Source organism: Copadichromis virginalis, linkage group LG15, assembly GCF_057382275.1.
Source record: "Copadichromis virginalis isolate Kocher_CV1m ecotype Utaka linkage group LG15, C_Virginalis_male_GT1.1, whole genome shotgun sequence".
Taxonomy (NCBI): Eukaryota; Metazoa; Chordata; class Actinopteri; order Cichliformes; family Cichlidae; genus Copadichromis; species Copadichromis virginalis.
The window spans coordinates 100,739-171,928 of record NC_140632.1 but is presented as its reverse complement, the minus strand read 5'-3'; the positions used below and the strand labels follow the sequence as shown (position 1 = coordinate 171,928).

Here is a 71,190-nt window from a genome sequence, read left to right as displayed (position 1 = left end):
CCCCTCCACTGTTTTCTTTCCCTTTGGCAAAGTGGTTAGGGTGAAAGTGTCATTTTCCCATAACAAGTGAATTTCTTCATCCATGGCTTTGATCCAGTTCTTTGAGTTAGCTGATTCTATGGCTTCCTTAAATGTGTTTGGGACACCACACACTGCTCTGTAGCAGTAGTCTATGGTAGTGTGGATCCCATTGCTGCCACTGTTGGCAGCTACAAAGCCATTTAATTATTGGTTTTCTTCTCTCCCTAATAGGATACCTTTTGTTGACAGATCCATCACTTGCCACACTTGACCCTTTTCGTTCACGCTCATCAGGTATACCACTTTGTGGACTTTTGTCCGTCACAATGGGTTCTGAAACCTCTTCATTGTCTTTGTCACCTTTCTCTGAAGGTCTGTTAGCCATAGCCTGTCTTACTCTGCTACAGTCATCATTTAGTTCTCCCTCATCTGTCTGTGTTTGTCTTTCTACATTTACTTTGCTCACAAACTTAACAAGTCTATGTTTCTGAACTTTCTCAGTTTCAGGGTGGTAAACTAAGTAGGCGGGACTGTTCTTATCATAACCTATAAAGAAACCTTGGTCACATTTTGAATCAAGTTTCCCCTTGTCCTGTTTGTATGCATAGCACACAGACCCAAATTTCTGCATCTTTGACAAGTCTGGCTTTTTACCTGTCAGCATTTGGTAGGGTGTTTTCCCTGTTTGCTTATTAAAGCATCTGTTCCGTGTTACAGCAGCAGTTTGAATGGCATAGTTCCATAGGCATTTCGGTAGCTGATTCTCAATTAGCACGCACTTGCTCATCTCGAAAAGAGTACGCCATCCCCTCTCGGCTGTACCGTTCTGATGGGGTGAGTACGGGGCTGATGTCTCATGCTTAATGCCATTTTTTCTTAACAGGGTTTGGAAATCTCTGCATGTGAACTCTGTGCCATTGTCTGATCTAATGCATTTTACATTGCCATATGGTGCAACATCCGCTAGAAATTTCTCTGTTGCCTGCACTGTATCAATTTTCGTCTTCAGGAAATATACAAACACTGAGTTTGAATAATCATCAGTGAATGACTGTACATATTTGTACCCATCAATAGATTCAGTGGCTATCGGACCCGCTAAATCTGTGTGTACCATTTGTAAAGGAGCCTTTGCTCTTGTATCAGGATCTCTGTTTCGGGTTTGTGCAAACTTTCCCTGGATACACACTTCACATTCCTGGTCAGGTCTATCGCTTCTCCCCTTAATCTGCATACCATTAACCACACCTTGCAATCTTACTACATCTTCATAGTTGCAATGACCTAATATCTCATGCCATGCCTGTATGTTATGACAGGTGTTACACTTATCATTACCCTCAACTTCAGTCTGCAAATAGTACAACTTGCCATACACATGAATGTTAAAGTTGGGGTGGCTGTAGCTCAGGTGGCAGAGCAGGTCAGCCACTAATCAGAAGGTCGGTGGTTCAATCCCAGGCTGGATCCTCCTGGCTGCATGCCAAATATCCTTGGGCAAGATACTAACCCCGTGTTTGCCTACTGGTGGTGGTCAGAGGGCCTGGTGGCGCCAGTGTCCGGCAGCCTCCCCTCTGTCAGTGCGCCCCAGGGCAGCTGTGGCTACAATGTAGCTTACCATCGCCTGTGTGTGTGAATGGGTGAATGACTGAATGTAGTGTGAAGCGCTTTGGGGTCCTTAGGGACTAGAAAAGCGCTATACAAATGCAGACCATTTACCATTTAGTACCGTCTTTGTGGGTCAACATGTCCTGCCCTTGTTTAAAGGTGACTGTTGCTCCTAATGCAGTGGCTGACTTTACGGAGAATATGTTCTGGGGGTATGATGGAATAAACAGCGCATCTTTCTGCGTTGCTTTGCGTCGCTGGCCTGTATTGTTAATCAGGAACACCTCTGCGTCCCCCTCTCTGTTGGGCGATGCCTCTGCCCTGGGTACCGTCTGCCAGTTCCACGCTGTGTGACTCCGGTCTGAACGCGTTGTCGAAGCTTTTGAACTTGGCGATGTTGTTAATGATGTGTGAGGTAGCCCCATTGTCCACCAATAGGCCTTTCTCCTCAATGCTGTATGCTGACTGCTGGACTTTGATGTCTATGCCCTTAATCCTGAAGGCATAATCTGGCGTTTCTGCTTTGGATCCGTTGCCAGTCTCATCTGCGACCTTCCGCGCGCCATCTTGTTTGTCTTTATGTCTACAGGTGGTATCACTGTGTGTGTTGCTTTTGCAATGACACCACGTCCTCCGTCTACATACTTTTGGCCTTTTAGTCCACACTTGAAACACATAATGTCCACATCGCTCTTGTGTCTGCATTGTGCGCTGGATCTCATGTGCTCACGCCCGGTTCTTCCTCCTGTTTTCATTACGTTGTCACTGCACTCCGAAGCGCTTGACTTCTTCAGTGTCTTCAAAACTCCGTAGCTTTGTTTTGAACTCAGCAAATGTCATATCGTCTTTATCGTGGGTAACGTGTATTGCAAATGGTTTAAATCTTTCAGGTAGTCCTTTTAAAACCATAGCAATCAATAATCTATCACCTAAAGTTTCACCTGCATTGCAGTCCTGTAATGGCGGCCTCTGCTCTGATGACATAGTCTGTGACAGTCTCTTTCCTCTTTTTCTGAGGCGATGTCAGCGTGGTGTACAGGCTTCCCCTTTCCAGCGTAGTAGTCCCTCAATATTTCTAATGCTCTTCTCCCATTATCAGGGGCATCTCTCATAATCAGTGAGAGGCTTTTATCGTCCAAAAATTGGGATTACCTCGGCGTAAGCATCAGCGTTCTTCTTACCGTCTGCCGCTACTTCAGCCTCACTATTCGGTTCCTTCAGAACAGTGTCTTTTAACCCCAACAAGTGCAAATATCCTAGCATCTTAGTTGGGTGTCCAGGTACACACCGGCTCACTCCTTGGTGGCTGCTTATCGGGGCCTGGAGCCTGGGGCTCGCTCGGGCCACTTCGGGGGTGGGGTGATGAATGATAAGACGATGTCAGAGGAATTGGTGCGCAATTAATTGTCACTCACCAATCAGTGCTTCTGCTCTCTACACACCGTTCGCGCGATCGCAAACTGACAGTGAAAGCAAAAAAACAAGCAGAAATTCAAACGCAATTTTAATATGTCACATATTGTGTCACGGCCAGGCGGATCAGCTGCACGCTGATCAGCCCTCTCTGTTTCTCTTCTCTCTCACCGGGGCGGAACTCACTGTGGGTTCACGCCTCGGCCCACGCGTTAGTGAAGTCAAGCTACAGCAAGTTTAGTTAAGAGTGTTTTCCTCTGTGCGTCGTTCTTAACCCTGTCTCCCTGTCTACAGAGCTTCCTGGATTTTTCCCCGTGTGATTCCCGTGTGGCAGTGTCGGAGTGTGAGCCTGTGATCGTGTGAGTGGATATTCTGAAGAACGCATGCTTTCCCTTGGACTTCCCTGGAGACCCCTTCTCCCCCCACTCAGCTGTATATAACACCCCCCCGCACATTCTTGTATATACACCTGGTGACTTGTAAATAAACCCTTCTTGTGAGCATCAGAACCGGACGTCGGGCTAGCGATTTTGCGAGCCCTGTAAAGGAGAACATCAAAAGCCTGATACCGGCAGGCCTGACAACAGGCGTTCTCTAGCATATCGAGACTATCTCTCCACACCATAACATATTCCATATGTACGGGGTACGACCCCCCTTGGTTGTGGCACCCGTACATATGGAGAGATAGTCGATAGTCTCTCACTAAGAGAACCAAGGTTACACTGTAACCATACGATGTATCACTCCTGTAACACCTGTAACATTTAGCAGTCGCCTCATTGTTCTGACATACAACAAAATTATTGACTTGACTACTTTAACTCCGAAATGACAACACAGGCACGGCTTCTTCAAGACGGGCGCTTCGCTGCATTTATTGAACGCCATGAAAACTACAAACATAAAACACAAAGGCTTTAAGCGCTTCAGTCTATCAAAAGTAACACTTGTGCTTTAACAACAAAAATTACCTCGTGGCCGCCTGCCACTTCGGAGGTCTTAGAAGAATAGCTTTACAGTCTTGTGCATTCTAAATTAAAACATAAAATAATTAGAACACCATACATTACAAATTTTCACAATATTACAATACAGTTATGGCAAATGACAAATACCTTGTACCGCTGGTAGACTAACCAGGCCTTTGCAGATAGCTCGCTGAACTCCTTAGCGTGATTATTAAACGTGGGCTCACAGCCTATACTATCACGCCCAAACCTCGCGATAATAGCGGTGTAACAAAACTTGTTCTTTGTGACAAGATAAACACACCCTTACAATATTGACCGCAGAAACGTACAAGCAAGAACATTTTAACTGCTGGAACCATCTATTAAACTTCTTTATACATAAGCCATTTCTGTGACACTTACAACTACACACTAACTACACAAGATTTGCACTAAACGTTGCAAATCTCTCACATCTCAAAACACCGCCGCCACTCCTAAAACTTCCTCTCGTTTCTTAACAACTAAATGCCATGTTTTGATTGGTCGACATGGTACATTTTTCTACCAATGGGAAGGGGTGGGGGGTGTTCAGAGAGTTTAGAGTACCTTTGAGGGTTTTCCTTATAAAACGCAGTTTTTACCATTTCTTCCCGCAGTAAATATGAAGAGCAATAGTATTCAGGAGGAAAACCAAACATTGCATATTTTTTGATCATAACTCAACACAATTTAAAAACTGCTATAAAGTCCACACTTTTTCCATCAATTGTTCCGTCTGTCCTGCTCCAATGGTTGGAGATGTGAGATGTGTACGTTGTCATTAACGTGACTTCACTCCTCATCAGCCATGCCGCTTTGCTAGCTAAAACACCATTGTCGGCACATAAGGACGCTGTCATAGCCTGTCAACGATGTTGATTAGCTGCGTATACACAAATGTGAATCGCATCATTGGCTGGACTATGCGATAAGGTGGCATCGTTCTAATCCCAAATGGGAGCAGCCAGTCACTTACTGACTAACACTGCAAAACAGAATTGTTAAAGTTTTACTTTCATTTCATTTCAGGTTAGATTTTTTGTGTGTGTGCGCAACGCAGATTTTTTCTGCGCCGAGACTGTGCCAACAGTGCACAATTGTGCACGCGCACAGCTTAGAGGGAACATTGCCTACAACAATACAGAGAAAAACCTAGACAATCAGACGGCCCCCTATGAGCAAGCAAACACTTGGTGACAGTGGGAAGGAAAAACTCCCTTTAAACAAGAAGAAACCTCCAGTAGGACCAGGCTCAGGGAGGTGTAGCCATGTGCTGCAACCGGTTGCAGATGAGTAACTTTTTTATGGCCACACCCTTGCATGAAAATGTTGACAACTGTGTAACCACAGACACTTCTGCAGATGTCGTTCCTTGTTTTGGGTGCATTTGAATGAGGTTTTCAGACCTTCAGCAGTGTTGTTTCACCTTGTTTTTACCACTGAACAAGAGGCACCAGATGAACTTCACTTGTATCCAGTAATCAGGAAAAACTTTACACAAAAACAACTGTGAAAATATCTCCAAATGTTTGGCTTTGTGTTGTATTATGTCCTTAAATTATTCAAGCAAAGATGTTTTGAGAAAAACTGTTTTTCCATATTCACTCAGTGTACTGACATTACAGAAGCATTACTGTCTAAAGGAATGCCCCAGCATGGCTCCTAAGTATAAACATGTTATTTTGTTGTGGTAGAGCAGGTCATTGGTAATGTCTTTGTCAGTAAAAAGGCTGTAAAACTCACAATGATTCAGACCTCTAGCTAGGAATAATTTAAGGCAGCCGCTTTTATGATGTGATCCACACTGAAAACTAACAATGCAGTGCTTCCTGGTTCGAAACACAGTATCTCTTTTATTTTCAGTTTTTGTAAAGTCATCAAATGGCACCTTTTTTGGTTTGTTTAACATCTACACTGCGACCACAAGCCCACAAAGACACTTATTTAACTTTGTACTGAGCAGTAATACAGGATCCTTGTAAGTTTGGAAATTCATGCATGCACATATTTTCTGTGTGTTAGGAATTAGTTCATGGTTTCTCTCCGACCTAAACCAGTTGCCTTTAAGCCCAGCAGGAATGAGAGGCACTGTTGTGGTTTTGAGCACAATGAGGTCATTTATTTTATCATCAAGCCTTCGTGCAAAGAATGTTTTCATGATTGTAACAATGGGAGATTTCAATCAATGAGAATCTGAAAACATGTTACAGCCGTTTTTTATTCCCCTGGTTGTTATGTCAACTCCCAGTGTATCTGCAGAACTGTCTTCAGTCTCTACTTTTATGCAGTTTCTACGGTAACAAAATCCTCTTAAACACCAAAACCAGGTGTTTATAATTAAGTCAACCACAAAAACTTGGAAAAATGTGGAAGTGACTCATCATAAAATCCATTTTAACTTAAAAAAAAAAAAGCCAAAAATGTGATTAAGTAATTGAACTATTAAGAGTAAGCCATAAACTAAGGTTTGGAAGTATTTAGTAGCAGATTTGAAGATCACAAAATGGTTTAAACCAGGGGTGCCCAATCCCAGTCCTCGAGAGCTACCGTCCTGCAGCTTTTAGATGCATCCTTGTTCCCACACACCCGAATCAAATGAATGGCTTGTTATCAGGCCTTTGCCAAACATGATGGCATGCTGAAGAGGTAATCAAACCATTTGATTCAGCTGTGTTGGAGTAGGGATGCATCTAAAAGCTGCAGGATAGTAGCTCTCGAGGACTGGGATTGGGCAGCCCTGGTTTAAACCATTAGTTTTATCAGTGGCCTGGGGTGATTTACAAAAAGTCTAACAGAGCTGCTAAAACTGTTAAGCTGACAGATCAGCAGTTTTATACCAGGCTGTCCTTATAGCAGTGTGACAAAAAGTCACCAGAAATTAATTTTCTGTGCAATTTTTTCGTGTGGATGGGCACAATGATCAACAATAAAGACAAATCAAGAATCTTGAACAAAGTTTTAAAAGAAGTGGCAAAACTGATCCATCCATCCATCCATCCACCTTCTTCCACTTATCCAGGGCCAGGCCACCTCCACCAGTTTGTCCAGGGGAGCACCAAGGCGTTCCCAGGCCAGCTGAGTGATATAATCTATCCAGCGGGCCTCCTCCCAGTGGGACATGCCCAGAACACTTCACCAGGAGGCGCCCAGGAGGCATCCTTTCAGATACCTGAACCACCTCAACTGGCTCCTTTCAATGTGGAGGAGCAGCAGCTCTACTCTGAGCCCCTACCAGATGCCTGAACTTCTCACCCTATCTCTAAGAGAGAGGTCAGCCACCCTTCAGAGGAAGCCAATTTGGGTTCTTTTTTGACCTCCTGAATGACTTGTTGATGTGTTCTTGGAGTAGTCCAGTCACTCCTGGGAAGGGTCTCCACTCTTCCAATTATTCTCCATTCTTGGATAATGGCTCTCACTATGGTTCTCTGGTGTTCCAAAGTCTTAGAAATGGCTTTGTAACACTATCCAGACTGCTAGATGTCCATGACTTAGTTTCATCTGTTCCATCATCTGATCCTGAGTTTCCTCAGATCATGGCTTTATGTGTTGCTTTTAAGTTCTTTCACTTTGACAGATTCTGTTTAAGTGATTTCTTGACTCAACAGTTCTGCCAGTATTTATGTTGTGTGGCTGGTGAATTTCAATTTTACTTATTTAGCATTAAATCACAACAACATTTGCATCAACACACTTTACATTGTAAGGTAAAGCCTGTACAATAATACAAAGAAAACACAGAAACCCCTATCAATCATATGACCACCTTTGACCAAGAGCTTTGGTGACAGTAGGAAGAAAAAACCTTTTTAACAGGAAGAAACCTCTGACAGAACCAGGCTCAGGGAGGGGCATCCATCCCCTGTGACTGGTTGGGGTGAGGAGAGAAATTGTACTTAGGTTTCCATGTAGATTTGGACAGCCCCCCCCCTTAATAAATGATCTCATCATTTAGAAACTCCATTCTGTATTTACTTTATGTATGTTTTTGTAAACGTAATTGTTTTTTGGTCTGAAAATATGCAAACAAAACCTAAGAAATCAGGAAGGGGACAAAGAGTTGTCTCTACTTTCTCAGACATCTGAGGTCTTTTAACATCTGTTGGACAATGCTTAAGATTTTTTATGTGTCTGTTGCGGCCAGTTCCATCCTCTATGCTGTTGCATACTGCAGCAGGAGGTTGAGGGTTACAGATGCCAACACACTCAAGAAACTGAAATTGAAACAAGGCCAGTAATGTTGTGCAGATGGAGCTGTAATCTCTTAAGTTGGTGTCGGAAAGGTGGATGTTGTCCAAGATGAGGACAATACTGGACAACACTTCCCACCCACTTATGATGTGCTGGCTAGTCACATGGACACGTTCAGTGAGAGACTGAGTCTGAATGCACCACTGAATGACACCGGATAGGATGCCATTCAGCGGTGATATCAATTGGGTATCTCTACTTTGTCTTACGTTTACATTTTATCCCAACAATCCACATGTTCTACTCCTTACATTCTCAAAACAGGCTTGCTATTTTAGGTTTAATGCAACTGACGGAAATTAATATTTCACGTCGAGTGTAGCTAGTGATCATAAAGGGAGTAACGTGTCATAGCAGGTGGTTTCAAATGCAACATTTCAGCTCAGCAAACTTTTTGGTGGGCAGGTTGCCACACTGTGTTTCTGCTAGCTACAGGTAAAGAAGCTACATGTAACTCATTACAGAGTAATGAGCAGTCAGAATTAGATCGCAGTGAGAGGCGAAAACCTCCATTTTTGGTGTTACAAAACGTCGTGTAAATCAAAAAGTAGTAGTAGTAGTGGGTGGAATAGAAGCATAATTTTTGTACTGGGTGAATCAGCAGACTTTGGTGAACTTTCAAGGCGATATTCAGGGCTCTCTGAAACTCCATATGACAGAGATATGACAAGAGAAGAAACGGCTTCATTTTCAGAGTTCAAAACTGAGAGAAGGACAGATTTCCACCCCTCAAACAAATGTAATCTATGAGTCAACGGTATGATAATTGTAAAAACTGCTTCCACCATGAGTGTCAGCAGTGTCTGAAGATGAATTGGCACAAGCCTCGTGCGTCTTCATTGAATAGTTTAGGTCAGGGGTCTGCAACCTTTAACAGTGAAAGAGCCATTTGGACCCGGTTTCCACGCAAAAGAAAACACTGGGAGCCACAAATAATTTTTGACATCTAAAATGAAGATAACACTGCATATATTGTTTTTTACCTTTATGCTTTGTGTTAACAACTAAGGTGTGTTGCTTATGTAATCCTTTAAGTGCTACAGAGAAAATTACATTCTATTTATGCAATTAACACATTTTGAACTCTTAAAGAAATATAACCAAAGGAAAGACACCCAGCTGAACTAAAATTATCCATGTAGCAAACAAAAACTGTTGTGAGCCGCCACCCTTATATCGCCTGTGGGCTTTTGGAGCCTTGACCTGACTTTAAAATAATTGGGAAAAAAGCACAATGCTGCTAAAAAAAAAAGAAAAATAGATATTTGCAAATTCTGCCTAAATATGTATTTTACCTGGTTAATGTGTGTGGCGGGGCATGGTCTGCAGCGCCACTGCAGGGGAGGCGACGCACCTGAGCAGCACCCGCAATCACGCCTCGCCGCCTTAACGTCTGTGCTCTCTATGCTGTTATGTTGGTGTGTGTCGGGCTGTGAGCTGAAAAGCTACAGCCGACTGTATGCGTACAGCAACCGTGTGTGAAAAGTGGTCAATAAAGAGATGCTGAAAAGTTTGTTCATGGAAACATAGTCGGGTCTGCCGTGATATGTTTACAATAAGACTTATGATCCCGAACCTCTGTGCACAGTGTCTGCAAATCGGGGCTGTACGAAGTGACTTTCATCTTTACGCAGGACTGTAAGCTGTCATCTGTGAGGCGTGAGCGGTGTTTGTTTTTAACATAGTTCACGGTGGAGAATAGCTGCTGACATAATGTGGATCCAAAGATCCATAATTGGCCTACCTGGGGTTGAAAGTCTTGATAAATGCACGGCGTTTCAGCGGGTATACCGGCTTCCGCGAATGTGACGCTTATTTTGAGCGATGAAAAAAATAATAGAATATAATTCTATTTTTATATTTCAATATCACAATAATCCAATTTAGAACTACAAGTTTAAAAAAAAACCCTAACATAAATAAAATACACTTCAGCTAAATACTTCTAATTTATTTTCCCAAACCACGCGGAGCCGCACTATAACGACTAAAGAGCCGCATGCGGCTCCGGAGCAGCAGGTTGCCGACCCCTGGTTTAGATGATATGACGATTTGAAAATGCCTCTCATTAGAGAATTCCAGCGGTGATTTTGAACAAACTCCCCATTGAGTTTCTATGGAGAGTTTTCAGACTTCGTGTTGCTCTGAAGCGATTTGATAAAAATCTGTAACTCCCACAACAATGATAGTGACATTGTCTGAAAGCCAGCAAAAATACCTACATTTTGATGTATAATTTGTGGAGGTTGAGTGAAAATTGAGCGAGTAGCAAGAAGTTGTTCAGACATGAGGAGGAAGTTCAGAAACGTCCAGTGGCCACTGTTAGCCAGCTGCATAGCAACCATAACAACACATGTATTTTCTGAAAAAAATCACAATGATGCAACTGAAGACTGAAAGTGGCATTAAATTAAAACGGTAACAGATATGAAAAAACTGAATGATACATGAATAGCCAAATAATTTGAGAACATTTTAAAGTTTGAATGGAGTTTCTACGTGAAAGTATGAGGATGTAGTTAAGTTTCAAAAACAAGCAAGTTTTAGCAGAACTGTGGAAATTTCCCATTCATTTCAATGGGACAAAAAAAGGAAAAAAGCTTAATATTTTAATGGTAATGGTAATGGTAATGGCGGATATGTAAATCTAGCTCATATACACGTAATATAATGTTTGTTTGCTTCACAATGAACGAAATACAGTCCAGTGGTTATTGGATTCCCAAGCTAAGTCAAACAGTATCAGACTACATCCGTCATTGTGTGTGACATGTCGGAGACTAAGGAGAGCAGTGGAAGGACAAAAAGTGAAAGATCTCCCCACAGAAAGAGTCGAACACTCTCCGCCTTTCACATACTGTGGTATGGATGTTTTCGGCCCGTTCCTAACCAAACACGCAAGAAAAGAAAAGTCACGCAGGTGGAGTATGGGAACGACAAATTCGGACTGTGAGAAACGTCCTCAACGCCACACTTGCTCTCGCAAAGAGACGACTCACCGATTCATCGCTCAGAACCTTTCTCTATGAAGCAGCTGCAATAGTAAACAGCCGCCCGTTGACGACAGGCAATCTCAATGATCCTAACAGTTTGAAACCAATAACTCCAAATCATCTCCTAACTATAAAAACCACAACAGCTTTGCCTCCTCCAGGACAGTTTGTTAAAGAGGATCTGTATGCTAGGAAGCAATGGCGTCAGGTAGAATAGAATAGAATAGAATAGAATAGAATTCAACTTTATTGTCATTGCACATGCACAGGTACAGGGCAACGAAATGCAGTTTGCATCCATCCAGAAGTGCTTTGGTGATATAGATATATTACAATATATATTAGCAATAATATAGATATGTGAGTATATTACAGAAATGGGTCTATTATGGTATGTTATAATGTACACGGTATGAAGTATGTTGTGAATATTCTATAACTATAAGTATGTACAGGCTGTAGTGAGTACAAGCTATGTACAGGATATGAACAGGATATAAATATGAAAAACTATACAGAATATGAAATAAATAACTTTACAGAATCTGGGATATACAGCTATACAGAAATGGGAACTATGCAAGTTGTAAACAGTTGTAGGATTAAAGATTATCGAATGTACAGAATGATTATTTACACAGAGCTATACAGTAGTGCAGTTAAGATAAGTGAGGGTGTAGATAGTTTCTACAGAGGCTATATAAAGTGCTAGTGGTTGTGAGTGGTGGTTCAGTCCATGTTATTATTGTGTTTGAGGGTACAGTTGTCCATTGTGGGTGTGTGTATGTTCAGTCCATGAGTTTAACGTGGGTCAGATGTCAGGAGGCAGAGTTCAGGAGTCTGACAGCTGTGGGGAAGAAGCTGTTCCGGTACCTGGTGGTCTTAGTCCGGAGGCTCCTGTGGCGCCTCCCAGAGGGCAGGAGGGTGAAGAGTCCATGTGATGGGTGACTGGGGTCTTTGATGATTTTCCCAGCCCTTTTCAGACACCGCTTCCTGTAGATGTCTTTTATGGCAGGAAGTGGTGCTCCGGCGATGCGCTGGGCAGTTTTCACGACCCTCTGCAACGCCTTCCGGTCCAAGGCAGAGCAGTTCCCGTACCAGACTGTTATACAGTTGGTCAGGATGCTCTCGATGGTGCAGCGATAGAAGTTCACCAGGATGTCTGAGGACAGGTGGTTCTTCCTCAGAGTCCTCAAGAAGAAGAGGCGCTGGTGAGCCTTCTTGACCAGCTTGGAGCAGTTGGTCGTCCAGGTGAGATCCTCGGAGATGTGGACTCCCAGGAACTTGAAGCTGCTCACACGCTCCACAGCCGTCCCCTTAATGTGGATGGGTGGATGTGGGTCAGCATTCCTCCTGTAGTCCACGATGAGCTCCTTGGTCTTCTCGGTGTTAAGCAGCAGGTTGTTTCTGTCGCACCACTCAGCCAGACGATCCACCTCCTCCCTGTAGGCGGCCTCATCGTTGTCACTGATGAGGCCAATCACCGTGGTGTCATCTGCAAACTTAATGATGGTGTTGGAACCATCAGCAGGTCTGCAGTCGTGGGTGAAGAGGGAGTAGAGGAAAGGGCTCATCACACAGCCTTGTGGTACACCGGTGTTCATTGTGATGGTAGATGAGCAGCGGTTATCCAGCCGGACATGTTGGGGGCGGTTGGTCAGGAAGTCCAGTAACCATTTGCAGATGAGGGAACTGATACCCAGGTCTGTCAGTTTCCTGATGAGTTGTGAGGGGTGGATTGTATTGAATGCTGAACTGAAGTCTATAAACAGCATTCTGGCGTAGGTGTTGTTGTTGTCCAGGTGTGAGAGGACAGAGTGCATTGCGATGGAGACTGCATCCTCTGTGCTCCTGTTCCGGCGGTATGCGAATTGGTGGGGGTCCAGGGTGGGGGGGAGACAGGATTTGAAGTGTGCTAGGACCAGTCGCTCTAAGCACTTAGTGATGATGGGGGTGAGTGCTACTGGGCGGTAATCATTGAGGCAAGATGGGTTGGAGTTTTTGGGTATCGGGACGATGGAGGTGGATTTGAAGCAGGCCGGTACCACAGCGTGGGCCAAGGACAGATTGAATATGTCTGTGAGCACTCCAGGTACAATACCTAACAGAGCAATTTTGGAGCAGATGGAAGAGAGAATATCTTCACAACATCAGGGTTCGGCAGAGATGGCATGCTGCTAAAATGAATATGTAAGTAGGTGACATAGTGATGGACAAGGAAGAAATACTGCCACGATCCCAATGGAGACTTGGTAGAGTTGTGGACACCATAATAGATAAAGACGGACTTGTGAGAAAGGTCAAAGTAACCTTTGCAGACAGAAACCTTAGTAAAAAGGGTGAACGTTTGCATGTATTATATAGTTTAATAGAAAACGGTTAGACCACTGTAATGAGCGGTTAAGATGGTGTTACATAAATAACATGGTAATTGTTTTATTTGTTTGTCTAGCTCTTACGTTGGTTCGTTGTCTGATACACGGCAAGGAATAATAAAGGTCATTCAACAGCCATCAGTTCTGGCCTTCTCAGTTCGACTGGATGCTACAGTAATAGTAATAAATACCAAAAGTTCTAGCTGTAAAGAGCAGAAATAGCAGAATACTGTAAAATTTGAATGGTGAAAATAGCACAAAAAGTGGGGAAATAGTTAAAGGCCAAAAAACGTACGGAAGCAACTAGAACTAGAAAAATTTGCATTTCCTGCGAAAATGCTGTGTGGATACTGTAAAGCTGAAGCTGTCCGCTAAAAACTGCTGAAAATAGCTGAAGAAGCTAAAGTCAGTATCTGAAAAGTTGTTGAAATTGCAATATCTTCGCAGACGAATAACAACGTAGCAAAAAATATAATAACTTTGCAGAAATGGAGTTACTTAGAAGAAACATAATAAGTTTGCAAAACTACTATATTAAAGGAGAATATAGGAGAAACAATCTGCTGAAAACAGCTGAAGAAGTTAAACTGTGCTGAAAGGATGTGAAGAAACTGAAAATTCTGCTGAAAAAAGGTGAAGCAGTAGAAATTTTTGCTGAAAAGAGGTGAAAAGCCAAAAATTCTGCTGGAACGGGATGAAGAAGCTGAAATTTGTACTGAACAGAGGTGAAAAAGTTGAACTGTCTGCTGAAAAGAAAAGAAAAAGTTGAAAATTCTACTGAAAACAGGCCAAGAAGCTGAAAATCCTACTGAAAAGAGGTGAAGAAGCAGATCTTTAAACTGAAAAGGTGTAAAGAAGCAGAATGTTGGGCTGAAAAGAGGTAATGAAGCTGGAATTTTTTTGCTGAAAAGGGGGTGAAAAAACTGAAAATTCTGCAGAAAAGGGTTGAAGAAGCTGAAATTTGTGTTAAAAACAGTTTAAAAAGTTTAAATGTTATCTGAGACAAATGTTGCCATAAGTCAGATTCGAACCCGGGCCTCCCACTCTGAGAACGGCTGCTCATCCTACTGAGCTAAAACACAGCTCACCCCGGCAAGCAAAATCAGTGACCACACTGATAATGTGGTCCGTTCATTTCAATTGCACCAAAAAATTGCATACAAAATGTAATATCTCAAAAAGTATAGAAGTTTTGAGCACAAAAAGTCATAGCAGGAAAGAGCAGAAATAGCAGAATATTGTAAAATTTGAACAGTGAAAATAGCACAAAAACTGAGGAAGTAGTTAAGCGTAAAAAAAAAAAAACGTACAGAAGCAACTAGAATATAGTGGAATAAAGAATCCGGTCATTAAGTGATGACGTGATGAATCCTACTTCCGGGACTAAAGTAGTCTGAGTTTAATATGGCTTTTGTGTTGTTAACATGTTTAATGTTTTGTATTTTCTTCTATTTAATCTCAAAAAGCTCCTAAAACAGTCAGTGATCACTGTTGACCTCCCTCGGCTTTTATTACCGCTAATCATTTATTTAAGCTCAGTTTTTAAAATAATGGATTGCATAAAACCTTAGGATGTAACTACAGCCCAGCCCACACAGCAGTATATGAATGACTAACCTCGTATTGTGGATGGATTATCTCAGTTGTTCTCCTGGCTGAAGTTTGACAGCATCCTGCCATGCAATTACATTTGTTCCTGACCACCGAGAACACTCACATTAACTTTTATCGAGTGGAAAAAAAAGTTAGCTTGTTTATATTATGCTAACATAGCTGTGTCGCTAGCGGTCACGTAGCACATCATTATATACCAGCTAGCCAAACTTCAGTAACCCTACAAACGTCACTGCTGTTTAGTCTTCTGTCTTCATTTATGCTGGAAGTGATAACAGAGCTGTACATTTTAATTTGTTTCCAAAACCCCGCAGTCAGGACATGCTATATTGTATTTAGATAGAAGCTAGCGAGCTAACTTCCTGTTAACTTCTAATTCCGTTAAATGTCATAAATTCCGTTTTCATGGATGCCTGGATGTTAAACTCAATTGTTACACCTGGTAGAGCAGAACGCTGATCATTTTATTAAAGATGAAAGACTTTAGACAGTTTTTCAACTCTCAGTAATGCCATAGTGATCGTTTGATATATGGACCTGCAGCGGAGTTTAGGCCCAGACACGGCTAGTGACGTCAGACTTAACGACCGGATAAAGAGAAACAGGAACTCAATAGTTTGAATGCCTGTGAGACATTCACACAACTAAACTGGGAAAGACTAACCTAAGCTCACGGGGAACACAGCCATGAGAGACAATGCAACACTGAAACAGCGAAACACAGGGCTTAAATACACTGGGGAATAACGAGGGGAATGAGACACAGGAGGAGGGCACAGCTGGGAGAAATCAGACATGATGAGACCAAAGGAAGCAAAACTCAATACATTCACCTAGGACACAGACCTTCAAAATAAAACAGGAAACTCACACATGCAAAGATACAGACCAAGAAACATGGACTTTACACAGAGGGAACACACAGGCAGAGAAGACTAAGCACAGAATAGAAGGGGCACAGAGAAACATGAGAGGCAAGGGATCAATACCTAGGAACCATAGAATAAATTACAAATGAACTTGACATAATACAAAAATCAAAAACTGAAAACGCTGTGTCAGGAGATCCAGGACCCTGACAGAAAGGTAAATGGCCTGCATTTGTATAGCACTTTTCTAGTCCCTAAGGACCCCAAAGCGCTTCACACTACATTCAGTCATTCACCCATTCACACACACACATTCACACACTGGCAATGGGAAGCTACATTGTAGCCACAGCTGGCCTGGGGCGCACTGACAGAGGCAAGGCTGCCAGACACTGGCGCCACCGGGCCCTCTGACCACCACCAGTAGGCAAACAGGGGGTTAGTATCTTGCCCAAGGATATTTGGCATGCAGCCAGGAGGCAGCCTGGGATCAAACCACTGACCGAGTGGCTGACCTGCTCTGCCACCTGAGCCACAGCCACCCAAGCAAAGGATCCAAAGTTTTGCATGGTGATGTATGATGTCATCCTCACTCACAGGGAATGAGAGGCGAGAGGAATCTGTGTACGTACTGTGTATATGGAGACACTTGAACACTACGCTTGAAAAAAGTTCTTGGCTGCATAAATAAAAAATGACTGCCTCAGGGCTGAAGGCTTTGGTCACATTTTTACATTTTGCTTTGCATTGCCTCTGGTGTTGTGTAAGACACTGAACATTTTCTGTTATTTCTACTGGCAAGACTGAAGAACACACAGTGTGCTGGCTTGTTGTTCCATTCAAATGGAAAACTCAGAAAATAGCTGCACATGTGTCTGCTGCTGGAGCAGCACTAATCAGTGGCAAATGATGGATGATGAGACTCACAACAGCTCGGATGAGTTTGGCATAATGTTTTGTTTGTGCAAAGGCTGCGTATAGGAACACGAAGTTCACTTTAAAAAACACTCTTCATTGGAAAATTTACCAGTGTGGAAACTTTTGTGACATGAGTAACCTAAAAGTTAATAAAGACAATGGTGATTGCATTGTGTGAACTTGTAGATATGATGAAAACAGCATTATGCCTTGGCTCAAAGTTGTTTGTACTATAAAATTATGTTGTATTATTAATTTGACTTACAGGTGTTTGTTTATCCAGACAGATACAGACAGTAATGAACCAGCAGCTGCAGAAAACACATGTTAAAAACACCGTTATAATTTGGCACTGGTGTGGAATAGTTTGGTTAGGTTTAGGCACAAGCAAGGACTTGATACGGTTAATGAAGTGTTTATGGTTTGGATTAAAAGAAGTAGTACATATTAACCCTCCAGGACTTCTGTTTTCATGGTTAAAAAAAACAAAAAACAGTGAAGGCTCAGGAATGTTATGGTTACATGGATTTCCCATGTTGACGTGGAGTAATGTGGTGACGCTTTTGTTCACTGTGACCTGGCCTACAGACTTTGGGGAAACATAAATACATCATCTTATGTTCTCCTTTGCTCCTGTCATAATTAATAAGGCCACAAGACGGTGTTATTGCTAACATGTAAATATACAGGCACTGTACTATGTTGCAACCACATACTCTATATAAAAGATGGACTGGGTCACTATTGTGAAACCCATTCTACAACCTTCTATAATAATGGATATTGGAAATCACCATAAAGCTGGGGTTTATACTACAATTCACCCTGTACAGTTATGAACCAGGGAATTATCTATAGGGATACAGTTAATATGTAGTTATTTATTGAATTGGGCTGTAAATTTAAGAATTAAAACGTGCTGAAGCTTGTAGGCGATCGTGGCTCAAGAGTTGGGGGTTCGCCTTGTAACCGGTTCGAGCCCCGGCTTGGACAGTCTCGGTCGTTGTGTCCTTGGACAAGACACTTCACCCGTTGCCTACTGGTGGTGGTCAGAGGGCCCGGTGGCGCCACTGTCCGGCAGCCTCGCCTCTGTCAGTGCGCCCCAGAGTAGCTGTGGCTACAATGTAGCTTGCCATCACCAGTGTGTGAATGTGTGTGTGAGTGGGTGGATGACTGGTTGTGTAAAGCGCTTTGGGGTCCTTAGAAGCGCTATACAAATACAGGCCATTTACCATGAAGCTGGCTTAATTTTGTAGCAGTAGATGATGACATCTGGTCAACGATATAAAATTAAACTTTTTTCCTGTCGGGGCTGTTATAATCCCACATATCTCTGATAAGATCTGTATTTGTGACTTCAAACACAGGCTGTATATAAAAAATGGATGAACCTTCTTGTTCTAAAAGTTGAAGGAAGTGTGAAAGACTTAAATCTGCATTCTTTCTAATGGCCAGCAGGGGGGGACTCCTCTCCTGGCAAACAGACATTTGGCCGAAGAAACAACTACTAGAAACTTCTTGCTTAGTGCTTCAGTAGACTCTTTCCTGATGAATTTACTGTCTCATTCACTGATGTAGATTACTGGTGAATAAAACGTGATGTTTAGATTTGAAATTGTGATCAAAATAGAGAACAAAGACAATTATGGGTTTCTGATTATGTGACAACTCACCAGCCTATGAGCTACCTGTGTGCCTGAGTTTTTCCAGCAGAAAATGCCCAGCATAAGACTTCAGAATGGAATGGGGCTTTGGAGCGTGATGTCACGGGGATGGGCATGGAAAGGATTTTGGCCTGATGCGCCATTTTCTGGGGCCAAACAAAGCGCAAGCGAAAAAGAAGCGAAAGCACACACGACAGCCATGGTTCGTACTTGCTGTGTGGTCGGCTGTAATGTTTGATCGCACGACTGGCAAAAGAATAAGCTTGAGAATGGTTTGTCTTTTTATTCTTTCCCAACCTGGAAGCAACATGAGGGAGCTCATATAGCGGACCTTACCAAACGAAGGCGTCTAGCCTGGATAGCAGCCGTGAGACGAGCTGATATGCAGTTCTCTTCCATCTCCAGATATCTGTTGGTGTGCTCCAGACATTTTCATTCCGGTAAGTTCTATATATGTTCATATCACTCTTTATAGCTTAATAATATTATTGTTTGTGGTCTCGGAGGTTATAGAAATTGCGAACAAACATCGACTGGAGACATACATGCTATGTAACGATTCGCTAATTCTTTCGCACAACTGTAGGGAAGCCTGCCTATGAAATGTATGTAATATCTTGCTCGATTACCAGTGAGGTAGTTTGCATCAATTTTACAATTATGGACACATAATATGACAACGAGATTTTAGCAGTTCATTGATAAATGTATAACATTAATTGTTGTGGGGGGTGTAATTACGAAACTGGTTCGCAGTGTAAACGCTTACTCCACAAACAAGATACGTAAAGATATCGGGGTAAGACAATGGCGTCAAGTCATCGGGGTCTTTACTCCACTGCCGTATTTCATATGGGTCCACATTTGCAATGCACTCTATTTTTTTGCAAGTACCACCACTTCGCCTCTGGATGCAATCGGTCTGTATACCGTCCATTTTCTTTTGACCTCCTTTTAAGCATGTTTCTTGTAGTCGTCGTTCCAACACAATGTTTGTTTTGATTCGTGGCCCTGGAAGATGGCACCGCGCTCCCACAATAGATTGCGGCGTGACGTCAACTCCAAAGCCCTATTTCACTAATCAACAACTGACATGATGGCTGTGTTCATCCTTTATTTACAGTCTTTGCTTTCAACACAACCTGCTAACGTTATAAGAATATCTTCATCACTAATGATCATTGTTAGCAGACACAGGATTCTCTTGGGTATTTATGAAGCTTGGCCTTGCTCCATGCTTGCTCAAATCTTTTGCACCATTTTCATGCCAGACGACTGGGAGGAGACTAGCAATGCTTCTTCTGCACCAGAAGGAAGCACACTGTCACAATCTGGCGAGGGCAGACTGTATGAATTGATGAGAAGGACCCAAAACACAGACTCCAAGGAACAGGGAACAAAACTTGAATGTTAATAAAAAGTGAGTCGTTTAATGAGGCTGGTAAAAAAAAAAAAAAAAAGGTACAACAAAGGGCAAGGCAAACTGAAGTAAAACTAACATTAACCTAAACTGAAAGAACTAACCAAACAACAGGAAAAACTTGGACATGACCTCTAGAAACATGGCATGGAAAACATGACGTGAACAACAGACAACCTGACAAAGAATGACCAGAAACACACAGACTAAATACACACAAGGGTGATTAGGGGAAGTGGAAACACATGGGGAAACAGCTGACACTAGTCTGACATAATGAGACAAAGGAAGCAAAGCTGACTACACTGACATAGGACACAGACCTTCAAAATAAAACAGGAACATGAGATGCAGACAAGACAATATAAACCTGACAACATAAGACAGGATGAAACAAAAAGGGTGAGGGAAACTTAAATACGGGGGAAGAAAACACAAGGAGTCTAATGACCAAATGAACTTCGCTAATCTAATGAACTTAAACATAAACAACATCCAAATAAACTAAAACTTAAAACACTGGGGCAACAGACCCAGGAAACTGACACACACGCATTAGGAGAATTGAATACCATCTTGAGAGTGTCTGATTAGCAACAGCTCCATTTTTCAGCATGATATTGATCCAACACTGCAGAGCACTATCAGTTACAGATTGGCCTCCCCAGAATCTGGACCTCAACATTATTGAAGCAATGTGGGATCATCATCATCATCTTAACACAGAATAGAATATCAAATGATTTGAATAAAGAATAACTGTTACCTCAGTGCAATAGATGGTGCTTAGTGCAACCATGAATCCACACATCAACTTTTTGTAAACACATGTTCCTTTATGGCATAAATAAATATATAGGCACATATGCAGTTTTTCTTACCCTCTGATCTAAATGTGAGAAAGCCCCTCTTAACACATGTCCATAAAACAGTCTCAGTTTGTGGGAGAAAATAATAATAACAATTAATAATGAATGTTTGTTTTGGTTTTTTTAAAGAACCAACAACCCAGAGTTCACCCATGTCTAAACCCAAATGCTCTCTACATCACAAACTACATACAAACTAATGTCAGGGGACTGTGCTGCTAGGAATAAATTCACCACAGTGCAAAGATGATAATGAGATAAACACATAAATTCAATTTATAAGAAAGGAACTTAATATTTGGAGTTCACATTGAATCTCTCTGTCTCCCCGGTGGGTGTTTCCCTTAAACAGCAAGTCTAAGTGGGACAAAACCTTTAGTCTCTGACGTAAGTGCAGAGGAACGGAGCTGATGCCATCTATTGATTAGTTCCACATTCCTGTTATTTGGAGGCTCAGGACACAGTGTACTTCTCAAAGAAGTAAATGTTGAGGATGAATCTTCTATATGTTCCTCATCTGTGCACATGTGCAATGCCTGTTGTGGGTGGGGGGTGAAAATAGAGTGGTTCTTACAGCTCACAAAAGTGAAATCTGTTCAGGGACTGCTTTATGAGAGTTTGATCCAAAGATCGACTGGAAAAAGCTGCAGTGTGGATACTTATTAGAAGCACATGTCCTGTTTAAAAGTCAGTACATTGCCTGCTACAACTCAAAGTTTTACTTGGTATTTCCTTAGTAATCTCAGATACCCTGACTCAGGGTCCCTGAGACCTCAGTTGTTTCAGAATTACAACAATGCAGAACTGGTATGTTGGGTGTACAGCTAAGCTTCAACACATTTCACATTTTTTTTCTTTACCTGTGATCAAAGTTGGGGAGAAAAGCTCATAGTGCTATGTTGCTCACTGGCACCATCCAGTGGCTACAATTAAAAAAATGGCACAGGTCATGTGAGTCATACGTTTCTGGGTGACTGACTCACGCTTGGATTACGAGTTCATGGCATTCATCTGGCTGGGCTTTCTATAGTTTCCCTTTGTTAGATCATTAAGAGCATGAATTTCTTATAAATGGCTGTGACGTCTGCTTTGTGGATGAACTGGTAGAAAACATCTTGTTTTAAACCTCCCGTCTGGAGGCTGGCCACACATGACGCGAATGATCACTTACCTGCAGCTGATCAAGCCTCATCGGGGAGCTCTTTAACAGTGTGGCTGAGCGCTCCTCGGGGTGTTTAGGATTTCCAAATCTTCTGTGAAGAGGGGGAAGAAGCGTGGGGCTTTTTCCTGGCTGAGGTTCAGATAACTGTTGATGCTACACAAGGGGCTTCAAGGCATGAGAACCCCTGGCTGCACTGGGACGGGACTCACTGAAGTCTGGGAAATAAACATCCAGAAACAGCACATCCACACCCTGACTTAAATTTACATTCCTTATAGTAATATGGTTATTTCCTGCGTTTGGTCAAATAAAATACAGGTGTCATGTATTTTTACTCTTCCATTTTCCACACCTGGGAAGTAATATATCAAGCCTTGAGGAGCCTTAAAGTTGCTTCTCTCAACAGAGCCACACAGTGGCCAAACCCTTACACTGTTACAATACAACTATGCCAATACTTTAAAATATTATGTTATAATAATCATTTACAAACTTCTATACTGTTCAAACAATAATATGAAATGGGTTTTTTTTTTTTATTTTATGGACAGTGATGTTTGTGGATTATTTTCTGTTTCTTTTATCATTATTATATTTCTTTATAATATTAATTTTTGTTCTCTATCTTGTATTTGCTTTGATTTTTTTCTGTGCTAATTTCTTTTCTTTCTTTCTTTCTTTTTTTTCTTTTCTTTTTTTTAAAACAAACAAACAACAAAAAAAAACACAAAACTATGTTTATTGTAAATAATGCCTGAAGGACTGTGTGTTCCAGAAGTGGAGCAGACGGTCTGTTCCACTTCTGGTGGCATCTGAAACTAAATCACTAAAGAAAATAGAATAGTTATTACATGGAAACAGAATTGATTCCTATTAAAATACAGCAGACATTGGTGTATACGAACTGTTTTAATATTAAAATAGTAAAAACAACAACTCTACTTAGATTAGTAAGTCTACAGATCAGAAATAAGGCTTTTCAGTTTAATGCACTGCCAGACTATAATGTATTAAACTGCGACCCCTAATGGCCTGAAAATGTAACGACTTCTCTGCGCGTTGTCCTGTTCTGCCGTAAAAATGACCACATTCTGACTCCTTCACTGGCTTTCAGTTAGCAAAAACGAAAAACACACAAAGTCTTAAAAACGGAAGGCTATGTTTTTGTCGTGTTTCTGAAAGCATCAGTGCTAACAGTTAAATAAAGTGAACTGTGATGAAAGTACACATCCACTATAATCACACTGGAAAAACACCTGTCAGACTGCTTTAAATCAGGCTGTACTATAGTTTATTAGAAATAAAGTTTTTAGTTAAAAACAGGCTTTATCATGCGCGTGTCTGCTGGTAAACCACAGCACAGTTTCAATTGACTAAAGCCTCTGACAGGCGTTCCTCAACATTTGCAATTCAAATAAAGCTTTTGTCAAGATATGCTTCTGCTGTATTGGGCAGCTAAACGTAGTCATCTTTAGATATGTTTTTTTGACAGTCTGGCATAAACTATCAGTCCTAAAAAAAGACAACCTCCTGATTACAGACTGATAACTGTCACTCAACAGATACTAGAGATGCTCGCTGAAATGGATTTCAAGTTAAGTGATTTCCATGAAAATGATCTCAGTGGAGCACACTGGCCTGCTCATTTGTATGATGTGGAGAAAGTGGCACTGCCTACAGAAGATCTTCCTTTGAGAATAGTGGGCTTTAAAGACAAAATGTTCATTCTACTAAAAACAAAAAGAAAGGAAAAGGAAACAGTAGATGCAAATGTGTGTCACATGTTTCCTATTAGCAACCTGTGCCACTGACAGTAAACAAGTATGCTGCATTTCCATGATGGTGATATGTGTTTTGCATTTGCACATTTAACTATCTCTATTGTGTTTAACTCTCTCTATTCTTTTCTTTTGTAAAGTCATGTAATCTCAGTAGCACCTTGAGAAACAAAGGAAACATCCAAAATCAAGGAATAAAACAATGCTGACCTCTCTCATCATTTGACCACAAACCATGAAACTGAAAATCTGGTATTTGTGTTTATTCTACTTATTTATTTATATTATATAGCAGAGATAATACAAAACACACATATACTGTACCAGACATAGCTAAAAGGTCATTTCCAACCGTCGCTCCTGGATGGAAAGAATTTATTGTTAATACTAAGCCATAACATCTTTAGTTCCATCTCCTTTTGTTAGGTTTCTTCCTATCAGGAGGATCAAGCTTCCCAGCCTTAGAGTTTCAGGAGTTACACCTCATGCTTTTGTTATGTGTTGAACCAGTCAGACCTGAACAGATCGGGGGGGGGGGGGGGGGGGTCCATTGTGTTTCCTTTCATGAACGATGTAGAACTAGCCCAAAGTCAGTAAGGCCACAGAAACATTTACGTGTAGAAGGAGGCATGAACAGTGACTGGGTCACAACAGTATGGAACAGTATAACTATACAACATTTACAGCATTAATTTTTTCCCTGGTGTTTTTTTTCCGCAATCCCTATCTGCAAAGAAAATCAGAATTGCATGTGCTGGTGTGACATGACATCGTTGATTGGGGCAAGAATCCAGCAGGGTGTAAAGCATAGGTTGAGGAAACTGAAATAACCTAAAACAATTTTTTTTATTGTAAGGTCAATAGATTAAGAGTATACCAGATAGGCAGTTGACTGAAACACAAATATAATTCACTACTGCAACACAACCGGTATAAAGTGTTGTAATGTGGTCCTCGATTTGTTACCAGGCTGTTTTTAGTTTGTTACATTTATCAATGGAAACAATGCTAACCAGGCTTAGCTGATAACAAAAAAAGCTATAAATAATGCAAAAAAGAAACAGTTTGTATATTATATACAGAACTGATCACCTTTATGTTTTCAGACTTACAGTCAGCCAAAAAATAAATAATAACAAATATTTGTGACCGAGATCAATCTAATCTCAACTTTCTTTCGTTAGTATTGACCAGTGACCCACATGTTTGGTGTTTCTACAGGTCAGACTGCAGAACTTCCCAGGTGGTTGTAGCTAATATGGTAAACATGGAGGGTTGTGACATGCCGAAGGTAACACACTTAACAAATACTCCTACTTTGAAATCCCAGGCCTCGCCCAGGGAGGGTGTGCCATCACAGTTCCCAGCTACTTCCACTGGGAGATGATGTGACAGCAACAAAAGGCAGCTTTATAGCGTGGGTGGATTCTTAAAGGTTCAGTTTAGAATGGGACATTTCAAATGATGTACAGTCCTTATTCTAGCTTATATCACAGATTAATAGGGTGCTCTCCAAACCACCCAAAATAACTTCCCTCATCACCTGAATGTAACCAGAGTGCCATGCCTCCTTTAGCATCCCTAACCTTGATTCCACCCCAAATAGATTTGTTTTTTCAATTTAGGGGCAGAACGCTTACTCGAATGAGAAGTAAAAAGGGAGAAAAAAGGAGAGCAAAAAACAAACAGTCCCAGTCACTCTTATTTCACTCAATGGCTTTAGTACCTACATACAACAGTCTAATTTCATACACCACGTAATAAGCAAATATCTAATTCCAAAGTCTTTGCAGTGAAAGCAATACCCTTCTATAAAACATTCGCTATCATTTACCAATCAAATGGGCTCTGATCTACATTTCCTTCTCATGTTACGGAGCTATACGCAGGATCATGTTTCGCTGAGCAGGACGTCGCGCTCTCCCCCAGTTGGTTGGATTGTACACGTCAGCAGTCAACAAGTTGAACCCAACATGTATCACAGTCCTATCATCCTCTTCCTGGTAGTATCGTGTTGACACAGTACAACTACTTCGGGTAAGTAAAACAAGCTAACAACGGACAGTTAACTTCCCTTTTTCTTAACCGCTAAATGTACACGTAAGTTTTATGAAGTTGGTCAAACCGCTTGCTTCTACTTTTCCACACACAGGTGTTAAAAACAAGCGGCAGGAGCGACTGTGTAACAAATGACACGGCTCTCCTCTGGAAAGCCCTCGACATCTTTTTTAGAGCAACCGTCAGGAAGCGTTTGACACACGGTTCAAGAACTGTCACGCGACAATGGAGCGTTCATGAGGAGGAGCGCGAGGACGCAATGTTGCACGGAAGTTTGTGGCGAAGAGGCGCGCGACAAGGTGAATGAACGCCACTGCTATTTAACTCCGGAGTGTGTTTTTACTTAAAGAAAATGAGGTTTCGGCTGCTCAAGAGGAATCTGCTCGCGCTTCTCGGCATTTCATTCGTAGTTGTTACTCTTTTGTTTTCAACACGCGTGTTATTAGTTTCTGATGACACAAGCGGACCCGGTAACACCGTAAAAAAGAACCCGGGCGTGAGCTCTAGTGACCCGGTAAAGTTGAACTTCAGGTCGCTGTCAGAGCTAACTCAGTCCGTTTACAGTGCCAACTTAAAGCAGTCTGTTTACAATGCAGACAGATTTCCAGGGGACCCTCGGCTGGTGCTGGTTGTGCAAGTCCACAACAGACCAGAATACCTCAGCCTGCTTATCAAATCTTTGGCCAAAGCTGCTGAGGTCCACAGCTTCCTCCTCATCTTTAGCCATGACTATTTTTCAGAGGAAATCAACACAATTGTTCAAGGGATAACTTTCTGCAAGGTACTGCAGATTTATTTCCCCTTCAGCACTCAGCTGTATCCCAGAGAGTTTCCTGGGCAGGATCCACGAGACTGCCCCCGAGACATATCCAAGGACAGGGCTCTGGAAACAGAATGCCTCAATGCAGAACACCCCGACTCCTACGGTCATTACAGAGAAGCCTTCATCACTCAAACCAAACACCACTGGTGGTGGAAGCTGCACTTCGTGTGGGAGCGAGTGCAGGCGATGCAGGGCTACAGTGGCTATGCAGTATTTCTAGAGGAAGACAACTACATCTTACCAGACTTTTTCCATTTTTATAAATCAATGATCGAGTTCAGAAAAAACAACTGCCCAGACTGTGACTTGCTGGCTTTGGGTAACCATAATGGCCTGGATGGTTTCACCGCACTATCCAACAAGGTGTTGACCACAGGCTGGATGTCCACCAAACACAACATAGGCATGGCCATCTCCAGGGAGGTGTACTACAAGCTGATGGGGTGCAACAATGAATTCTGCACGTACGACGACTACAACTGGGACTGGACTTTGCAGCACATCTCTGGAACCTGCATATCGAAGCCCCTCAAAGTGGCGGCAGCACTGGGCTCCAGGGTTCTTCACACAGGAGACTGTGGACTTCACCAGAAGGAGAACTGCAGACCAGAGTGGGCCGCGCAGAAGGTTGACGAAGGACTTCAGAAAGCTAAGGCCGGCCTCTTTCCTCCATCACTTGTCCTCGATGGTGCAGAACCGGTGGCGCACAAAGCGCACATGAAGAACGGAGGATGGGGAGACATTCGCGATCACATCCTATGTAATAACTACGCCAAACGACTCTGAACTGCGGCTTTTTAACATTCTACAGGTGTGCCATCTGAAAAAGACTTTTTCAGGCTTTTTAGGGGCTGCATTGGGTTGTCTTTGCTTTCAGTGTATTGTTTTTGTTTGTTTTCTTTTTAAATGATCACCCCCCAAAATTGGACCAAATCACATCTAAACATACTGCATTGTTCAGCACAGTAAAGACAATATTTTTTTTCTTAAATTACCAAAGATGTATGGGTGCCAACACCTTTTGTTGAAATTTGTTCTGTATGCTGCCTGCAAGCTCAGTTCAACTGAATGTCAGCAGCTCTCTGGGTTTCCTACAAGCCACAAAATTAGACTATATATATATTGCACTTTGTTGTAAACTGAGAGTAAACCATATCCAGAGTGTGCACATACGCACTGTCATTTCTGAATTTATTTGCGAATTCTGTAACTTGGAGCACTGCACTCATTTATTTACATTTACATTTCAGTTTGTTGCAACATGATTTTTACACTGTTATTATCAAACGTTTGAAATTAAATGTTTTTACTCATGTGCGTCTTTGGTACGTTTTAAAGTAAAGACGCGTATAATTCAGACTTACAGCTTTAATCAAAGTGTGAAAGACAGTACATGAGGAACGTTGCAGCATCATCTTACAGCAGATGTTTGTAAGCTAGCTGTTGGAATGAATGACTTTGTAAATGGAATTTTCTTTGTAACATTCAGTGTCTGTCTGATATAAATGGGGATCTCTCTTTTGGGGTGAAAATGACAATTTAATCAGTTTCCAACTCCCTGACTTATTGATTCCCAGTTGTAAAAGCAGGAGGTGGCTTATTCTCTTTCTGATATGCAAAAGTGAACTATTTGGAAGCAGGATCAGGGTCTTGTAATGCTGCATTTCTACATTAGCACCTTTTTATTGTTGACAAAATGGACTAAATGATAATGTAATTATCTGTTATGGTTCTATAGAAAAAATCTTTTTCAAGTGCAAATGTTGGGTGAATAAAACTAGGTGTAATGATACATTTAGTGCCTTTAAGCTGACCTAATATGCCTTTTCTGCCTGGCCTTCTTTTAGAATAGATTTTAAAGCTGTATTGTTAACATTGTTTTTGACCAGAAATTCCAGTAATGCAGAATAACATTTGTTTTGATAGTTTATGGTCTTTGTCCATTCGATATTTAGGGAAAGTGAAATGTGAATGTTGCTTTTTACCAAAATGTTCAGTCTGTAGTTTGTAAAGAATATTTTTACACTGGCATTGTGTATACTATAGGTGTAATACCTGGTGTGATCTGGTTTTGGTGCACCTCTGTGTGCTCTCTAACAACTGAAATGAATGTGATAATGAAATGATTCCTACAGTACACACAAGTACTTTATACACAACACTTTATCTGGTGTATGTGTGTGTACCTGTTGTTTTGCTGATTCCTGACTTGCTGAGAATGAGACAAACTATTTTTTTTGTCATTGTTTTTATTATGTTGATATTAATGATCTAGCTCATTGCTCACTTTTGAAGGATGATGGGAAAATAAAATAAATGTTATCCCTTGTGACACTTTTCTTTTACACTTCTAAACATACTGCCATTAATGTATTCACTAAATAATGCTTCAGTTACAACCAGTTATTGTAATTGGTTCTTCCGGGAAACATTCCTAAGAATTTAGCGCTACATAGAAGTATGTCCTACTGGTCAGTGGGCATTTATACATATTGAATGTGTTTTTGTACTGGTCATCAAATAAAAATGGCAGCGTTTCAGACAATCAAAGATCAGTGTGTATGCCATGGGTGTCTGTTTTTGTTTGGTTTTTTTTAAAGGTTATTCTTGGGAAAGTGATGCTTTGCATATACTGGAAAGGTATTTCCAGGAAATTGTTGGAATATAATGTAACACCTTGAAACCATTAACAAGGCACCTCGGCAGATGAAATAACCCCAGGTGGAAGGTCACATCTTAAAAAGAAGCTTATTGTTGCATCTTTATAGCCTTTGTAGTGTCATGCTAAAAAGTGATTTTTGGGATTTGCCAAACAACGGATTGCTGTTATTTAAACTATTGTAATTCACAGATTCCTCTATAATTTGCATTATATACATCGTTTTGAGCCAGAAAGTATATTCTTGTCACAAGGTTATTTGTGGCTAGTCTGCTATTGCCAAATAACTTCATTTTGGCAATAAATTAAAAGCGGCATTGATATAAAATAGATTTTTCAAGAGAGATCTGGTCAAAAGGACATCAGAAATTCGACAAATATAACAGATATGTTAAGTGGCCAAAAAAAGACTTGATTAATTACGGTGTACAGCACAGGGGTCCAAACTGCAGAGTCATTCGGATACTTGCAAAGCAGGTTTTCTTAGTTTTAAATATAACCCACTTGTAAATCCAGGTGCCTGCAGCTTATTTACCAGCATTACACATTAAATCCGCACAGAAACATCGGCAGTCACTATTTTGGCTTATGATGGCTTTTTTGGGACGACACCGGCCACTCGGAACCCTCGACAAAACAGAAGCTCGTTGTCTGGGATGCATGTCAGGTGACTGAATCGGGCTTTGTCATTGGCTATTTACTATGCCGTATTTATTTCCGGAAGTAAGTTTTGTAGTCTGAGAGACTTTTCAATAAGGCTATTAAACGTCAGCTCTATAACAAGCTCCGACAGGTAACAGAACAGTTTCTATTGTATTTGAATATGTTCAGTTCACTTGTCTGTTTAGAAGGCAGCCGTAATGTCTTTTTAACGAATCCCGTACGTTTGGAACTGTACATAGTGTTAGCCGTTAGCGGCTGTTGTTAGAAGCTTACGTAATGCACTTTAGTCAAGAACAGACAAGAAAAATACTAAACGAAACTGTGTACACGGCATCTTAAAGTAATGTTAACGATTTATTGGTTTCTCACAGTAAGTTTGGTTAGTACTTAAAAGCGCTTTTTTTGGAGTGCTGACACGGATACTTGTAGCCACCGTGATGGTGAAATAACGCTAGCCAACGTCACAGATTTGTTAGCTAGCGCTGCTTGATATTTAAACAACTAAGGTTGTCATCCACGTAACTTGTGGCATTTTAGCGTGTCAGTCATCTAAATCGCCTTTATCTCAACTGTTAACTGTTTGTCACACTGTTCCTCTGTCTTGTAGGTGTGTATTCATTCACAGGATGGCACACTGGTTTCACAGAAACCCACTGAAGGCGACAGCTCCTGTGTCCTTTAACTTCTATGGGGTGGCAGGGAGCCCAGCAGCCAATAAGATATGCAAGTATGTCTTATCTCCACCTGATACACCGTGAGCAGGGATATCACAATGGACTGTGTTCGTCACCATGACCACAGTTGGTTAATAAACTGCTATGTATAGTTTCTTACCCTCTATCAATCCGGTTGTTCAGTCTGACTTCACTAGCCGTGTCTGGGTCTAAAGTCCGCTGCAGGTCCATATATCAAACGATCACTATGGCATTACTGAGAGTTGAAAACTGTCTAAAGTCTTTCATCTTTAATAAAATGATCAGCGTTCTGCTCTACCAGGTGTAACAATTGAGTTTAACATCCAGGCATCCATGAAAACGGAATTTATGACATTTAACGGAGTTAGAAGTTAGCAGGGAGTTAGCTCGCTAGCTTCTATCTAAATACAATATAGCATGTCCTGACTGCAGGGTTTTGGAAACAAATTAAAACGTACAGCTCTGTTATCACTTCCAGCATAAATGAAGACAGAAAACTAAACAGCAGTGACGTTTGTAGGGTTACTGAAGTTGGGCTAGCTGGTATATAATGATGTGCTACGTGACCGCTAGCGACACAGCTATGTTAGCATAATATAAACAAGCTAACTTTTTTTCCACTCGATAAAAGTTAACGTGAGTGTTCTCGGTGGTCAGGAACAAATGTAATCGCATGGCAGGATGCTGTAAAAGGACCAAACTTCAGCCAGGAGAACAACTGAGATAATCCATCCACAATACGAGGTTAGTCATTCATATACTGCAGCATGGGCTGGGCTGTAGTTACATCCTAAGGTTTTAAAAACTGAGCTTAAATAAATGATTAGCGGTAATAAAAGCCGAGGGAGGTCAACAGGGATCACTGACTGTTTTAGGAGCTTTTTGAGATTAAATAGAAGAAAATACAAAACATTAAACATGTTAACAACACACAAGCCATATTAAACTCAGACTACTTTAGGCCCGGAAGTAGGATTCGTCGCGTCATCACTGAACAATCGGATAGCATTTGACCATTACTATGCTACTGGTACCATTATTTGATCACCTAATCTCAGTCGCCTCACTGCTAAACAACAATGGCAATGATTTGTTCAAATGTCAATCAATTTTCCTGTAGACTCCTGGTGGAGCATAGGGCCGTTTCTGTAGCATGATTGTTTTATTTATTTTTTTAGAGGGTGGGGTTGCTAGCCCATGCTCAACCCTCCTCCTTTCTCATCCTGGACTTGGGACCAGGCAATGGTGGAGTTTTGTTCAAATTTAGTCTCACTGAATATGGCTGTCCACAAAGCAACAGTACTATTTGTGATATGTTCAGTGACCTGAGGACAACCAGAGCGAGGCTGCTGGAGATGTTCACTGATATCACCTGCAATCCTGAGATCATGAAGAATGCCACAGATGCATACTTCTCCCTTCTTCAAGGTTTGTTCACCAGCATTTCAGGGTATCTTTTTATCTTTTTCCAGGATAACTTTAGATACAGATAGGATATCAAAGTTATGGCCTAGGGGCCACAGCTCTGGCTATAAACAAATTTTAATTTGGTCTCCATAACAGTTTAGGTTCTCTATACATTCTTGCCTGCTTAGCTTCATCTGTAGTCTGTACAGAAATGCATACCCAGATCGCACCTGCAACTTTTTGGTGTAGACAGCAAAGTCGATAAAGGAAGACAGATTCAAGAGAGAAATAACTCCTTCCTTCCCATCTTAATGTTTGCCATGAAACAGTCTTGATTTTCAAAGACTTCAAAAACAACATTGTATTTGCATCTAACTGAGTGTGGCCCTTTGAAACTGGTGTCATCTCTGAATTTGGACATCCCTGTTTGTCAGTAGTGTGGACAAACTGAGACAGAACTCACTTTTTATATCCAGAGAAGATGGCTAATGTAAGGAGCTTGAACAGAAGGCGACTGGACTTCTATAAGATTTTTCAAGATATTCTTACCTCTCATTCAAGAGGCTTCTTCAGCTCCCTGATATTTAAAACCTAGTGGGGGATTTTCCTTTGGAGAGTCATTGACGCACTGTTAATATCGTGTGTTGTCATCATGAGCCAAGGTGTGAAAAAAGGTGTGCATCATTACCAGCAGAGGTTTCAGGTGAAACCATTGCCTCACCATGTGACTTATTGGGATGTAGGGGGGGGGGGCTCGGAAGGGATCTGAAAACTACATTCTAGGTGGCTGACAGTTGGTGTCATAAGCCTCCTGTTCTGGACGTAGATGACCTCCTTTCACTCCTCTTTCAAATAATCTGTCTTCTCTGTCCAAAATGTGAACGCTGGCATCCTCAAAAGAGTGACTGCTATCCTTTAGGAGCAGATGTACAGCTGAGTCTTGTCCTGTTGAAGCGACTCTTCTGTGTTTATGGAGTGGCTCTTTGGTTTCTACCAACTGAGGAATGAATAGGAGAATGCACAAAATGTATAAATACTGTTGTATGTTGATGGACTAGTGTGGCCATAACAACAGGTTTTCAGCATTTTACTCCCTGTAAAAACGACACTGATCTTCCACAAACGTGCAGAACCCTATTGATAAAATTTGGGTCTGACCGCGTAGTGGTTAACATCCTGTATTAATCTACTAATCCTATATCTGCTTAATGTTTCACATGATCTAATACTAACATAAAAATGTAAGACTGGGTTTCCACCGCATCAATACTACAATGCAGTGTTTAAAATACATTAAAGTCTGAGAACCACTATGTTTAAAACTATACCAACATTACAGTGACTTTAATAGAATATCATATTTTTTATATTTGTATTTTATGTTGTTCTGTTACGTTACTGTAATGTTTTAGAAAAGTCTCCGTGTGTGGTTATTTTGACACCATAGCACAAACCTGTCACGCTGTCACCAACTGGTAATGTAGCAAATGTAACAAGTGCAACATGGAGATGATGGACCAGATTTATGAACTGCATCAGCGTAAACTGGTGTTAATAAAAAAAAAAAAAAAAAAAAAGGACCCAGTGACAAGATTGTGTGTAAGACTTGGGAATTTATGCAATCGAGGCTGCTGCTTCAGTCGCAACTGTGTATTTCTAAGAGTTCCCTTCTCATCATCACTTGCATATACACAGATCCTGCTCTTGTCTAGTAATTGCCTGTATTTAACCTCCTAAGATCCAAACTCTTTCATGGCATGCATTTTTAATTTCTCTTTGACATTTAAGCTGATTGGGACCTGATGAATGTAAAAACAAAGAATTACCTGATTTTTATTATTATTATTTTTTTTTTAACCTGATTTTTGTTTCTGAGAAAAATGAGATCGACATATGAGGACATTGGTTTTGAATTTCGATAGAACAGTGGCAGTATAACGTCCTCGTAAGTGGATATCAGACCCTTGTAGAGCAAAATTTGGTATTTTAGTCAACCCAAAATGTGCTGTCCACATGTGGACGTCAGGTCCTAGGAGGTTAAATAATGTAATAAATAAATTGTAAATGAGAATGTTTTGTTTTATATTACCCAGTTCAATGGTTGTGAATTGTGTCTCACTTATTTTGCTCTGCATCTAACCAGCAGTCTCTTTGCCCGTCTTTAAAAAATCTTTATGATGCATTAGGCTTTATCATGCCCTTGGATGGAACTACACAGGAGAACAAGATGAGGTTCATCCAGAACTTTAAGTGGACCGATACCTTACAAGGAAACACGCCAAGGTAAGGACACAGAGGGAGTACTTCTAGTCTAAGTGTAAGTGGAAGAAATCTCGTTCATGTTTAATGATACAGTGATGAATTATCTAAGAGCTAGCAGCTTTAAACATTTTTTTTAACATATGGGGCGATCGTGGCTCAAGAGTTGGGAGTTTGCCTTGTAATCGGAAGGTTGCCAGTTCGAGCCCCGGCTTGGACAGTCTCGGTCGTCGTGTCCTTGGGCAAGACACTTCACCCGTTGCCTACTGGTGGTGGTCAGAGGGCCCGGTGGCGCCACTGTCCGGCAGCCTCGCCTCTGTCAGTGCGCCCCAGGGTGGCTGTGGCTACAATGTAGCTTGCCATCACCAGTGTGTGAATGTGTGTGTGAATGGGTGGATGACTGGATATGTAAAGCGCTTTGGGGTCCTTGGGGACTAGTAAAGCGCTATACAAATACAGGCCATTTACCATAAATGAAACATTACAGAAAGACTTCTGATATGAAGACCTCTGGGCAGAGCTGATGACTTCTTAAATTGGGAAAAATACATTATAATACCCAATTGAGTTATTTTCAGTATTTGTTGTCATGAGTGGAAGAATTTATTTATTTATTGATTAGCATTCAAATATCTCAATGAATACAGAATAAAGATCTGCAAGAAAGCACGAGACAAGGCTAATCAAAAGGTACTGGCTGAAGCACATGCTTATTATGCCAACCCTTTTAACAAAAGATCATTTAGCATGCAGCTCATGTACATGGGGCTCAAAGCAAAAGAGTAAAACAAAACAAAAAAACCCCTTCCTCCTTAGCTAAGTAAATACAAATAAATTAAATTTCATAACAATAATCAAACTGAATGAACTGAATGTACCCATCTAATCTAGGCGGTGTCTTGCTGAGTCTAATCCTGTGTTATGGTCTGTCCAGCAACATAAAATATTATCTCAAATGACCACGTAAAGGTTGCTTGCATAGAAAAGTGGATTAGCAGCTCGCTGGCTTTTTTTTTTTTTTTTTTTTTTTTTCTTCTCTCTTAACTCACCGTCTCTCCCTACTCTCCTTCCAGTGCCCAGCAGGATGCAGTCTTTGAACTGATCTCCATGGCCTTTAATGTTGCCATCTGGTACACAAAGTTTGCCTCAAGAATGGCAGGAAAGGAAAAGTAAGAGCCTTTTTGGCTTCTTCTGTGAAACTATTCTGCATAAATGCATTTTACAAATTACTTTAGTTTCATACTTTAATACCTCATCAAAAACAAAGGACGCTGTGACTAATGTGAATATGCACAGAATATCATGACTTTTGAACATAAAGTATTACAAAAACAATGTTAGATTTTTAAGGTGCAATATCTGACACTATTTAATTGGTCCATCTATACATGCATACATTCTCTATCACAGGTCTAACACATAGAGAATCACCACTTAACCTAATGCCACTAGTTTCATTGAAAGGTTTTAATTGGTTTAAATGACCTTGAAATCATTGCTATTATTTGTTGTTGTTACTTTATTTCTGCTCATGTTTACCTGTTACACAGTGTATCAGAGACAGAAGCGAAAGACGTTCACCGAAGCTTAAAGGTTGCTGCTGGAATCTTCAAAAATCTTAAGGTGAGGGAGATGTCAATTCTTTCCTCAGTGGAAACTGGAAAGGTTTTATTATACAAACTGACGCTTAGGACAAAAAGTGGATGCCGATCAGTGCAGTTCCCCTGCAGAAAACATTAATGACACACTTTACCTCCTTTTATTACAGATGAAATAATTTAGACCGTTTTTAACTCTCATTGATGCCGCAGTGTTCGTTTGACTTTGGGACCTGAAACGGACGGAGTTTAGGACCCGGATTACTCCCCGAGGCTCCTGACTACCGTAGCCGTATTGCTCTGACAATCCATCTGGCGGTGTGGCTTCGTAGCTTACCAAAGTCATACTAAAACATTTTTGACAGATTTTTGAGCGCCGTGCACCACATAAAATCGGTTTGAGGTCATTAAGCACAACCAGAATTCATACATAAGGCGCATTGTCGATTTTTGAGGAAATTAAAGGATTTACCCGCGCCTTATAGTGCGGAAAATACGGTACTACAGTTTTTCTTTCTTTTTTTTTCTTCTTCTTATTTTTAGCTACAAGCAAATAGATTGAGGGATTTAAGACATATAAGCTATAGGTTTTATTTATTTATTTATTTATTTATTTATTTATTCTGATATCTTCTTTACAGGATGTCCACATCCCTCGCCTCATCACTCCAGCTGAAAAGGGCAGAGACCTGGAGCCCCGAGTCATTGATGCATACATCATCCAGTGTCAGGCAGAAGCACAGGAAGGTAACGACAGTGATCACTGTGCAGTGATCGTGCAGATCGCTGATGATATTGTTCCTCTCATCTCTGATGTTTAAGATGGTCATTAAAATCTGTTATATTATAAAATATATGTTATATATTATAAAAATAAAAAGGCTTACTCTGCAAATAATCTGACAGTTAATGGCCTGAGTCAGAATCCATGTTACACTGATAATCATTAATCATCAATCATCACTGACACAGTGTGCCAACGTTTGGTTCTTTCCTCTCGTTTGTTTTTACAGTGACCATTGCCAGAGCAATTGAACTGAAACACAATGCGACAATCATCGCAGCTTTGGCATTTGAGACTGCAAACTTCTATCAAAAAGCTGGTCTGTACTTTTGACACAAGTAAAATAAAGCTTTTTATCAACCTTATTGGTATGGCACCTTTAGAAACAGTTTATTAAGTATTTTGACAGACAGGGAGAAGCAGGATCGACGATTTAAACAGAGCACCAGTCTTTACATTTAGGTGGGAAACATTAAAAAGAAAAGAAAAACAACTATGAATAAAATTAGACAAGGTGTAATGCCAGCATGTAAAAGCAAGTCGGACTTGCTTTTACATGCTGGCAACGAATGAAACCAACAGGAAGCTGAGCTGCTGCTTTCTGAACCGGCTGGAAATGAGAAAGTGACTTTTTGTTTGAGCCATAGAGGAGGAAGATGTAGCAGTCGAGGCTTGAGAAAATAAATGAAATGTAGTGGTTTTATTTTCAAGATGGTTGAAAGAAGCAAGACTGGACATCTTGTCGGGGGGTCTTCGCTTTATAAATACAGCACCTTGAGGCAACTGTTTTGGTGATTTGGGACTATGTAAATAAAATTGAATTGAATGAAATGAACTGTTCAAAGCTAAGAGCTGAAACTCAGGAGAACTCTCAGTCAGCATTTCTGACTTTGAGGTATCAAGTTATAATGTATGCCTTCCAACAAATGAAGTCACTGAGGCAACTGTGCTTTCTGGATGACCAGGCACAATGGGAAGCTTTCTGGTTTGTTGACCAAGAGCCTAGAAAATAAAATGATGGTTACTGAAAAGATATGAAGGTCAGTTTTCTGTCTCTGCAGACCACACACTGAACACCTTGGAGCCAGAGTGCAGCAGCAAGTGGAGGAAGTATCTCCAACTGAAGCAGCTCTTCTACATGGCTTATGTAAGCTAAAGTTTGCAGCACAGCTATAGGTTAATAAAACAACTATTCTGTTTACAGAATTCAAACAAACAAAGTGTTAAGATTGTTGTCATTGAGTTTGTGTTTGCAGGCGTACTGCTATCATGGACAGACACTGCTGGCAAGTGACAAATGTGGAGAAGCTATCAGATCTCTCCAGGAAGCAGAGAAATGTATGTATGCATGTTGTAATGTGTAAAGCAATTACAGAGACGTAAACAAGCACGTCGAGAGCGCAAACTTTCACCCAGGCAGCTCACTCTCTGTGCAGTATTTACTTTAAAGGGAATACTATTGTATTTAATATATACAAGCAACGTCATACTAAGAATCCCCATATATCATTCCCTACGTGCCTTAAACCTGTTAAAACAGTCTTAAATAGCTCTGTATGTTTCTATGTTGAAAATACACAAATCACAGTTTATAAGGTATAAGACTTTTGCACTAATAAATCATTGATTTGACCTTGAAGACTGTAAGGCAAGCTTGAATGAATTGCTAACCAACTCTGCACTCCTAAGTTTGATTAGAATTCAGACAAAACAACACACACGCACACATTCCCTCCTCTGCAGAGGTAAATGTGACTTTGCTCATTACAGCACAAGTCTTATGTTAGGCTGTGGTCTGATAAATTTGTAAAGCTCCTATTTCTTCCGTCTTTGCTTCTAAAAGAACCGTCCGTCGTTTAGTGTTGTGTGCGTTTTAAAACCTTTTTTTTTTTGCGTTGTTATTCTTTTGTAAATTTAGTAATTTTGTAATTACTAAATTTTGTAATAAAGTACTTCATTAATTGTGTTAATCAGAAAACGGAAGTCCATGCCTTACAGAAGACTGTTACTTCTGTTCTTTGCAGACTGCAGTGCTTACTCAGTGTTACCTGCTCACTTGGCTTCAGTCATGTAGGTCAGCGGTCCCCAACCCCCGGGCCTCGGACCGGTACCGGTCCGTGAGCCGTTTGGTACCGGGCCGCGAGAGTTGAGGCTCAGGTCTGAAATGTATGTTTTTCAGGGGTTTTATCGGTTTTCAGCGTTATTTTGTCATCGTTTTTATCGTTAACTCGGTTTTCCTGGGTCTTTTCACGTGTGTTATGAATAAATCTTCTTTTTTTCGGTACCGGTACTAGTTTTATTTTGTTGTATTTATCCGCGACACCTTAAAGGCCGGTCCGTGAAAATATTGTCGGGCATAAACCGGTCCGTGGCGCACAAACGGTTGGGGACCGCTGATGTAGGTTACCAAACAGGAGCTTCCTGTGTGATTGCTGCAGCAGATCTTAGAGTTGTGTTTGAATTGTTTCCCCTTCTTTGTTCCCTGGATATATTTTGTGTTAACACAACAACATCTGCGTGTAGGTTACTCCCGCGCTGAGTCACTATGTAAAGAGTACCGTCAGACCAAAGGCCCGGGTACAACGGCCAAACCATCGGAGCAGCTGTTCTTCCTCAAGCTGGGTGGCCTCATTAAAATGACGCTGGAGAAGTGCCAGAGAGAAAATGGCTTCATGTGAGTCAGCCAGACCCCAAACAAACACACACACACACACACACAGAGTTGTGGCTCAGATTCTACACTTTCCCCGTCACACATGTGACGAGATGATGCAATGTTTACGTCGTGGTTCCCGTGGCGCTCAGGAGTCAAACTCTGAGGACATGTTTTCAATCATTAACAACACATTTTCCACTCACACAAAGGCACATTTGTGTGTCGTCAGATTAAACAGTCAGCTGGCTGCCCTGAGCTTCACCTGCACAAACGCTCAGCTTCGGGTTTATGTTCCTGTGAATTTGCATGTGTTCATCATAGAGATAGCTCTGTTGGGCGTCATTGTCAAAATATTATTTTCTCTCATTTTTTTTCACCTGAAACTAACGCGTGACCTCACTATAGTGCCCAGCTGTCGCCTGAAAAGTTAAATATATTTGCATGTTGGAGGTGAGCGGAGTATTGTTCATTTTTCCACAGCACTGGCCCTGCCTGCTGTATCGCCACAAAACCCGCCTGCTTCTAACTGCAAATGAATCGAATAAACCAAAGAGCATTTTTACACTACAAGCTACATTTGTCCCATTCACACACATTCATGCTTTTACTCTTATCACATAGAAACACCTCAACATGAGGATTAATGTAGGGTCTTTTACAGTTTAAAGCGTTGGTGTGATTTCGAGCTATGTAAATAAAACTGGACAGCCCACTCTACTTCCTAGTTTATAGCCATCCTTATGTAAACAGTTGTTGATGCCTGTTCCTGTTTGTACAGTAGCATCTAATTTCAGTATAGCACACATTTCATTGGTCAGCAGTTTTGTTGGGGGAAAACTCTGTAAAAGACCCAGGAGAAATAAAGACACAATGAGACAAAGTTACTTTCTTTATCAAACGTGTACACGGGTGAGCTGCTAAGGACAACTCACACCATGCACAGTGGCTTGGTAATTTTTATAGGAAAGACAGTGAGAACAGGATAAGAAAATACAAAACAAATAAAATAAACAACTCCATATGTGGCGCTAGTCTCGTCAGCAGAGAGCTGGGAGAAGGCTGTGAGAGATAAAACAATCTAAAACAATATGTCCCAAAACAGTATGTCTTTGCTGAGAAAGTCTAAAAAGATAATTCTAAACTAATCTAACCATAGACAAAAGGCAGACAAAAGGCATCTTTGTACATTTAAAAGAAGGTAAAGAAACATAGAATCATTTTTCCTGTAACATTCCCTCCTGTTTAACTTATTTTAAATGTATACAACAATTGTCTATGAAAATTATTTATTAAGTATCTTAGGCAATTTTTTAATTTCCAAAATCTTCAAAATGTCAGCATAGCAGAAATGGCAGTCATTTGGTCTAAAGAATAAAACAAAAGAAAATAATACAAAGAAAAACATAGTAAATGAAATAACAAGTGGAATAAACAAGAAAAATAACAAAACTAAAACTACAAAAAATAAAGGAAAAAACCTTATATTTTAAAACGAAAACTTACAAAAAATAAAAGAATGAAAAGTAAAATGAAAACTTTATATTTTAAAAATGATGAAAACCTAATATGTAAAATGAAAACTTCAAAAAATACAAGGATGAAAACCTTATATTATAAAATGGAAACTTCAAAAAATACAAGCATGAACCCTTATACTTAAAATGATGCAAACCTTAAATTGAAAACTTCATGTGTAAAATAATGAAAACTTCATATTTAAAATGGAAACTTTATGTTTAAAACTGAAGACTTCAAAAAAATAAAATAAAAGCATGAAAACGTTATATTTAAAATGAAAAACTTTATGTTTAAAAGTCAAGACTTCAAAAAAAATAAAAGCATGAAAACTTGCATAACCTACTAATGTTTTAATCAGTGCATGATCACTTGACAAGTCATTTTTAATCACCACGTCATTTATTAGCAGCTAGTACAAGTTCTCCTCTAACAGAATTGCAACGGGATGTTGTTCTTCTTCAGGCACGGCAACATAAGCAGTCATTGTAGTTGTTATCATCTGTGAAATCATTACTCTTAGGCATGGCAACACACACAACACTAATATGAGCAGTGCTATCATGATGAGACCTAGAAGGAAAAATGGCTTTGCTACAGCAGCCAGCCATGAACCGCTGAACAGCCAGTCCAGCCAGCTTTGTGCTGTAGCTGCTCCAGGTGTGTGTTCAGTGACATATTTTTGCAGAGCGGTCAAATTCTGCAAAGCTTCATAAATGTCTCCTCCAGTTTCGTATCCATCAGGGATAAAAGTGCAACATGTTTCCCCGATCAGCTTGCAAACTCCTCCTTGTGATGCTGTTAGCAGGTCTAGTGTCAGTCTGTTCTGCAGCACCATCGTTCTGATGGCCTGCTGTTCTCCTGCTAAGGCGGTTCCCAGGGTCTTAGTCAAGTTGATGTGTCGTAGCAGAGCATATCGGTTGATTTCCACATGATCTCGCACCTCGGCAACTCCAATGCCGGGGATCAAGCTCTGTAAGAATTTCACTCCTCCTCCCCAGATGCGAAACTCTCCCGGCACTCCAGTGTCCACTGTAATGCCGAAAGAATTGGGGGAGGCGATGTCCACTTCACGTCTCTGCCGGCTGCTTGGGTGATGTGCAACACTTTGCATGAAGAAAACGTGATCTGATAATTCCACCAGGGCGCACAGACCTCCCCAACCTTCAGGGAGTGACAGATAAGCCTTGTTGCCACATAGGAAGTACCAGTCAGCCAAAACTCTGGTTCCTCTGCTGCTGGGTGCTGTCCGTGCACATCCTGTCTGGTACTGAGTCTTTGTTTGTAGTGGCATTCAGTAGCTGTAGTCGGAGCGACAGTTTAGGCCCATCAGCGTCGTGTTACTGGCACAGGTTTCGTTGAGTGAACAGTCCATACACTTCCTCTCGTTCCTTGGTGGGCAGAAAGTGTATATGTATTTGCATAGCAGTCAGTTTTATTATTCAAGTAAGCTGTAGTGTTCATAAACTGCCACCAGAAATTAGTGGCATAGCCATGGGGAAACTTGGTGTACTTTCCTTTGTCATACAGTGTCTGCCTTTTCTCCATATAACGTGACTTGTTGTCCCTCACGGAAGCAAAGGTGAGGAGCCCGGCCATGGTCAGGGCCGCTGCAGTTGATAAGAGCCACCACCTCATGACGACGGAACACACCCTCCTGTCGCGAGTAGACCCCCCGGCCAGGAAAGCTGACCCCTCCACCGGGCGAGATCACAACAAGTAGGCAAGCCTGCCGTCAGCTGTGTTTAGATGGCTTCACTGACTCGCCTGCAGTGACTCTGATGGACCCAGGATGGTCGTTCCGCAATTTTGCAAGCGGTCGGTGTAGTGAGGAGGACTTGGTATGGCCCCTCCCACCTGGGTGTGCTCCAGTTTTTCCTTTGGAGCACCTTGATCAGAACCCAGTCACCGGGCTTTAGTCTGCAAGACACTGGAGAAACATCATCAGGTTGTTGATTATGTACAATGATCTCTTTGTTTTCTAACAGCTTACTGCTAATGTGTTTTCTCTGATTGCTTTGTCTATTGGTTGACTGGTAATAGGCAGTGGAAACGGCCTGCCATGAATGATTTCAAATGGAGTTAGTTTATGGGAGCCTTGTGTTAAGCGCATCCACATCTTCACTAAACCCAAACATTCAGGCCACGGCCTTCCTGTTTCTGCCATGCATTTCCTGAGCCTTTGTTTTATAGTGCCGTTAGTTCTCTCTACAAGGCCTGCGCTCTGAGGGTGATAAGCACAGTGGTGTTTTATGCTGAAACCGAGTGCTTCAGGGACCTTAGTGATGACATCATTTACAAAATGAGTGCCGTTGTCTGATCGTATCAAAGCTGGAATGCCATATGTGGGTATGAAGTGATTGCACAGGCACTTTGCTACTGAAATTGCATCTGCCTTTTTCACTGGATAGATTTCCGGCCACTTTGAGAACACGTCTATAACCACTAGGGCGTATTTTGACCCTTGACATTCGCTTAGTTCAATAAAATCCATATGGATTGTGTGGTCTCAGGTTTCCCTGAGCATTACATTTTTTGACACGTCATGCATGTTCTGACAAATTGTTTTGCTGAGGTTTCAAAATTTACAGTGTAGAATTTACAGTGTAGAAATGAGAGTTGACAATACTGGTCAGTCCCCCCGTTGACAAATGCGTACAGCCATGAGTCACTAATGCCGCCATTTTGTGGAGGAATTTTGGCAACACTGGCTTGCCATAACACATCATTAAGTCGTTTGTCAGAACTGCACCGTGTTTTAGCCATTTTGCCTGCTCTGCTGTGCTTGCTGCTTTTTGTTCACTTTGCAACACATCCAGTGGAATCTGATGTGTGTTTACTGCCATCAATGTGATGTTTGCCTGTTGTGCCGCCTATTTTGCTGCTCTGTCAGTAAAATTGTTGCCTGTAGTAATGAAAGAGTCAGTAGGCGTTGTAAGAGGTTGGCATGCTGGTTTGCCAGTTGGTGTAATCATTCCTCTGGTTTTCCAGATTTTTTGCAAAATGATGCACAGCAGAGAAAACATACTGGCTGTCTATATAAATGGTTATTTGTTTATCTTTGTGTATTTCACATGCGCAACAATCTCGTGTGAAGTGACCTTCCTCTCCACGGTTCTAGCAGGCGTTGTCTCTATGTTATCTGCTGTTTCTGCGTGGCTGTCTGCGGCCTTGGTGTTTGTGACTTTGCTCGCCTCTCTGTTCCTGATAGCCACCTGCGAATTAGTGTTTTAGTCTGTTGTCAACAGTCAGCCTTATTTTTAAGTTACAGAATGCTTCTCCCTTTTTTTGTTTTTTGTTTTTTTGTTTGGGAGAATAGATGCAACTCTACATTTTCACTTAAGGCAGTTTTAGATAATTTCTAGTTCTTCAAACAATTCATGGATCTCACACATTTCAAACTTTCAAGTTAGGGTTGTTTCCCATTTATACAAATATATATATATTTAACTTTGCATTGCTCACAGCTCATAGCTCACAGCTCTAAACCTAGGCATTTTTCAATCATATGCCTAATCACTATGTGTCACTGTGATTCTCAAGTATGGTCACAAGTTCGTTTAAATTCATTTCCAAAACCAACAAAATAATCAAACAAAAACAAAAAACATAAACGTGTCAGGACACAAAAGAAAAAGAAAAATGCTGCCACCCGAACAAGGCAGAAGTCTGCATATGTTGGCTTGTAATAGCATGCAGCTTGTAACATGGTAGACTAATGTGCCTGTGTTAATTCAGCTCCATATTATTGTGTGAAGTTGCACTGGGTTGGGAGTGGTTTTGTGTGTGTCACATTTTTGGTGAGCCAATGGCTGGAATGGGGTTGGACTAATTAGAGGCAAGTGTACTTGATTGCACTGATACACCGGTCTTCTTATAGCCCACACTACAAACACTGCTGTGTTGTTTTGTCTCTCTGTGCAGGTATGTAATGTGATGAAATCAGATATGTTTGGGATGGATGGGTTTTGCGCTATGAATTTTATATTAGGTGTGTCGTTTTGTCTCTCTGTGCAGGCCAGGGCCTATTATATGCCACAGCCTAAAGGCAGCAGGGTTGCAGAGGCTTGAGTGACCACTGACTATATGCTTGCAGGGTGGTGGGTCTCCAAGGACAACTTCTAACCCTGTTAAAGGCAACATGTGGAGTGCAACTTGGCTGTGTGGCATAGCTGGCTCTGGCCTTGGGACTGTGTGTTTTTATACAATTCATAAGTGGGACACTGGACTGTTTTATCTTTTATCTCTTGATATATTTTTCGTCAACAAATTATCTTTTAGAATTGACTGACATCTTTTTGCCCACGACTGAGACGGTTGGTCAGACCTAGAGTCTTTCTTTGGGTGTGTTACAGCAGCTTCTGCTCTAAAAGAAACAAATAAATAAAAAGAAAAGAAAATGTGTAACATGCTCATCAGCTTAGCAGTGTCTACATATTTAATTCAGCTTCTCAATCCTGTAGTTTTAGCTGTTGTCTACAGGGTTTTGCTTATTGGTTGTTATTATAGGTGTGCTCTATATCTCAGCAATGTGTCATTCTAGGATGATAGGTTTCAAGCTGGTCAAGTGCCTCTATGCACTTCATTAGTTTAGTTATTCTCTGTATTGTCTTCATCTCACATGTCATTACACTGAGTTTTAGCAAACCTTAAGCTTGATGCAGACTACTGCTTAACAATTATCCACCTCACATCATAACCGATTAAGGTGCCTCTTCGTATTAATATTATGTCATTGTTAATATTATACCCTTTGTCTTATATAACAGCAATAGCATATTATAATATTTTATCAGTGTGTACCATTATACTACTCCTGAGCCAATTTGTTAGTTAGGATCATCTTATTCAGCAAACAGATAATTTAGAATTCATCCAATCTGCGGTCACATTTGTTCTCTCTGTTGCATGGCGGACCAGGCAGTTCTATTATAATATATTATTTATATTTTATTTTGTATCCATCAAGGGCTTCAGATGACCTGCAGAATCATCCTTTTCCCAAGCTGGAGACAGTTACCTTTTCACACACTGTCCTTGGCTGAACAGTGACACAGCCTTAATATACCTTATTTATTTTATTAAAATATTTTCGTGTGAATTATTTGCTTTATATTCATTTTATACATGCTGGGCATGGTCATCATGCCAACTGTGTTTCATTGTTAATATCACTTTACAGGTTGTTATCCTTGCTATTATTAATTTCAAATACTCTAAAGATCATTTCTACTGTAATTTTCCCTTTGTTTATCTTTATTTCGTACTTTTTATATTTATATCTACTCAGTGGGGTCTGTTTTCAACCCTTTTAAACTACTTCAAACTACTTTGATCTCTAGTTTTCACCTAATAAGGGATTATTATGTTCTTCCTGATATGGGTGTTGCTGCAGATGCGGCTGCAGGAATGGGTGATGGTTTACTAAAAGGATTGTGGACACTGCACAGTGTCTCGTCTTCTGGTTTTACTAAACTGGCAGTTGGATTCTGTTCTCCCGACTGTTTATATTTTGTTTTCTTAAATCTCTCTCTGTTTTTGTCCGGCGTCTGGACTTTTCTTTTCTCACCACTGCTCGTCAGCAGGAGTGAGTTTTAATTTCACTTGCTTGATTACCCATCTTATTTATGTATTTACTTATTTTTGTTTAAGTAATATATACACAATACAGCTGCTATCACCTTCGCTGGTATTAGAGACGAGAGTGGTTGCTCACACGCCCTTCTACTTTCGGACTATTTCCAAAAGCGGTGTGAACTTTACGAGACGGAACTCGACCGTTCTCTCAACTCACCAGCACGTCAGTGAATAGCAGTAAAAGAAAAACACAGTAGGAGCAGCTCAGTCTCTTATTGGACCGTGAAAATTCAGCTTGCTCCGTTAATTAAAACAATACACACATACATTCACACTTATTCGCGCGATCGGAACCCTTATCATAAGGGGAGCTGCCAGTCTTTCTGTAGACGAGCTACTTATTCCCTTGACCCAGCTGGGGGAGCTACCCAGAGCTCCAAACCTAACCCACAAGAGTGGGGAGCTTCCAGTCGACGAGCTCCAAGCTACCAGCCGACGAGCTACTTTAAACCCACAGAAGTGGGGAGCTTCCAGTCGCGACGAGCTACTTTCGCTATTTTAAATTCCCTGAATTTAAAATACGATTTTACGCAAGATTGTGTCAGTGTGTCTGTATCTACCTGGTCAGTGTCGCCGGGTCTGGTCCACCTCGATCGGGCCCCACCACCGTGGGTCGCTTTCTAAGAACGTTGGCCAAGACTCGAATTTAACGCCCTTGGTCTTTGACCACACACCTAGTGTGTGGGCTGTCGACAGACGAGCAACGTGGACTGGTCACGGAGATGGGACACGATGGAGGCGCTCCGGCTCGAAGGACCAAGAAATGTTGGGGGAAAACTCTGTAAAAGACCCAGGAGAAATAAAGACACAATGAGACAAAGTTACTTTCTTTATCAAACGTGTACACGGGTGAGCTGCTAAGGACAACTCACACCATGCACAGTGGCTTGGTAATTTTTATAGGAAAGACAGTGAGAACAGGATAAGAAAATACAAAACAAATAAAATAAACAACTCCATATGTGGCGCTAGTCTCGTCAGCAGAGAGCTGGGAGAAGGCTGTGAGAGATAAAACAATCTAAAACAATATGTCCCAAAACAGTATGTCTTTGCTGAGAAAGTCTAAAAAGATAATTCTAAACTAATCTAACCATAGACAAAAGGCAGACAAAAGGCATCTTTGTACATTTAAAAGAAGGTAAAGAAACATAGAATCATTTTTCCTGTAACAAGTTTGGTGATTGTTGTTTTCTTCTTCTACTTTGCGCTTTAATGCCAGTCACTCTGTAGATGCATAAATGCCACCTGCTGGTGGCTAGAGGTACCTTTCCTGTGTCAGGCACAGGTAAAAGCAGGGAAAACATTGAATTTAAGACAAGAGATACTAGAACCAAGTCTATGTGTAAATTACTATGACCCTTAGTCAAAGGAGCTTGCAAAGAAAGGCGTCTGGACTTCTTTAAGTTGCTTGAAGACGTTTCACCTCTCATCTGAGAAGCTTCTTCAGTTCTAAGGTCAAATGGTGGAGAGTCCCAGATATAAACCTAGTGGGAGTGACCCCCCCACAGAGGGACAAAAGGACCCCCTGATGATCCTCTAATCGCCTGAGCCAAGGTGTGAAACTGGGTGTGGGTCCCAAACAGCCAGAGTTTCGGGTGTGTTCATTGTGAAACCTGGCCCCACCTTATCATGCGAATTCCTGAGGTCAGATGGCCCAGGATGTGAGTGGGCGTTAAGGCGTCTGGGAAGGATCTCAAAACTGGATTATAGATGGCAGAGAGTTGGTGTCGTAAGCCCCGCCTCTGTTCAAAGATGGTCGCTCACAGTGGACATAGATGGCTTCTTTCACTCCTCTTGCCATCTATGTTCACAATGAACACACCCGAAACTCTGGCTGTTTGGGACCCACACCCAGTTTCACACCTTGGCTCAGGCGATTAGAGGATCATCAGGGGGTCCTTTTGTCCCTCTGTGGGGGGTCACTCCCACTAGGTTTATATCTGGGACTCTCCACCATTTGACCTTAGAACTGAAGAAGCTTCTCGGATGAGAGGTGAAACGTCTTCAAGCAACTTAAAGAAGTCCAGATGTTTTTCTTTGCAAGCTCCTTTGACTACGATGACCTGGATGACTGAGAACCTTCAGACTATTACCCTTAACTGACACAGGCTGATAACAGTGTGACAATAACATCTGGCAGTTTTGCAAAAAACTTTTGAGTTGTGAGTTAAGTTGATCACAAACCATTTAAAGACCCAGCTGACAATGATTAAGTGAGAACCACAACAGAGGATTCCCATTTGCACAGTTAAGTCTTGTACATATTTAAGTTACCCTTAGAAAGGGTCTTTGTAAAAACAGGGAAAGCATTCAAACATGAAAACCTGAAATTCTTCCTTCTACTTGTTTCTTTGGACAGATACTTCCATAAAGTCCCGGCTGAGCCGCCGCAGCTGGACATGAAGGCGAGCTACGGCCTGGCTGAGCCCGTCCCATTTGAGCTGCCACCTCTCAGTGAGCAGTGCACTCCTGAGGTCTACGCCACCTTCGATCTGACAAAGGGAGCCAAAAACGACAAGGTACACACCAAATCAGTTATTTATTCTAGATTATTTCATAACAATGTTTTAGTTGTTGGTGGTATTATAAATATTACTTGATGTGCAGGCCAAACCCAAGGAGGAGGAGGTGAAGCCAGTGAAGGAACCTGACTTGAAGCCTCAGAAGGACACAGGCTGCATCCTCTCCTAAACTTTCCATTCAGTACATTTTCAGCCTGTTTCACGACATCCATTTACTTTCCTCACATAACTCCAGAGATGCTTTCTTTTCTTGCAATATTTAGTCCTCATGTTGTACATTCATCCTAGACATGTATATTACATTTAGCAGTTATAACTGTCTAAGTCAGAGCCAGTTATGTGACCAGATACTCAAAATGTCTCACTCTGTGAGAATCACTTTTAATTAGGACATGAAAATAAATAAGCCTTATGGGTCCCATGGTTGTGTCAGTGGTGCCTTCAGCTGCATTGTAAACTGGTCGCACTGATTATAGATAACTCAGATAATGGAAACTGACTTATTAAAGAGGCTTAAAGTGGCCTAAAACATAAAAATGCAGTAGATATTTAAACTTTGATATTGAATAGTTAGCACTACATATAAATGCAATGTAATTAATCCAAAAGAGTAAATGTGGGAAACTGCACTCCGTCACTCTGCCTGTATATCTGGGAATAAGATAATTGAAACTGTAAGTTTTTAAATTGCATTTTACGTGTCCAGAACATCGTCATTTAAATATTTACACTGATCAATAGGAATCCCAATCAATACTGGACAGACAGAAAGGACGGCACATGATTTTGCCGTTGAGTTTGGTTTTCTTTTAGCTGTAGTAGCAGTTTACAATCAATATTTACATCACGACTTATGTATTATAGTTTTTGTACATGACATAGCTGTTTTCTACTTTGACTGTTCATTTAAAGGAACTATATTATTATTATTATTACCTGTGGCTGAATCATTCTTTATCAGGTTGTGAATTTGTGTCTGTTATCCCTTAAAACTAAAATTTTAATTTATTTGTGTTTGTGGTAATTTATCACACTTCAGAGGGTATAAAGTCCAATCACGTTTTTGCTGGTGTTGGAGTCAATCGTACTGTTTCAGTGTGTGAACTGATGCACGAACAGCTTACTTTCGTTAGATGTTCACGTGCTGTTGTCAATAGTTGACAGTGTGCAGAAAGCAGGCCCTATCATCGACATTTGTACCTTTGTGTGTGACTTGCTTTTGAAGAGCTGCTTCAAGGAAGTTTCTTATGTCCATCAGACTCTAACAACTTCAAAATAAAAGGTCTAATAAAAAACAAAAGTTAAGTTACTAATTACTGGAGAAACAAAACTGTAATATTCTCCAACTCATTTAACCTTGGTGTATATTTGCTTCCCTGATCTCACCATTGGACTTTTTATTGAGTTGTGCACCTGTTTTCATCCTTGTGCTTTTCTTTGCTTTGATTAGACTGGATGTCATTACACTTAAAGCAGTGAATTTATCCAGGAGGTGTGGCAGGACTCTGATATGTTCCACATCCTTTTTTAAGACAGCTGTTTGTCATTAGGGTGTGCCACATCACCGGTTTTACATTGTGCACTCTTGCAGCTCTCCCCTCCTCTGATGGTGTCTTTCATGTAAAAGGTATTTCAAATGGTATTAAATATTCCCTTAAAACTCACTTTTTTCTTCTTGGCTTTTTGTAGATGTAAAAACAAGACTGTCACATCATGTCCGCAAGAGGTCAAACTGACACAACTGGTCTAAAGACTATGATAAAAAAAAATTTCAACACAGAAATGTTTTGTGAAAGAAGAGTCATTATTTTCATACCCAAATAATTTGGTTACGATGTACAGAACAAGTTGTTTTATCTGCATAGCAAATGGGACAAGAACCATCAGGTACATGCAAAACACAAAGCTTTTCCTCTTAGGTCCATGTGTGTTTGAACAACATACGACTTGTAATTTTATCTCTACAACAAATCTACACACCAATCTGCCAGAGGTTCCTTCCTATTGAAAGGGAGTTTTTCCTTCCCACTGTTGCCAAGTGCTAGCTCATCGGCGTTGTCTGATTGAGGTTTCCTCTCTGTCATTGTAAGGTCCTTACAATACAAAGCTCATTGTAGTGACTATTATTTTGAAGTTTTTTGCCATATAAATAAAACTGAACTGAATGGATTTGAAAAACTGTGGCAGGCAAACTGAGAATTTTTCTATTTCTCCTTCCTCACCCTAGCACACGAAATCAACAAAGTAAAAATTTATACTTGGTGGCCGATATAGTCAGATTGATAAACATAAATGGCGAGGCTGGTGTTGCATGCAAGTCTGGCGAGAGCCATTATCTAGGTGGCGGACAGCAAAGACAAGGTTTGTCATCGGCCATGCCTGTGTAGCCAAGAAGACTCGGTTTATAAACGCAACAGCTAAAGCTAAACAGTTAGCATAGCTTACCTGCACAGCATCTGCCTCCAATGTGTAAACCAGACTAAGCTACCTCAGTGGTAAACAGATTGTTACTACAGTTCAGTTCTATTCCCTCAAAGTTGGTAAGTAAAATTTATTTATGTAAGATAGGAACATTATAATATTGTAAAGATAAAAGTACAGAATGAAGAAAAAAATCTTAATTACACAAAAGCAACATAATAAACAAAAGATTATCCAAATGACTGGCTGAATAGATGTAAGCTGTCCAGTTTTCAACTGTTTTTTAAAAAAAAGACGCCATAGACCTACGGGTGCGGAGCGAGAGAGAGAAACTGTTTTGGTGCTAAGGTTTGGAAGGCATAATTTTTATAATGTAAGGTAAAGACCCTACAATAATACAAACCTATAATACCCTGTACCATAGGTGTCAAACTCTGGCCCCCGGGCCAAATTTAGCCTGCAGCCTAATTACATTTGGACCGCAAAGCCATACCAAATTACTATTAGAGCTGGCCTGCTGGTATTATACAGTGCATTTCCTGCTAATACTACAAATCCCAGAATACTCTGTTGGTGTTCTGGCGCATCAGTCACGACAGGACCCATTAACACCCTGGTCGTGTCCAAATTCATGGGCTGCATCCTCCTGAGGATGCATTTGTAGGCCGATTACGTCACAGCGACGCGCCGAAGGCTGTCGTAGACTCCTCCGAATGCAGCCGACAAATGTGTCCTCCTTTTCCCCGAATTTGAAGGATGGGTCGGGTGTGTCCTTTCTTTTTTTTTTTTTTTGCCTGTCCCGTTTGGATCTTTAAAAAAGGTGTATGATGAAAGTTTGCGACGTTGTGTGCCCAGAGAAAAAGCAAGCATTTTCAAATGTCAGCCTGAGCAGAAACACAGTAGCTGATCACACACCTGAAGTTGCCACCAATCTATATAACCAGCTGATGGAGAAGGAAAACAATTGTGTTGCATTCTCCATCTCTGTTGATAAGAGCAGTGATGCCTCTGATACTGCCCAGCTTTCAGTCTTCATCCGTGGTGTGGACTCAAATCTCTGTGTTACGGAGGAACTTTTAGGATTAAAATCAATGCATGGCACAACCACAGGGAAGGAAATATTTGATGAGGTTTCCAAATGTCCAACTGACTGCATCATACATCAAGAATCACTTTGTGGCAATGCCTTTATGTGTGAGATCATGAGCGATCTCGAAGCTTCAGGGGCGGGGGCGTATCATCACAGACATGTATGCTGCAGTGAGGGCTTTTAAAACTAAATTGTGCCTGTGGCAGAATCAGATGCTACAAGGAAACCTGGGCCATTTTCCCTGCTGCCAACCAATGAACAGATCTCTACTGCTGTGTTCCCATGTGCACAGTTTGCTGAAAAACTCTGTGTACTCAGTGCTGAGTTTACCCGGCGATTTGCCAACTTTGATGCCCAGAAATGTCGATTTGAACTGCTCAGTAATCCTTTTGCAGTTGACGTTGCAAACGCACCAACAAACCTCCAAATGGAGCTGATTGAACTCCAGTGTAGTGACACGCTGAAGTCAAAGTATGATGCTGTGGGCACTTCACAATTTCCACATTTCATCCCTGACACAATGCCTGGGCTCCGCACCCACGCTGCTCAGATGCTCTCCATGTTCGACAGCACTTACCTATGTGACCAACTATTCTCCTCAATGAAGATGGCCAAAACATCTCACGGGAGACGTCTAACCGATGAACACCTTCACTCAATCCTGAGGATTTCCTCAGCTCAGAGCCTGAGCCTAGACATTGAGGAACTAGCATCCAAGAAGAGATGCCAGGTATCTGGCTTGGACACATCAGATCAGTGTGTAGCAAACTGAGCTATAATTAGCATTTTCTTTGTGCACTTTTTCTTGCTACTCCCAGACATGGGCTTGAATGGTTTCACGTTCAATAATATTTTTATTAGATAAGTGGTTTATTATTGTTATTTTTCTATTTATTATTAGCCTGGGGAAAAGGTTTACTGTTAAAATTTAATTCAGAAGGCTGAAAATAAAATTTTTATTTAAGAAATAAATTCCACTGATATGTTATTTAATTGGAATTTCAATTTTGCATGTGTGCAATATTAAGTTATATATACTTTTATATAAGTTATATATCGTTTAAGCAAAGCTTGTCCCATATTCAGTTTTTCAGCAAAACTTGTTTGAGTCTATAAGAAAAGGTTCCTTATTATATATCTGGAGGAAGATTTTTTTCAATAAATATTAATGTTAGCCCACGACTTTGTTCCAGTTTGGAATTTTGGCCCACTGTGTATTTGAGTTTGACACCACTGCCCTATACTCTAATAACCCTACAGTCTGGTGCTACCAGATAATCTGGTATAGAATTTGTGCTCTGTCATTTCTCTGCTGCTTGTCTGAGCTAGTAAGGCTAACCTGGTTATCTAAGAATGGCGTGATTGCCAGTATGTGCAGTCAGACTTTACTGAAAGAAAATCTAACTTTAACAGCAGAGTGGCTTAGCATGGCTAAGCTGTGATATTCAACACGCCACCAAACCTGCCTCCCAAGCCCAGCCCCTTGAATTCAAGAGTGAAACTGATTGTGTTGGAGCGACTTGCCTCTGATAAGGTTTGTGCACTTCTGTATTTGGCGTCTCAGGTTTCAAGTCAGATCCTGTATCCTGTAGTTGTTTTTCTCCACAACGCAGAGTCAGCATGGATGGATGTCTGGGACAGCAGTGACACAGAACAATGACTGGATACTTGTCCTTTGGAGCAATACAGAAACACTAATGTAACCCGAAGAATGAACAACCAGGAAGTAAGTGCCGTGATAATGAAGCAAACATAGCTGTTAGCTTAGTTTGTATTCACAAAATGAACTTTATCCAGTTGTCTGCCATGACTCTGTCGCTCCGGTGCAATTTGTAATAGTATTGTAAATGCAGTGAGTATAACACACAGTACTTAGATGATATGCTGTGAATAAATAAAAGTTTTCTGATGCGTCAGACATCAGCAAACACCACTGAAACAAACTTTGAGGGTCCTGCTTCGGCCAAAGAGAGGAAGGTGATCCACTTCTCCAGTGGTGAAACTCTTGTAGTTGAAGACAGAGAGGAGGAAGAGGTGGAGACGTCAAACAAAACTCCCTTTGAAGAACCTAAACAGAAGGTGGGTATCTGTTTGGGGGGGGGAGACTTGTGGTGAATATTTAGCAACAGTCAGTTCATGTGATTGCTTCTGTCTTTTTTCTTCTCAGACTTGGCTATCGTTCAAGAATGTGGCCATTCTAGTTGGGAGGTTTTCACTGCTGGGTATGCCATGTTACATAATCAATACAGAAGCCAAGTGACTGTAGAGAAGGCCCTGACTTTAGCTTTTTGTGCAGGCTTCACTGAGTCTCCACATTTTCTGTTTCCAAATTCAGCCTGTGACTTCCTTGGGGAAAGATTGGCTGGTGCTCTTGGACTCAGTGCAGCCAAATACCAGTACGCGATAGATCGTTATCAACATGATCACAAGGTAATGTGTTCACAAACATTCAAGCAAAAAATAGAACTTACTCTATCGTCTATCTTATAAAAGGAAAATAAGTTCACTGTTTAACCCTCTTCAGACAACAAACAGTCGAGCTTCAGATGACCTCAAGAAGGGACAGGCAGAGACCGTGACACTCTCTCCCAGGTCTGATTGGAGTCATTATGGGGCCACAGGAGATGTAAGCTGTCCTCCCAATCCCCAGGAGAGCTCTGATGAGAAACAAATGGCTGGAAAAGAAGGATGTCACAACAAGGGCTATCAAGCGGACGAGGAGCACTTGAAATGAATCTCAGAGAAGAAAAGCAAAAGAATGTGAAGTCCCCAGGATGGAATGTTACAACAACGTGAAGAATAAAAAGCTAACAAAACAAACTAAAACATTTTCTGTGTCTAACTACCAGTGCAAGCTTTTTTCACCGTTTATTCTTCCCAATCCTGGCAAAACTGAGATTCTTACTTCAGCCCCTTTGCCAACAATATCACTGTCTTATTTCTGACCAAAAATTAAGATGAGATTGAGCTCATCCAGTCTTATTACCTTTACTTAAGAAATAATGCAAAAATCAGACCTTCTTTGATTCCCAGTAAGGTGGAATCTCTAATAAACACTTTCATTTTCTCCTGTCTTGATTATTGTAACTCTCTACATCTTATTCCTCCTTAATCCATCTTCAGTTGGTCAACAAAGCAACAGCTAGACTGCTATCAAGAACTAGCCTGCATGTGATTTGATTTAATTAAAAAAAAAATGTTATTAACAGCATATAACTCCAAAAACATTAATAACCTCCGGCCTCTTCAAAAATGTCAACATCCATTGAACTCTACTGTCAAATATCCACCAGTCTTGATCAGTATGGCACTTCTAAATGTTCGCTCTCTGCTGAACAAGTCTTTTATTATTAATGATTTAATTTTAGATAATAAACTTGATTGTTTATTTTTAACTGAAACATGGCTGGGTTCGGATGCACCAGTTGTTCTCACTGAGGCCTCCCCACCAAATTTTAATTTCTCTTTTTCTATTAGAAGTGGTGAGAGAGGTGGTCGGACTGCATCTTTAACCAACAACACACTCACCACCAAACACATTTTATTTAATCATTTTACCACTTTTGAATTCCATGCTATTGTTTTCAGCAGCCCTCCAGTTTTATCTGTCACAGTTTATAGACCACCTAAAGACAGCGCTGCTTTTATCAAGGAATTCTCTGAATTTTTAACAAACATACATTCAAAATATAACATGATAATTTTAACCGGTGATTTTAACTTGCACACAGATAATCCTTCTGACTCTACATCAAAAGAATTCTTAAACATTCTTCACTGTTTGGATTTTACCCAGCACGTCACACAGCCGACTCACAACAGAGGACACACTCTGGACCTGGTCATCACCCATGGGCTGTCCACCAGCGTGTCCTCTGTTGTTGACTTGGCTGTCTCTGACCACTACTGTGTGTTTTTTAACATCACCGGTTTTATTCAGCGGGAGACCTCGGTGCGACCTGTGAGGAGGCGCTCTCTAACCTCTGAAGTGGCTGCAAATTTTACCAGGGTTTTAGACGAATGCCCCCTGTGATTTTATTTTTAATCATTTTTACAGCAAACTGAAGAAAAGCCTTGACTCCGTTGCTCCACTCACCACCAAAAAGATTAACGTAAAACATGCATCACCCTGGAGAAACGAAGAAGTCAAAAAACTCAAAAGAAATTGCAGGGCAGCAGAAAGGAGATGGAGGAAAAATAAAAATACTATCAACCATCAAATACTTTGCGAGCAACTTAAAATGTACAATAATACATTAAGGAAGTCAAGAAATTCATACTTTGCCAAAATAATCAGTAATAACAAAAATATTCCCAAGGTCCTCTTTTCCACCATAGATCATTTATTTAACCCTGATTTTAACAGCTCCCAAAGAACCCCCACAGACTCGCTCTGTGAGCAGTTTGCAGACCACTTCAGGGGAAAAATCAGCGCCATCAGATCTGATATTTTATCTAATCGCGATATGTTTGTAAACACATCTGAGGGCTCGATTGTACCTGAGGAGACACTGGACAGCTTTGTCCTGGTTAATGCTGAGAACCTTCAGAAAGTTTTCTCCACAGTGAGACCCACCACATGTCCTTTAGATCCAATCCCTTCTTCACTTTTTAAAACACTTTATGGATTTTTTGAGGCTGAGCTTTTATACATGATGAATTGCTCTCTTCAGTTGGGTGTCTTCCCTGCTGCCTTTAAAACGGCGGTGGTGAGACCCCTTCTGAAGAAGAGCAATTTGGACTGTAATGATTTTAATAACTACAGACCTGTATCCAACTCACCATTTTTAAGTAAAATCTTAGAAAAACTTGTTTTTACTCAGATTAATGATTTTCTCAATGATAGACAGATCCTGGAGATATTCCAGTCTGGATTTAGGGTGAACCACAGCACAGAGACGGCTCTCCTAAAGGTTTTAAATGATCTTAGATATAACTGGGACGCCCAAAAGCTCTCAGTCCTGGTGCTGCTGGATCTAAGCGCAGCCTTTGATACAGTAGACCACGCTATTCTTTTAAACAGACTGAAACACATGGTGGGCCTCTCTGGTGCTGTACACAACTGGTTCACTTCCTGTCTCTCAGACAGAACTTTTATGGTGAGTATGGATACATGCTTCTCTAAGATCCATAAAATGACATGTGGTGTGCCTCAAGGGTCGGTTCTAGGCCCTGTACTTTTTAATTTGTATATGCTCCCTCTCGGTGGTGTCATCAGGAGGCATGGAGTGAACTTCCACAGTTACGCTGATGACACTCAGCTGTACATCTCCATGTCTCCTGATGACACCAGACCAATGGATGCCCTTTTTAACTGTATTTTAGATATAAGATCTTGGATGGCAGAAAACTTTTTACAGCTTAACCAGGACAAAACTGAAGTTTTAATCGTCGGTCCTGAGGCTCAGAGAGAGAAACTCTTGTCTAAATTAGAGGCATTTTCACTATGTCCTTCGCTACAAGTGAAAAACCTGGGTGTTATTTTTGACTCTGAGCTTGGTTTTATCCCACATATTAAACATGTGACCAAAATTGGATTTTATCATCTAAAAAATATAGCCAGAGTCCGCCCTATTCTCTCTCGGGCCAACATGGAGATGCTGATGCATGCTTTTATTACCAGTCGCATTGATTACTGCCCTGCTCTCTGGTCTCCCCAAAAAGAATATTTCACCTTTACAACTTTTACAAAACTCTGCAGCCCGTGTGCTGACAAAGACCAGAGGGCGGGCCCACATTACACCGGTTTTAGAATCGCTGCACTGGCTCCCCGTGTGTTTCAGGATCGATTTTAAAGTTCTTTTATTGGTCTTTAAATGTCTTAATGGTCTCGGGCCTTCTTATCTTTCAAATCTGCTTCTACCATATGAACCCTCGTGGACTCTGAGGTCCTCTGGTACTGGCCTTTTGATTGTTCCTAAAGTCAGGTCACATACTCACGGAGAGGCAGCTTTTCAGTGGTATGGTCCTCGTCTGTGGAACAGCCTGCCGGAGGAGGCTGGCATATCTCGGAGGGGGCTCTCTGCACCGGGGTTGTGATCGACCATGGCTGCTGTGGCTCTGTGGGTCTTCTCAGGCTGGCTGGGGGGCTTCTTTGCATCCCTCTAGCTGTGTGCCCGGCCTGGAGGCTGCGGTCTGTGACCAACTCCCGGTACAGACGGCTCCGTGTGATAGTGTTCCCTCACCTGGCTCATGTGTGCCCAGCTCAATTTTACTTCTCAAGTGTGTGTGTGTTGCACACTTGGGCAAATGACACTTCCAGCCTATCAGGTCAGCTGGTTTTCGGATTTGTTCTTATGGGGTGCTCTCTCTATAGGTTGGCTTTACCTTATCTTTTGCCCCATTATTTGTGGCCCTTTGGATAAAAAAAGACACTAGAAATACGTGGACCTATTTATAAATGCAAACAGAGTCAACCACACACATATTAGAAGAACAAACTGTGAAGCAATTTGTAACTGTTTTTAAAAAGTGCTTAGCAACTAAATAATATTACTGTTTATATAATTGTCAGAATAAAGTGAATTTTAAATTATAAATTATAGATGCTAAAGCATGGTTGAATCCTCATAAACTAAGCGTTGTTGCTTTTTAAACATTATGAAAAGTGATATCAAAATTTAATACGCGCATTAAATATAAGAAGTTTCCGACGAGGATGGGATTCGAACCCACGCGTGCAGAGCACAATGGATTAGCAGTCCATCGCCTTAACCACTCGGCCACCTCGTCTGAATACACAATCGGGACATGCGCATAGTAATATCAATATTCAATGGCTGCCAGTTAAAATACCGACAGTGGGCAAGACTATTTTTCTAAGGTTTCACACCATCGTGTTTTAGCATGTTAGGCTAAATGTGGCACTGCCGTTAGCCACCTTGCTGACATTAGCAATATGACAACACAAAAGACAGTGGCTACAACTACCTAAACACGGAAAATGCGTAGTGTGGACACATGTCGGTATCGTCTCCGTCTCCTCGTTGTATTTCAACCAAGTCCAAGACTGTTTTTGGCATCTGAGCGGATTAGGCGAGAATAGCAAAAGCCCACCCTTTAGATAAACCTTGATATATGCCACTTTTTTAAAAGCTGCGTTTAAATCAGTGACGTACCGAGTGTTGATACATGCCGTTGTCTGTGCTGCGTTTGGGGGCGTTTCTGTAATACGACACAGATAACATCGTAAAAGTTGCAGCACTGCTGCTTTTATCTGTCCATCTGTGCAAACGTAGGGAAATGAGGACCATATGATCAATGGAAAATTCTGTGTAACATCGCCAACAGCAAAGATAAGAGCGTGACTGTTTTCAGGGTTGGATTGAACTGTAGGTTTTAACTAGCTCCTTCACCTCTTTGTGTGGATTTAGCGTAAAAAGTGTCCACTCTACCACCGGGGTTACGTATAGCTTTACGTAGCATGTGCCGTAGTGTCGAGCGCCGTACTGGTTAAAAAGTGGGTATCTGTCCCCATCTAGCGATTAGATTTGGTCATAAAAAATAAACGTCTGACTTTAAATACCCACAGGAAAATATAGACAATCGAGACTTTAACTTAAAACCCACAACTTTATCAAATTGCCTACACGTTTGAAAACACCTGAAGAAAAAAGCATAGGGAGAGTGGGTCTTATGCTTTGAATATATCACATAAAAAAAAAAAAAATCAGCATTTGTGCTCCTGAACGATTGCTGCGCTGAATTCTGGGTTGCCATCAGAGAATCTAATAATACCCAGGAAATAGCCTAAGACAGGAAGTGTGGAGATATTCACGCCACCTCAGGCTGATGCACATGTGAAAACACCCACAAATCAGTAACAATTTGAGTCAAAGTCCCTCAGTTACTGTTTACAGCTGGCATAAAACTACTCCACTTCCAAAGGTCGTATTATATGTAAACCAAAGAAGCAGCATTTACTTGGAGACATGCTGCATCATGATGGAGAGAGTGCTGTTATTGTTGGGATTAGTGGTTCTTCACACTTCATACACTGTAAGTATCCATTCAGCATTTCTAGGGAGACTTAAAAGAAGAGACTGAATGTTTACCCGCACGTCTTGGTGTGTGTGTGTGTTTTGCAGATACCAGTTTCCCCTGAAGTACACGGTATGTGCAAAGATGATACTTGAAAGGCTCTTAATCTTTAGAGATGTGGAAAGTCTGTTTGCGTTACAGAGGTGTATGAGAATGGAGAAGATGAGAATCCTATCTTAAATTTAGGTGAGATATGTTTCAACACGTAATGGTTCCAAAATCAAAACTGTTGCATACTTGGTGCTGCTGATGATACAGTTAAACACAATTTCTTTTTTTTTTTTACCGTGCTGTAGGATCAGATGCCGACCTGTTTGAAGGGGACGGCACTCATATTTACTACAGTCATAAACTGTGACACCAATGGTTTTGGTGGACTCAGCGGTGCATTCAGGTTCAGGCTTGATGGCGAAGTTTCCCAGAGGAACACTAATGTCCAAAGAGCTTAGAGGCACTATATACCTTTAGTTATTAACATTTTATATACTTATCCTTGTACTGTCTAATGTTTATCAAGAATGTGTGGGTAACCTTTTTTTGCTTAGACAAAAATCACAGATAGTACTTGAAAACAGTTGGTAATTTCCTTAGTTACTTTGGAGGGGTTATGTCATAACTGGTGACTTGATTTTCAAGCTTTGTACGTTTGCAGTTATAATTTGTTATCAAAAACTTCCTCTCCCATAGGTGCTTCTCTAGTGTTGGTGACCAGCAGACAGGTTGTCTTGTCACTGGGACCAGGCTGTGACCACAGTGGTTGAGCATGAGCTGCTCCCAGTGGCGTGTCTAGAAAATTTTTGTTAGGGGGGCCAGGTAGGGGCACAGATTTGGAGAAGGGTGGCAGATGTAATTGGCAGATAATGTTAAAAACAATTCTACCAACCGTTAACCATAATTCAATAACCCTGTAAACCTAACAACCGAATGCGCTTTTAACTCTTATTAGAATGAGATTTTAACCACTACGGTGCAAAGTTTTTAGATACTGCGTTGATAAAGTACAAGAGATACAATCAGTCAGTGTTTATTCAGCAGTCAAGGACATCAATATTTGCATAGTATTTTTACTGACATGTAGTGTCACGGTCTGGCTGGCAGACCGTGGGGATGTGGGGAAGGAGGAGGACCCAGGCGCGGAGCTCAAAGTTCAAGCAGTGTGTTTATTTACAGAGTGGAACAAAAACAACAATAAATCCCCGTGTTCTCCCAGACTCCCGTGTCGTGTCTCTGCGTGAATAGTTCGTGTCTCTGTGCTCTCCGCTCCCGTGTCAGCACCCCCCGGTGCTCGCTGCTCTTCGTGCCTTCCACGCTCCTCCTGCGGGAAACAATAGACGCAGCCGTCAGGACACAAATAACCACGGGCATACACTTACACACATTAACTCAATTCAATGGGACGACTAACGTGGAGTCTCAAGGAATGATCCCGCGTCGGTGGGAGCTCCAAGACTCTCCTGAGTAGCTCCCCCGACGAGCCCTGATCAGCGGCAGGTGTGTGGCTTCGGGTGTGGCCAGTCCTTCCGCAGGGCCACACCCCTCAGGCCTGCAGGTGGCTGAGCTCCATCCTCCAAGCATCCCCGCAGACATAAACACACACACTCACATCTACAATCATGGAGGAGAGCAGCAGCAATACCAAAATACATATAATAATAATAATAATAATAATAATATAATACATAACTGCTCAGGGATCCTGGGTCGCCCAGTCCCAGGACCCTGACATGTAGTGCATATGTTTTGGGCAAAAACATTTTTGAATATTAAAATACGAACATTTTTAACATACAATTGGCAAATTAGCCAATGCCAATGCAAAACCAATGCCTGTTAAAAAAAAGAAGATAATCTTCTCACAAACTGGTGTTTGATTTTGAAACAGGAAAAAAGTGGGGAAACAAATGAAAAGACTAACATTTGAATAAAACCTGAAAGCAAGTAAATACTTTATATGCTGCCTTATGGTAAACTTTGGTAATATTCATGTATAAAGAACAACACTGGCTGATGATGAAATACAGTCAGCTGGCATGGTGACACTGCCAGTATTAACCTGCAGGGCTGGACTGGGACAAAAAAATTGGGCATTTTGACTACAGACCGGCCCCCCAGGTATTAAAGCCATAAAGACTTTGAATGAAAACAAATGCTGTTGTGACAGTGATGTACAGTCTTGTTGGTATATGTATGATTTCTATACATTTTACGTCAGATAAAAACTTTGTTCGCAAGATTCAGATAATTATTTAATAAAAGCTAAATATTTTAAATGAGAATAAAAAAGAAAAGTATTTCTTTGTGCCCCCCTCTCCCTGTTAATGCCCTACCTGGCCCCCTGGCAACACTTTGCTAGACCCGCCCCTGCACAGTTACCAGCTGTCAGCTGCTTAGAAAAGGATCCTGGTGTTATTTGTCTCTCAGAAACAGTTCATAACTTCAACTCATTCATGTCACCTAAAAGGTAAACCTTTTTCTCCATCACAGCTCTGATGATTCAGTAAGGACATCTCCTGGTTTCATCTTCATGTTTCCCTCTCACCACATATCCAAACCGACATCATGACCAGCAGCTTTACAGCTGTGGCTCCAGCAAACATCAGCTGATACTAGAAACTAATATTAAATAAATTCTAACAACAGCTGATCAAGCTTAAAAGTGCTGCTGTTGTTTAGCGCGACATCCGCTGGTTTCCTCTTTCTGGCGCAAAGTGGGCGATAAACAAGAGAGACAATCAGCTGATCATTGATCAGTTTCATGATTGAAGTAGCAATAGAAGAGGGAGGGGAGATAAGAGAAGAGGCAGCTGTAAAGACAGAATAACTCCAGCTTTGTGTCTTTTCCATTCTAGCTAAAGTCCGGGACAAACTGCTTCTCTTCTCAGCTCAATACGAAACGCGTAATATTTTCTCTGAATGGGGGGATGATTCCATTTTTTAAGGAGCTGTTGGCAACTCTACTAACTAACCTTATGAATAAAATAAAGTTCACTATCAGTAACATCATAGCAACAGAACAGCTGTATAGAAACTCGTCATGCTAGCTCACGCAGTATGATGTATTGTAACTGACTGTAAAAAGTCAGCACAACGAAAATAAACTCCACCTAAACTTGGTTTATATCTGACCCAGATAGACTGCAGGTCATAACTTCTTACCTGAAGTTGAGTTCACCTGACACTTCACCGAGTTCACCGGCGGCCACCTCTGGTCTCTCCTCCTGCCTCACCTTCCCTCATCCACCTGTTGCCTCTGTGGAAGCTCCGCCATAGCCACCACCGTACAACACTTGTGTCAAGCCAGCCTCCAATTCGAGACTTGCAGTCAAGCCAGCCTCCAGTTTGTTTTACGTTCCCTGTGTATTCAAAGTATTACGGGAATGGATGTGGAAACCGGATTTCAAAATAAAAGCCAACTTCGAGTGAATTAACAGATATGTTAAGAACATAATAACATATAATTTAGGCTTTTTTTTTTTTACAAACTCTAATGTTAGATCTATATGACACAGCCTTGTACCCTAATTGTGCCCTGTCACTATCAAGGCCATCTTATTTTGGATTTCAAAGTAAAAGCCCTGTGAATCTTCATTTTTGAACTACTCTTTCAATGACTTAATAATGCTCTTAAAAGCAAAAGTCGTATTTCCAAATACCATTTGGACTTTATATCAACACTTTCCAACCACAGTCTTTTTCACAGTGATACCATATCAATATCAAGTCAGTCTGATTTTGCCTTTCATAGTAATGGCCCTTTGAAATTGCCAATATTTGACTTAATCCTCTAGATCAACAGTATACAGACCCACAGTGATACCATATCAATATCAAATTCTGATTTTGCTCTCAAAAATAAAAGCCTTTTAAAATTGTCCATAATTGACCTACCTTTCAGTGATTTCAAAATGCTCTAAAAAGGAAAATTCCTGTTTCCACAGGGTAATTCCACTTTAGATCAACAGTATACAGCCCCACAGTGATACCATCTCAATATCAAGTCATTCTGATTATGCCTTCCAAAATAAAAGCCCTTTCAAATTGAGCATATACGACCTACTTTTTTAACGATTTCAAAATGTTCTTAAACAGAATTTTGCTATTTCCACAGGATGAATCCATATTAGATCAACAGTATACAGACCCACAGTGATACCATATCAATATCAAGTCATTCTGATTATGCCTTCCAAAATAAAAGCCTTTTTAAATTGTCCATAATTGACCTAACTTTCAGTGATTTCAAAATGCTCTAAAATGGAAATTTCCTGTTTCCACAGGGTAATTCCACCCCAGACCAACAGTATACAGCCCAACAGTGATACCATATCAATATCAAGTCATTCTGATTATGCCTTCCAAAATAAAAGCCTTTTTAAATTGAGCATATACGACCTAACTTTCAGTGATTTCAAAATGCTCTAAAATGGAAAATTCCTGTTTCCACAGGGTAATTCCACTTTAGATCAACAGTATACAGCCCCACAGTGATACCATATCAATATCAAGTCATTCTGATTATGCCTTCCAAAATAAAAGCCCTTTCAAATTGAGCATATACGACCTACTGTTTTAACGATTTCAAAATGTTCTTAAACAGAATTTTGCTATTTCCACAGGATGAATCCATATTAGATCAACAGTATACAGACCCACAGTGATACCATATCAATATCAAGTCATTCTGATTATGCCTTCCAAACTAAAAGCCTTTTCAAATTGTCCACAATTGACCTACCTTTCAGTGATTTCAAAATGCTCTAAAATGGCAAATTCCTGTTTCCACAGCATAATTCCACTTTAGATCAACAGTATACAGACCCACAGTGATACCATATCAATATCAAATCAGTCTGATGTTGCCTTCCAAAATAAAAGACTTTTCAAATTGCCGATATACGACCTACTCTTTTAAAGAATTCAGAACACTCTAAAAATGAAAATTGCTCTTTCCACAGGATGAATCCATGTTAGATCAAAAGTGTACAACCACACCATGGTACTATGTCAATTTCAAGTCATTCTGATTTTGCCTTCCAAAATAATGGCCTGTTGAAAATGCCCATAACTTACCTAACTTTCAGTGATTTCAGAATGCTCTAAAAAGGAAGATTTCAGTTTCCACAGGGTAATTCCACTTTAGATCAACAGTATACAACCTCACGATGTTACCATGTCAATTTCAAGTCAGTCTGATTTTGCTTTCCCGTAGACGACCTACTCTTTTAACGATTTCAAAATGCTCTTAAATTGAAAGATGCTGTTTCCACAGGATAATTCCACTTTAGATCAACAGTATTCAACCCGACAGTAAAACCATGTAAATTCATGTTGGTCTGATTTTGCCTTTCAAATTAATGGCCCGTCGAATTTGTCCATATGTGATATACTCTTTCAATTATTTCAGAATGTTTTAAAAATGAAAATTGCTGTTTCAAAACATATTGGGTTTTCATTTTGAAAAGCAAAATCAGACTCAATTGATTATGACAGAATTGAAATTGCCAGTAAGTTGTAATTGATAGTACGTTCATATTTCAAGTCTGTGGAAAGATGTCATTCTAAATAAAGAAATTACAAAACAGCTTGCAAACCATTTCCAGGGCGATTATTTTTAAATCCAAAACAAGAAAGACTTGATTTTCACAGCGTACAACTTTGAGGGAGTATATTATTGATTTAGAGGAAAAATTATTGCATGGGAACAGGGATTTTCCTATTTAACAGCATTCTAATGTCACCGAAAAGTATGGTCACCAACTCCACTGTTAGATTATATGCAATGATATGTGTTGGCACAAACTGGTATTAATTCATAGAAGCTGGAACTTTCCATTTAATGCCATTCTGAAGTTGTGGAAAGAGAAGCTCCTATAAACAAAGTCAAAAGGCTTGTACTCTGAAATGCAAAACGAGATTGATTTGAGATTGAGATGTTACCACTGTAGAGGTTGTGTATGGTTTGCATGAACTCCAATTACTTAGTGGAAACAATAATTGTCCTGTTAACAGCATCCGCGTTTAATTATTATAAGTACCAAATGAACAATTATAATTCCGATACTGACGTGATAAAACTGTGGGGTTGTATACTGTCAATGTAGAGTGAAATGATCTTGTGGAAACAGCAACTTTGCTTTTAATGGGATTCTGAAGTCAGTGAAAGAGTGGGTCATACATGGACAATTTCAATGGACCATTACTTTGAAAGGCAAATTGACTTGATATTGATATGGTATCACTGTGGGGCTGTATACTGTTGATCTAAAGTGGAATTACCCTGTGGAAACAGGAATTTTCCTTTTTAGAGCAATTTGAAATCACTGAAAGGTAGGTCAATTATGGACAATTTAAAAAGGCTTTTATTTTTGAGAGCAAAATCAGAATGATTTGATATTGATATGGTATCACTGTGGGTCTGTATACTGTTGATCTAAAGTGGACTTACCCTGTGGAAACAAGAATTTTTCATTTTAGAGCATTTTGAATCGTTAGAAGATTAAGTCAAATATTGGCAATGTCAAAGGGCCATTACTATGAAAGGCAAAATCAGACTGACTTGATATTGATATGGTATCACTGTGAAAAAGACTGTGGTTGGAAAGTGTTGATATAAAGTTCAAATGGTATTTGGAAATACGACTTTTGCTTTTAAGAGCATTATTAAGTCATTGAAAGAGTAGTTCAAAAATGAAGATTCACAGGGCTTTTACTTTGAAATCCAAAATAAGATGGCCTTGATAGTGACAGGGCACAATTAGGGTACAAGGCTGTGTCATATAGATCTAACATTAGAGTTTGTAAAAAAAAAAAAAGCCTAAATTATATGTTATTATGTTCTTAACATATCTGTTAATTCACTCGAAGTTGGCTTTTATTTTGAAATCCGGTTTCCACATCCATTCCCGTAATACTTTGAATACACAGGGAACGTAAAACAAACTGGAGGCTGGCTTGACTGCAAGTCTCGAATTGGAGGCTGGCTTGACACAAGTGTTGTACGGTGGTGGCTATGGCGGAGCTTCCACAGAGGCAACAGGTGGATGAGGGAAGGTGAGGCAGGGATACACAGGGAACGTAAAACAAACTGGAGGCTGGCTTGACTGAGTTATTTTTACACATCGGCCAGCATCTGGCCAATCCACCACCTCTCATTGTTCATGCAAAAAATAAATAAATAAGTCATCAGCCCACCGTTCAAATGTCCGACGGCTAGTCCAGCTATGTTAACTTGTTAACCTTTCGCCGAAAAAATGTTTTCTGCGGTGCCGTCTATCGTGCTTGGCTCTCCTACCTTTGCTAACATGATGCAGAAGCCGGTGCTGCATTCACTTACCCTCGGATATCTGAGCTTCACTGTGAAACCATAATCGTACATTTGATATTTCATTAAATTTTATTGTTTTAGCTTCGGGGTGGCACCTGGGGTGGTCAGTCTGGTTGGGGGGGGTGGCCTGTGCCCCCCCAGGCCACCCCGCTGGACACGCCACTGGCTGCTCCATGCTCTGGGATTTTACCATGAACAGTCCCGCATGGACAACATCTGGCTGGACCAGGTTACGTCAGGTATATGTAGTTCTTTCATTCTTTTCAGCCATTTTCTATGTAGAAATTGACTCAAAAAAATATTAGGATAAAGTGTACTGCTGCATAGATAGTTACACTAGCAAACCCTGTGCTGTGCACAAGAGGCAGGGAACACGCAAACATACATGCTACGATCATTATAGTGTAATGCTATGATGCATTGTATTGTGACACATAATTGAAGTGTCAAATGTACAGTTATTTATGATTGCTTTTTTATGATAACATTTATTAGATAAGAGAACATTTCCTGCAGGACTTCCACATAACTTCAACAAATACAATGACGACTTCATCACTGATCAAAACACTGCATACGACTATGAGTCCGTCATGCACTACAGGCACTTCTCCTCCAACAAGAATGAATCCATCCCCACTATCACCACCAAAATCCCAGAGTTCTACAATTTTATTGGCCAGTACCTTGATTTCAGCAAGATGGACACCCTCAGGCTCACCAGGATGTGCAACTGCTGTATGTATATGTTGTCACACTGGGCTTCAATGAATCGACTTTTTTTTTTTAATCTGACAGCTATAGGACTGTGTAAAACACATTCCTATGTGCATACCCCTCCTCTCATTCTCATACAGCCGGGCCGCTCACCCTGCTGGATCAGTGTACCTTTGAGTATGCAAGCATTTGTGGGATGATCCAGGCCTCTGATGATGTGAAGTGTGTCTACACTCAGAGCTCTGCAGGCACACTGGATCACACACTCCTGGGGCAATGCAGAGGTCTGAATAATGTCTCTTCATGTTTACTGTAATTTCAGAGGGAATTAAACATTATTATAGATTGTCTTATATTTATTTGTTTTTTTAGATGCTGGATACTTCATGCACTTCAACACTATGACTGGGGAGCCTCAGGAGTCTGCTATGCTGGAACCTCGAATCCTCTACCCCAAGAGGAAGCTTCAGTGTCTGCAGTTCTTCTACAAGATGACAGGGGGCCCCGCGGACAGGCTGGTTGTATGGGTCAAGACAGATGATGGCACAGACACTGTTTGCAGGATGAAGAAAATACGCACGTTTTATGGTATTTGTTAAATAAGCAGATTAGCAAGGATGAGCATTTCATAGAAAATGCCTTAAGCTTCCTCATGAAGTTGAAGCAAATGTCTGAACAAACAGCTTTGCATCGAGGCAAATGTTCATTGGAACATTTGCTTAACTTCTCAGCAGAATAAAAATGACATTCAAATGATGTTATTTCAAGTCATACTCCCAACATAAACCATCCCAACAGTTAACGCGTTCTCTCAGGTACAGCACAGATGAAATGTTTCTGTTGTGTCTTTATTTTCTGTGTCTGCTAGTCTGGTTGGTTTAACCAATAGATTGAGCAAGACAAGTGGTTTCTTTTTCTTCTTTTAGTCTCTACTGACTATGGTGTACCAGGTCAACTGCTGGTTCTTACGTCACAATTTGCATGCACAAACAAAAATTAAAAAATGGAAAGTTGCGGTTCTTCGAACTGTGGAGGGTTGTTGAAAAACTATTTTCCACTTCCTGATTTCTTGGAGGGTTTTTTTTGCATATTTGTCACACAGAGATAACCTGAGTAAATACACAAATGTGTTTTTAAAAGGATTATTTACTTTATTAAGGGGAAAAACTCCTATAGAACTCCGCCACAATGAAAACTGTGCTGCTGTTATAGGAAGACAAAGGAAGGGAATAGCGGGAAGTTCTGGTAGGATGCAGTGTTAGAGAAGAAAAAGCAGGAGTGTGGAGGTGAGAGTGATGGAACGAATGTAGGTAGATGTAGTGTGTGAGTTTGAAGCTGGTGACATTGAATGTCTGTGCATACACTCCTCAGGTTGGATGTCAGTTAGAAAAGAAATAGAGGAATTGAGTGTACCCAGGAGGGGGGATGTGGACTTGAGAAGAGATGTAAGTGAAGCTAACAGAGGAGATGAGGAGGTGTTGGGTAGGTATGGTTTTAAGGAGAGAACAGCAGAAGGACACATAGTAGTGGATTTAGCAAAAAGGATGAAAATGGCTGCAGGAACAACACATTTAAGGAAGAGGGAGGAACATAGGGTGATGTACAAGAGTGGAGGAACTGCACACAGGTGGAATACATCTCTGCAGAAGGTGCAGTGTGCCGGCGAGTTAGCTGGAAAGCCGACGGACATCAGCGCTGAACCCACACTTCCAAACACATCGCAGCTCCGACAGCAAAGCTATAGCATACTTCGTAGCTCCACCCACCCGCCAGCGCCAGGTAGCAGGCGGAAGCTCAGCTCTGTGCTCCTTCCTACTAACAGAATTTAATGCAAGCTGGAAATGTGTCGCTAGCTCCATACTGTCACAGCCTGGGCCTCTGAAACATTATTTATTGTTTCCTTGGCTTCAATGTTTGGATTCTTGTCTAATTTATCATGTGTTTTAGGTCTGTCAGCTTAGTGTTGTCATGTCTAGTTTCTTGTTTTATTTTGAAGTAGATTGTGTGTTCTGGGTTCATGTGGTTAATTTTTCTCTCCCCTGTGTTGTTATTATGTTTGATTCTAGTCAGCTGTGTCCTCATGTGTCTCCACTTCCCTTGATCACCTCATGTGTGTATTTAAGTGCTCAGTCTTGCTGTGTTCAGCGTCGCGTTGACTGTTATCCCTCAGTCATAGAGTGTCATAGGTTTTTGTCTTCACTGTGTTTCATAGTTACTCAGTGTTCATGGTTTCTTCATAGTTTTTTCACTGAGTTTCATAGTAGTTCACATACAGAGCTAACAGATCAACTGAAGATGCCATTGCTACAATGCTCCACACCACCATCTCTCACCTGGAAGTGCAGGGCCGTTACACCAGGCTGCTCTTTGTTGAC

General features: G+C 40.9%; 4 protein-coding genes, 1 non-coding gene and 1 pseudogene across 13 annotated transcripts; 4 read left to right on the top strand and 2 right to left on the bottom strand.

Moving 5' to 3' along the window:
• Positions 1-26,248: 26,248 nt before the first annotated feature.
• brox (BRO1 domain and CAAX motif containing) lies at positions 26,249-50,887 on the top strand. Of its 7 annotated transcripts, none has more exons than XM_085431202.1 (13): positions 26,249-26,304; positions 30,758-30,877; positions 32,167-32,273; positions 34,439-34,535; positions 35,585-35,680; positions 36,062-36,134; positions 36,751-36,856; positions 37,123-37,212; positions 37,955-38,040; positions 38,150-38,231; positions 39,417-39,567; positions 49,061-49,220; positions 49,309-50,887. In XM_085431202.1, the coding sequence occupies exons 2-13, from the start codon at positions 30,777-30,779 to the stop codon at positions 49,390-49,392; spliced, it is 1,233 nt and encodes a 410-aa protein (XP_085287328.1). In that variant the 5' UTR covers positions 26,249-26,304; positions 30,758-30,776; the 3' UTR covers positions 49,393-50,887. The 7 variants fall into 7 exon arrangements, with proteins under 7 accessions (XP_085287328.1, XP_085287325.1, XP_085287329.1 ...); XM_085431199.1 differs by lacking the exon at positions 26,249-26,304 and adding an exon at positions 30,168-30,280; XM_085431203.1 differs by lacking the exon at positions 26,249-26,304 and adding an exon at positions 30,381-30,490.
• Positions 26,298-29,160, top strand: LOC146691445 (alpha-1,6-mannosyl-glycoprotein 2-beta-N-acetylglucosaminyltransferase). The gene has a single exon (XM_085431198.1). The coding sequence runs from the start codon at positions 26,358-26,360 to the stop codon at positions 27,612-27,614; it is 1,257 nt and encodes a 418-aa protein (XP_085287324.1). The 5' UTR covers positions 26,298-26,357; the 3' UTR covers positions 27,615-29,160.
• On the bottom strand, positions 41,445-47,394 carry LOC146691444 (syncytin-A-like; annotated as a pseudogene). Its single transcript, XR_014915058.1, has 2 exons — positions 47,262-47,394; positions 41,445-42,994 (listed from the first exon to the last, which is right to left on the bottom strand). The product of XR_014915058.1 is annotated as a syncytin-A-like (transcript).
• Positions 50,888-54,195: 3,308 nt separating the features above from the next.
• LOC146691442 (uncharacterized) lies at positions 54,196-55,801 on the top strand. Of its 2 annotated transcripts, XM_085431208.1 has the most exons (6): positions 54,196-54,268; positions 54,348-54,460; positions 54,652-54,813; positions 54,902-54,956; positions 55,070-55,164; positions 55,259-55,801. In XM_085431208.1, the coding sequence occupies exons 2-6, from the start codon at positions 54,446-54,448 to the stop codon at positions 55,466-55,468; spliced, it is 537 nt and encodes a 178-aa protein (XP_085287334.1). In that variant the 5' UTR covers positions 54,196-54,268; positions 54,348-54,445; the 3' UTR covers positions 55,469-55,801. The 2 variants fall into 2 exon arrangements, with proteins under 2 accessions (XP_085287334.1, XP_085287333.1); XM_085431207.1 differs by having other exon boundaries at positions 54,221-54,460.
• A 3,583-nt stretch (positions 55,802-59,384) lies between these two features.
• Positions 59,385-59,466, bottom strand: trnas-gcu (transfer RNA serine (anticodon GCU)). The gene has a single exon. It is a non-coding gene; the product is annotated as a tRNA-Ser (tRNA).
• A 7,987-nt stretch (positions 59,467-67,453) lies between these two features.
• LOC146691440 (meprin A subunit alpha-like) lies at positions 67,454-69,848 on the top strand. The gene is made up of 5 exons (XM_085431197.1): positions 67,454-67,824; positions 68,180-68,337; positions 68,615-68,836; positions 68,956-69,099; positions 69,188-69,848. Exons 1-5 carry the CDS (start codon positions 67,784-67,786, stop codon positions 69,412-69,414), a joined length of 792 nt encoding a protein of 263 aa, XP_085287323.1. The 5' UTR covers positions 67,454-67,783; the 3' UTR covers positions 69,415-69,848.
• Positions 69,849-71,190: the final 1,342 nt, after the last annotated feature.

Excerpts from the sequence above, each read along its gene's own strand:
- LOC146691440 (XM_085431197.1), top strand. The coding sequence starts at position 67,784 with ATGGCGGAGCTTCCACAGAGGCAACAGGTGGATGAGGGAAG. Across the intron at positions 68,837-68,955 it reads CACCAGGATGTGCAACTGCT|CCGGGCCGCTCACCCTGCTG; the intron begins GTATGTATATGT and ends ATTCTCATACAG. Across the intron at positions 69,100-69,187 it reads ACTCCTGGGGCAATGCAGAG|ATGCTGGATACTTCATGCAC; the intron begins GTCTGAATAATG and ends TTGTTTTTTTAG.
- LOC146691442 (XM_085431208.1), top strand. Across the intron at positions 54,814-54,901 it reads TTGAAGAACCTAAACAGAAG|ACTTGGCTATCGTTCAAGAA; the intron begins GTGGGTATCTGT and ends TTTTCTTCTCAG. Across the intron at positions 55,165-55,258 it reads GTTATCAACATGATCACAAG|ACAACAAACAGTCGAGCTTC; the intron begins GTAATGTGTTCA and ends AACCCTCTTCAG.
- LOC146691445 (XM_085431198.1), top strand. The coding sequence starts at position 26,358 with ATGAGGTTTCGGCTGCTCAAGAGGAATCTGCTCGCGCTTCTCGGCATT.
- brox (XM_085431202.1), top strand. The coding sequence starts at position 30,777 with ATGGCACACTGGTTTCACAGAAACCCACTGAAGGCGACAGCTCCTGTG. Across the intron at positions 30,878-32,166 it reads GCAGCCAATAAGATATGCAA|TGACCTGAGGACAACCAGAG; the intron begins GTATGTCTTATC and ends TGATATGTTCAG. Across the intron at positions 36,857-37,122 it reads TCAGGCAGAAGCACAGGAAG|TGACCATTGCCAGAGCAATT; the intron begins GTAACGACAGTG and ends TTGTTTTTACAG.